At 51.6% G+C, this 63,804-nt stretch overlaps 9 protein-coding genes across 14 annotated transcripts in view; 4 read left to right on the forward strand and 5 right to left on the reverse strand.

The window, feature by feature from the left end:
* Nucleotides 1-2,776: 2,776 nt before the first annotated feature.
* On the reverse strand, nt 2,777-18,303 carry LOC138818770 (sororin-like). Of its 3 annotated transcripts, XM_070009861.1 has the most exons (10): nt 18,118-18,300; nt 17,808-17,899; nt 17,661-17,726; nt 17,546-17,581; nt 11,115-11,519; nt 6,817-6,915; nt 6,406-6,503; nt 6,088-6,186; nt 3,293-3,359; nt 2,777-3,162 (listed from the first exon to the last, which is right to left on the reverse strand). In XM_070009861.1, exons 1-10 carry the CDS (start codon nt 18,161-18,163, stop codon nt 2,986-2,988), a joined length of 1,185 nt encoding a protein of 394 aa, XP_069865962.1. In that variant the 5' UTR covers nt 18,164-18,300; the 3' UTR covers nt 2,777-2,985. The 3 variants fall into 3 exon arrangements, with proteins under 3 accessions (XP_069865962.1, XP_069865963.1, XP_069865964.1); XM_070009862.1 differs by lacking the exon at nt 3,293-3,359 and having other exon boundaries at nt 3,051-3,162; XM_070009863.1 differs by lacking the exons at nt 2,777-3,162; nt 3,293-3,359; nt 6,088-6,186; nt 6,406-6,503; nt 6,817-6,915 and adding an exon at nt 8,994-10,925 and having other exon boundaries at nt 18,118-18,303.
* A 92-nt stretch (nt 18,304-18,395) lies between these two features.
* LOC138818664 (zinc finger protein-like 1) lies at nt 18,396-23,975 on the forward strand. Its single transcript, XM_070009643.1, has 8 exons — nt 18,396-18,550; nt 18,888-18,997; nt 19,483-19,594; nt 22,237-22,430; nt 22,539-22,611; nt 22,685-22,831; nt 22,986-23,103; nt 23,481-23,975. Exons 2-8 carry the CDS (start codon nt 18,896-18,898, stop codon nt 23,665-23,667), a joined length of 933 nt encoding a protein of 310 aa, XP_069865744.1. The 5' UTR covers nt 18,396-18,550; nt 18,888-18,895; the 3' UTR covers nt 23,668-23,975.
* A 9-nt stretch (nt 23,976-23,984) lies between these two features.
* LOC138818665 (cation channel sperm-associated auxiliary subunit TMEM262-like) lies at nt 23,985-28,684 on the reverse strand. 3 transcript variants are annotated; one of them, XM_070009645.1, is made up of 6 exons: nt 28,480-28,684; nt 28,174-28,249; nt 27,967-28,022; nt 24,384-25,090; nt 24,186-24,285; nt 23,985-24,072 (listed from the first exon to the last, which is right to left on the reverse strand). In XM_070009645.1, the coding sequence occupies exons 4-6, from the start codon at nt 24,555-24,557 to the stop codon at nt 23,996-23,998; spliced, it is 351 nt and encodes a 116-aa protein (XP_069865746.1). In that variant the 5' UTR covers nt 24,558-25,090; nt 27,967-28,022; nt 28,174-28,249; nt 28,480-28,684; the 3' UTR covers nt 23,985-23,995. The 3 variants fall into 3 exon arrangements, with proteins under 3 accessions (XP_069865746.1, XP_069865745.1, XP_069865747.1); XM_070009644.1 differs by lacking the exon at nt 28,174-28,249; XM_070009646.1 differs by lacking the exons at nt 27,967-28,022; nt 28,174-28,249.
* Nucleotides 28,685-28,708: 24 nt separating this feature from the next.
* LOC138818661 (vacuolar protein sorting-associated protein 51 homolog) lies at nt 28,709-40,504 on the forward strand. The gene is made up of 10 exons (XM_070009638.1): nt 28,709-28,997; nt 29,456-29,585; nt 36,365-36,511; nt 36,591-36,810; nt 36,921-37,638; nt 37,953-38,168; nt 38,356-38,574; nt 39,423-39,544; nt 39,629-39,716; nt 40,125-40,504. The coding sequence occupies exons 1-10, from the start codon at nt 28,767-28,769 to the stop codon at nt 40,383-40,385; spliced, it is 2,352 nt and encodes a 783-aa protein (XP_069865739.1). The 5' UTR covers nt 28,709-28,766; the 3' UTR covers nt 40,386-40,504.
* Nucleotides 40,505-40,599: 95 nt separating this feature from the next.
* LOC138818662 (delta(14)-sterol reductase TM7SF2) lies at nt 40,600-45,430 on the forward strand. 2 transcript variants are annotated; one of them, XM_070009639.1, is made up of 10 exons: nt 40,600-40,863; nt 41,058-41,254; nt 41,347-41,401; nt 41,702-41,896; nt 41,973-42,076; nt 43,972-44,091; nt 44,180-44,348; nt 44,558-44,638; nt 44,725-44,847; nt 45,086-45,430. In XM_070009639.1, exons 1-10 carry the CDS (start codon nt 40,815-40,817, stop codon nt 45,244-45,246), a joined length of 1,254 nt encoding a protein of 417 aa, XP_069865740.1. In that variant the 5' UTR covers nt 40,600-40,814; the 3' UTR covers nt 45,247-45,430. The 2 variants fall into 2 exon arrangements, with proteins under 2 accessions (XP_069865740.1, XP_069865742.1); XM_070009641.1 differs by having other exon boundaries at nt 43,972-44,067.
* Nucleotides 45,431-45,558: 128 nt separating this feature from the next.
* LOC138818663 (zinc finger HIT domain-containing protein 2-like) lies at nt 45,559-46,796 on the reverse strand. The gene has a single exon (XM_070009642.1). The coding sequence runs from the start codon at nt 46,761-46,763 to the stop codon at nt 45,603-45,605; it is 1,161 nt and encodes a 386-aa protein (XP_069865743.1). The 5' UTR covers nt 46,764-46,796; the 3' UTR covers nt 45,559-45,602.
* Nucleotides 46,797-51,621: 4,825 nt separating this feature from the next.
* On the reverse strand, nt 51,622-52,950 carry LOC138818701 (ubiquitin-like FUBI-ribosomal protein eS30 fusion protein). The gene is made up of 5 exons (XM_070009739.1): nt 52,843-52,950; nt 52,511-52,593; nt 52,254-52,398; nt 51,962-52,017; nt 51,622-51,795 (listed from the first exon to the last, which is right to left on the reverse strand). Exons 2-5 carry the CDS (start codon nt 52,583-52,585, stop codon nt 51,670-51,672), a joined length of 402 nt encoding a protein of 133 aa, XP_069865840.1. The 5' UTR covers nt 52,586-52,593; nt 52,843-52,950; the 3' UTR covers nt 51,622-51,669.
* A 137-nt stretch (nt 52,951-53,087) lies between these two features.
* Nucleotides 53,088-59,266, forward strand: LOC138818700 (large ribosomal subunit protein mL49). Its single transcript, XM_070009738.1, has 4 exons — nt 53,088-53,194; nt 53,741-53,891; nt 57,665-57,789; nt 57,905-59,266. Exons 1-4 carry the CDS (start codon nt 53,114-53,116, stop codon nt 58,049-58,051), a joined length of 504 nt encoding a protein of 167 aa, XP_069865839.1. The 5' UTR covers nt 53,088-53,113; the 3' UTR covers nt 58,052-59,266.
* Nucleotides 59,172-63,804, reverse strand: part of LOC138818699 (E3 ubiquitin-protein ligase synoviolin) — a 7,249-nt gene continuing 2,616 nt past the window's right edge. The window contains exons 7-16 of the mRNA XM_070009737.1: nt 63,479-63,605; nt 63,286-63,385; nt 63,096-63,161; nt 62,877-62,993; nt 62,632-62,795; nt 62,238-62,366; nt 62,006-62,152; nt 61,732-61,918; nt 60,474-60,622; nt 59,172-60,401 (exon numbers count right to left, since the gene is read on the reverse strand). Of these exons, the coding sequence (XP_069865838.1) occupies nt 60,295-60,401; nt 60,474-60,622; nt 61,732-61,918; nt 62,006-62,152; nt 62,238-62,366; nt 62,632-62,795; nt 62,877-62,993; nt 63,096-63,161; nt 63,286-63,385; nt 63,479-63,605 (1,293 nt within the window). The 3' untranslated portion in view covers nt 59,172-60,294. The remainder of the gene's footprint in view (nt 60,402-60,473; nt 60,623-61,731; nt 61,919-62,005; nt 62,153-62,237; nt 62,367-62,631; nt 62,796-62,876; nt 62,994-63,095; nt 63,162-63,285; nt 63,386-63,478; nt 63,606-63,804) is intronic.

Consider the following 63,804-nt stretch of genomic DNA (forward strand, 5'->3'; position numbering starts at 1 on the left):
GTGTGGGTGTGTGTGGGTGTGGGTGTGTGTGGTGGGGGGTGCTAGTCTTAGGGCTTGAACTCAAGACCTTGGCACTATGTTCTTGAGCTTTTGTGCTCAAGGCTAGTGCTCTACCACTTGAGCCACAGCTCTACTTGTAATTTTTTGGTGATTAATTGGATAAAGAGTCTCAGGCTTTCCTGCTGGGGCTGGCTTAGAACCATGATCCTCAGATTTCAGACCCTTGAGTGGCTAGGATTACAGGTGAGAGCCACTAGTGCCTGGCTTTTTCTGAGACAGGGTTTCTCTGGCCTCCAGGTCAGCCTTCCCGGTGCTGGGATTACAGGTATGCTCCACCTCTCAAGCTCTGCTTTTGCTAGTGCTCCAGCACTTAAGCCAGCCCTCCAGATCTTTGCCTTTTTTTTTTTTTTTTTTTCCAGATAGGATTTCACCTTTTTTCCCTGGCTGGACTCAGACTTAAGTCCTCCAAATAAGAGTGAATATAGATGTGAGTCACTATACCGTACTTGTCTGTTGAGCTAGGTCTTTTCTTTTTGCCCAGGATTGGTCTCCAACTTTGATCCTCCAATTACTCCCTGCTTCCTGAGTAGCTGGGATTACAAGATTGAGCCATGACTCCCAGCTCTCCTCTTCCCCTTTGCCTCCCTATTTTATTTGCTCACCTCTCCAGCCTCTCAGGCCTCCAATGATTTCCTGAACCTTCCAGGTACCTCCTGACCCAGCACCTTTGTATCTGTTGCTTGTGCTTCTGGGGGCCCCGCCCCCTCCTCCAGGCCCCTCACGTGTTTATTCACTTCTCAAGGCGCTCTTCTGTCCTGGCCACCCCGCAGTTGCCTTTCTTCCTGTCCCTCCGACATCACCAGGCCTTGCTTCCCCCACTGTGGGGAACACAGTCCCAAGAATGCAGGGATGCTCATTTTTTTTTTTTTTTTTGTCGGCCATGGTGCTTGAACTCTGGGCCTGGGCGCTGTCCCTCAGCTCTTCAGCTCAAGGCGAGTGCTCTACCACTTGAGCCACAGTGCCACTTCTGGTTTTCTGGTGATTTATTGGAGATAAGAGTCTCACAGACTTTTCTGCCCAGGCTGGCTTTGAACTGCGATCCTCAGATCTCAGCCTTACAGGTGTGAGCCACTGGCACCCAGCTTTTTTTTTTTTTTTTGGTTGTGGGGCTTGAACTCAGGGCCTTGAACTTCTTTGTGCTCAAGACTACCATTCTACCACTTGAGCCACAGCACCACTTCCTCATGTACTTTTTAACTGGAGAGAAAGCCAGATGGCACCAACACGTGCGACACTCCTGTTCCAGCTGTGGTGTCCAGGGAGTTGTCAGGAACAATCACAGAAGACACAAAAGATGTCTTGGAGCCCCTGACAGATACCCATTCGGGATAGCCCACAGGGCTTCCGAGCCAGCTTTGACCGGGCTGGAAGGACAGGGCAGAGGTACAGGTGCTCTCTAGGAACTAAGATCGTGGATCTAGAGCCAGGTGTTTCTGAAGATTAGCGCAATGTAGATGGTGCTGCCAGGGGGTGGAACCTGGCCGCCTGCCCACTGGGGCAAAGAGTCATTGAAGGGCCCCAGGGGCTGCTGGGAAAGGAAGGATAGAAACTGCTTCTCCAGAGCAGCGGAAGCCACCAACCCAGGCTGCCAAAACCCAAGGGGTACACACTGGGCCCCACCACGTTACAGGTGACAAGCCAGTCCAGTCCCTGGGTCAAGATCACCCTGCTGTGAGCAGAATGCACGCAGTGGGGCTGCCACTGTGCACTAGGTCATGTCATCTGCCAGCCCAGTGCCTGAGGGGGACACAGGTGCAGCTCAGGATTGACACAGGTGTCCTTACACTAGAGCAGATCTGGGGGACTCTGTATTAAAAGATCTAGGCGAGGTGCTGGTGGCTCACACCTATAATCCCAGCTACTCAGGAGCTACTGAGAATCTCAGTTCAAAGCCAGCTTGGGCAGGAAAGTCTGTGAGACTCTTATCTCCAATAAACTGTTCAGAAAAAGCTGGAAATGGTGCTGTGGCTCAAGTGGTAGAGCATCAGTCTTGAGCAAAGGAGGCTCAAGAACAGTGCCAGGCTCTGAGTTCAAGCCCCAGAACCTGAACAAAAACTTCTCATCTTGTCTTGCTTGGTGTATATGTGTGCACCCTGTCCCTTAGGTGTTTCAGGCATGGTTGGTGTTGTGCCACTTGAGCCACAGCTCCACTTATAGCTTTTTTTTTTCTCTGCCAGTCCTAGGGCTTGAACTCAGGGCCTGGGCACTGTCCCTGAGCTTCTTTTGCTCAAAGCTAGCACTTTACCACTTGAGCACCACAGCACCACTTCTGACTTTTTCTGTGTATGTGGGACTGAAGAATCCAACCCAGGGCTAGGTAAGCACTCTACCACTGAGCCACATTTCTGTAATCCTAGCTACTCAGGAGGCTGAGATCTGAGGGTCACAGTTCAAAGCCAGTCCAGCAGGAAAGTCCATGAGACTCTTATCTCCAATTAACCACCAGAAAACCGGAAGTGGCACTGTGGCTTAAAGTGGTAGAGCACTAGCTTTGAGCAGAAAAAGTTCAGGGACAGCTCCGAGGCCCTGGGTTCAAGCCCCAAATCTACAACAGCAGCAAATAGTTCCAACCCTACTCAGAGCAGACACTGACTGCCGTGTCCACCCTTCCCTCCCTTTGCCTCTGCTTGCTCCTCTGCCTCTTGTGAATTCCTTCACACCCCATGCACTGGTCAAAGTCTCCTGAACCTCACAAGGCCACAGACGCGTGGTGAGCTGAATCTCAGGCAGACTTTATTGCCAAGACCTAATGAGGCATCTGCTTCTCCAGGAGGTATCCCTGGCTAGGGTCTGTCCAGGACTGGCTGTGGTTACTGTGGATACGAGGAAGGTCAGGTGGGCTGTGGCAGGGAAAGGTGAGGGAGGCTCTTATAAGCAAGACTATAGACAGGCACCTGGAACAGCACAGGTGCCCCCTCCTCTTTGTCATCTATCACTATAGTCATCATCGTCGTCGTCATCGTCATCATCGTTGTCATTGTCATCATCATCATCATCACCATCATCACCACTGTCATCATTATCAGTTTCCTCCAGAGCCATCTTAGCTTCCTCCTGAAAGGCCAGGACTTCTTCCTTCATGCTCTGGTACAAAGTAGTAGACTGGAACAAAGGGTGGAAGGGCGCAGCTGAGCCATAGGACTGCCTATGCTCCCGAAGCACTGGGGTGGGGTGGGGTGGGGTGGGAGGAAGCCGTGTCAAAGCAGATTCCTGGACAGAGGGTCAGTCTCACCAGGCTTTGCAGCTTCTCCTTCAAGGCCAGGTTTTCCATCTGGGTAATGCTCACGGCATCCAGAAGCCTAAAGTGCACAGAGACCCCCTGAACCCTCCAGGCTCTCCCCAAGCAACTTCCGCCCTCCCATCTCCTGCAGCAGCCACAGGGACCAGGGTTTCACTAGGAGCCCCATCTTTATGACACCCCATTAGAGAAGAAACTGTCCTGCCCATGTGACTCAGCCCCGGAAATAAAAATCAAAATTACATTAAGATTTAGGGTCAGTCCCCAGAGGAATTAATCCAGCTTTTCCTTCCTTTTCTTCCCTCTCTTTTAGAGAGAGAGAGAGAAAGAGCGAGAGAGAAAGAGAGAGAGAGTGTGTGTGTGTGTGTGTGTGTGTGTGTTGGTATGAGAGCTGGGACTCAGGGCCTGGGTACTACTCCTTAAGTGTTTTTTGCACAAGGCTGGTGTTCTACCACTTCAGTCATAGCTCTACTTCTGGCTTTTTGCTTGTTAAAAGGTATGAGTCAGGGGCTGGGAAGGTGGCTCAGTGGTAGAGCACTTGCCTTGCATGCATGAGGCCCTGGGTTCGATTCCTCAGCACCACATAAGCAAAAAGAAAAAAGCCAGAAGTGACGCTGTGGCTCAAGTGGTAGAGCACTAGCCTTGAGCTGAAGAGCTGAGGGACAGCGCCCAGGCCCAGAGTTCAGGCCCCATGACCGGACCCAAAAAAAAAAAGGTATGAGTAGGGGCTGGGAAGGTGGCTCAGTGGTAGAGTGCTTGCCTCCTATGCATGAGACCCTGGACTCGATTCCTCAGTACCACATAAGCAGAAAAAGCCGGAAGTGGTGCTGTGGCTCAAGTGGTAGAATGCTAGCTTTGAGCTGAAGAGCTGAGGGACAGCACCCAGGCCCAGAGTTCAGGCCCCACAGCCAACCAAAAAAGAAAAACAAAAACAAAAAATGAATAAAAATAAAAGATATGAGTCTCATAGATTTGTCTGCCAGGCTGGTTTGGAACTATGAACCTCAGATCTCAGGCTCCTGATTAGCTAGGATTACAACAATGAACCACCGGGGCCTTGCAAGAATCTTCTGAACAATTTTTGTGTCTATGTTCATCAGGGAAATTGTCCCACAGTTTCTCTGTTGTTGTTGTATCTTTGTTCACTTTCAGTATCAGGGTGATACTAGTTTTTTTTTTGGTTTTTTTTTTTGGGTCCGGTCGTGGGGCCTGAACTCTGGGCCTGGGCGCTGTCCCTCAGCTCTTCAGCTCAAGGCTAGCGCTCTACCACTTGAGCCACAGCGCCACTTCTGGCTTTTTTCTTTTTGCTTATGTGGTGCTGAGGAATCGAACCCAGGGCCTCAGGCATGCAAGGCAAGCGCTCTACCACTGAGCCACCTTCCCAGCCCGTGATCCTGGTTTTGTAAAATGAGTTTGGAAGAATCCTTCTTTTCTTGTTTTATGGAAGAGTTGGGGTGAATTGCTGTGCTTTAGAGGTCTGATAGAATTCAGTAGGGAATCTTAGTTCCGGGCACCTTTTGCTCAAGGTGCTCTACCACTTTGAGCCAAAGTGCCACTTCTGGTTTTCTGGTGTTTAATTGGAGATAAAATTTCACAGATTTTACTGGGCTAGCTTTGAACCATAATCCTCAAATCTCAGCCTCCTAAGTAACTACCATTACCAGTGCCCAGCTTTGGAAGATTCTTTATTATTGCTTCAATCTCATTACAAATTATAGACCTGTTTAGGTTGTTTTTCATCTTCTTTGTTTCATTTTGGTATGTCATAAGCATTTAGTAATGTATCCATTTCTTGCTGGGCAGTGGTGGCTCACACCTGTAATCCTAGCTACTCAGGAGCTGAGATCTGAGGATCTCAGTTCAAAGCCAGCCATGAGATTCTCATCTCCAATTAACCACTACAAAACCAGAAATGGTGCTGTAGCTCAAAGCAATAGAGTTCTAGGCTTGCACACAAGTGCTCAGGAACAGCGCCCAGACACTAAGTTTAAGCTCCATGACCAACACAACAAAAAGGAAAAAGATCCCTGATAATGCAGTTACTGGTCTCCTACCTGCCAGGCAACGTGGACACACACATGATGGAAAGAGAAGCCCAGGGTCCCCACACCCATGAGGTATGAGAGGACACTGCTGTTGGGAAGATGATGGCAAGGTCATGCTGCAGACTCAGTACAGGCAAGGGAAAAGCACAGCATGTGGATACCAACCTACAGCACCTGCCCAATGCCAGGTGCTGCTGGCTCACACCTTGTAATCCTAGCTACTCAGGACACTGAGATCCAAGGATCAGGGTTTAAAGTCAGCCCCCGCAGGAAAGTCTATGAGAGTCTTATCTCCAACTAACCACTAAAAAACTGAATGTGCAACTGTGGCTCAAGTGGTAGAGTGTCAGCCAGCCTTGAGCAAAAAAGCCAAGGGACGGGATACAGGTTCTGAGTTCATACCCCAGTACCAGCACAAAAACTAACCAACAAGGGCTGGGAAGGTGGCTCAGTGGTAGAGCACTTGCCTTGCATGCTTGAGGCCCTGGGTTTGATTCCTCAGCACCACATAAGCAGAAAAGAAAAAAAAAAAGCCGGAAGTGGCGCGGTGTCTCAAGTGGTAGAGTGCTAGCCTTGAGCCAAAGAGCTGAGGGACAGCGCCCAGGCCGAGTTCAGGCCCCATGACCGGACCCCGCCCCCCCACCCCCACCAAAAAAGAAAATCAACCAACAAAAAGAATCAGGCCAGCAGCAGTGGGGGACATTCTGTCATCCAACATGCCCCTTTTCTCCCATCCCCGCTCACCTCATGCACTCATGATGCAATTCCCTCATCTCCTTTGAGGTTTGTTTGGGACCCCAGTCGTCCTGATCGAGGAACTGATTATCCTGGGTATCTGAGTCTCTGGGAGAGTGAGCAAGTGATTCACGGTCAGCCTCAAGTGAGGGTAAGTTGGGTAGGGAGTGAATGGGGCTGCCCAGCCTGAGACCTGGGCTCCTTTAGTCCAGACAGGCGTCACCTTTGCACAGCTCAGGGCTGAGCAGTATTCCCACGGGAAAGGAAGTCCCCTCTGCTCTTCCCTGCCCCCCCCCCCCGCCTTCCCACCTGCTCCCCCAGCCTTACGACTCAGAGTCCTTGGTCTCGGGCGTGTTGAGGAGTGTAAACAGGAATCTGACAGTAGGTGCTGACTGCAGGTCTGGCATTTGATCCTCAAATGGTGGCTTTTCAGAGAAGATGCCATAGTGACTGAAGCAGCATGAGGCTGCTCACCCAGCAGCCTAGGCTCTCCCTCCCACTGTCTCCCTGCTTTTCAGGGCCACCCTGCACTCCCGCCCTCACCCATGGAGGAAGGGTGGTGGGAGAGGAGCGCAAGGTATGAATGGGAGGTGTTCAGGCTCCCCAGCAGCTAGAGGCTGCAGCGACAGGACAGGGTGCAACCAAGGGAGCTCAGGTCTCCACCCAGCCAGAAGAGCATCTCCAGCCCTCCTGCCACCCCTGCCCTCTGCCTCGGGAGGCCCCCGGGATTGTTGTCACCTCTTCGTCTGACTCCTTGGAGGCTTGAAATTCTTCAGACTTCTGTTCAACAGGCTGCACATCCTGTCCAGAGTGGACTCTTCTACTATCGCTGGAAGACTGAGGAAGACACAGGCCTGGTTGGGACCTACGTGTGCCACCCTACCTCCAAGGATACCAGCCTGACCTGGTATCCTTGGGATAGTACCAAAACGGCGCCATCCAGCAAGCTAGAGCCCTCAAGCTTGCCAGAGGGACCAATACAACACGCCATGCCCAGTTAAACTCAATTTCATGTTAAAAATGAATAGTTCTTGAGTATATTGTCTGAAACATTTGGGATATGGAGGCAATAAAAAAAATTATTTAGGATTAGGGCTGCAGCTCAGTGGTAAAGCTGTGTAGCATATATGAAGCCTTCATTTGTCACACACACACACACAATTATTCAGAATCTGAAATTCAATTTTTCTAGGCATCTAACATCTTACCAAAGCTACATGTAAACAGATTTTGCACACTGACTCCCTATAAATACAAGTTGGGTGTATATGGGGAGAATGGAATTGAGAGGACAATTTTTTAAGGATCTTACAAGGTTTTTTTTTGTTTTGTTTTGAAAGCAGAAAACCTCCATTCTTGGTTATAGAAATGATCTGTCAAAGCCAGGCACAGGTGGTTCACATCTATAATACTCAGGAGGCTGAGGTCTGAGGATCCCAGTTTGAAGCCCCTATTCAGTAAAGTCCATGGGACTTTTAATTAGCCAGCAAAGAACTGATAATGGAGACGTGGCACAAGTAGTAGAGCACCATCCTTGAACAAAAAAACTGAAAGCTAGAAGTCAGCGCCCAGGCCCTGAGCACAAATCCCAGCACCAGCACCATATAAGTCAGATGGACACAGAAGCAAATCAATGGAAAGAGTTGAGCATCCATGACTCACACCTGTAATCTTAGCTACTCAGAAGGCTGAGATCTAAGGATTGTGGTTCAATGCAAGCCCAAGCAGGAAAGTCCAGGGAGACTCTTAGCTCCAGTTAACTACCAGAAAACCAAAAATAGGCTCAGAAATGTGGCTCAGTGGTAGAGTGCTTGCCTAGCATGCATGAGTCCCTGGGTTCAATTCCCCAGTGCTACATAAACAGGAAAGGCTGAAAGTGGCACTGTGGCTCAAGGTAGTATTAGTCTTGAGCACACAGAGGCTCAGGGACAGAGGACAGGCCCTGAGTTCGAGCCCAAGGACCGCCAAAAAAAAAAAAATGGCTTGCCAGTCATGTAGTGTGATTACATGATAGGAACAAAGCTGTCTATGCCCAGTTGCTCTGAGAACCACCTGTCCTTGGGCCAGAGCCTCCTTAAGGCCAGTGGACCCCAAGGGACTTAAGACTAGATGCAGATGCAGGAGGCCGAGGGAGCTGCCCTAGATAGTGTTAACCATTAGGCCACATTGGTTACTAAACAGCAAATGGAGTAACAAGGACACTGGAATAAACTAGGGAGAAGGGAGCAATCTGACAAGTGGCTCATGCCTGTAATCCTAGCTACTCTGGAGGCTGAGATCTAAGTATCATGGTTTAAAGCCAGCCCAGGCAGGAAAGTCCGTGAGACTCTTATCTCCAATAAACCGTCAGAAAAATGGAAGTGGAACCATGGCTCAAAATGGCAGAACTGTGGCTTCAAGTAGTACAGTGCTAGCCTTAAGCAAAAGAGCTCAAGGAGAGTGCCTAGGCCCTGAGTTCAAGCCCCACATCCAAAGGACAAAGGGGTGGGGTCACCTCAGACCAAGTGGGGGAACTGGCATCTCTGAGCAGCTCCCAGAGACCCCCGCAACACGCACTCCTGTGCTGGAGCCAGGCTAAGGCACAGCATGGGCCACAGGCTCCTTCCAAGAAAGCTGAGGCAGCAGAGCTGGCTCTGGAGGGAATTTGGTGGCACACCTCTCTCCAGGGTAGGAGATGGCTTAGCAGCCACAATCAAACCCAGTCTCTTTCCTGTCTAGGCAGTCCTTCCTAGGACGGCCCAAATGATTAGAGAAGAAACAGACCTAAGAGTGGGGAAGGGATGGACCAGGGCAAAGTAATGTGGCTTAAAGAAAGCTGGGCATCCTGGGCTTTACACCGGCCATGCTGGCTTCCACCCAATGAAACAAGCACAGTCTATGAGCAGAGAAACTCTTTAATCAAAACAAAACCCGTGTTCTCCACCGCAAGGTCAGTTCCTCCGGGACGGGGTGAGATCCACTCCTGGACTCCCAAGTCCCACCCCGTCAGTCGAGGACCAGGGCTCCTCCACTATGGTCTAGGCAAGAACATCTTGCCTCCCTCTGGCCAGGAGACTTGCTTGCAGAGCCAGACAGAGGATGAGGTGTTGAATGGACAGTCCAGGCCTCAGAGATGGCTCCAGCAGTGCCCACCAGGCTGGTACCCCTCCGGCCCCTCCCCCGCTCTTCAGTTTCTACTTCTGTGAAGTTGCAAACCAAAAGTGCAGCTGCATGGATATGGTGGGAGTCAGGGGACACAGGGAACTTTCCAATAGAATTTAGGAAAACGAGTGGTGGCGACAATGCCCCAGAGACAATGGGATAGCCTGCCCCCCACCCCCACCCCATTTCTACTCCTAGCACTTGCCTAGGCAGGGGTCCCACCGAACACAAGGAAGCTCAGTGTGAAAGTCACTATCAGCCTGCAGCTTCCTGGCGTTTGGAGAGCGGCTTGGAAGTTTACTAATGTCACTGTAAAATGTTGGTGGCACTGTGACCTTTGGATCCTCATTCTGGAACCCAGGACTCTAGGTAGCTTATTTGTAAGAAACAGAGGTGGAGCCAGGTGCCAGTGGCTCACACCTGTAATCCTAGCTACTCAGGAGGCTGAGATTTGAGGATCTCGGTTTGAAGCCAGCCCAGGCAGGAATGTCCAAGACTCATCTTCAATTATCTACTCAGAAAAAGCTGGAAGTGGCTCTGTAGCTCAAGTGGTAGAGTGCTAGCCTTGAGCACAAAAGAGGCTCAGGGACAGTGCCCAGGCTGAGTTCAAGCCCTAGGACTAGCCAAAAAAGAAAAAGAAACAAGAGGTGGGTGACAAAATGGGTGACCCCTGCCCTTACGCAAGGGACCAGCCAAGAGCCAAGCCTCAGCTTCCAGTGCACAGGGAGTTCATGGCACCCAGTGGCACTCTTTGTTCCTAGCAGCAGTGTTCCACCAGTCTGGCATTTACAAAAGCTCAATACCAAAATACAGACGTATGATACACAGTTCCTACTGGGTGCCAGTGGCTCACACCTGTAATCCTAGCTACTCAGGAGGCTGAGATCTGAGGGTCATGGTTCAAAGCCACTCCAGGCAGCAAAGTCCATGAGATTCTTATCTCCAATGAACCACCAGGAAACCGGAAGTGGCAATGTGGCTCAGAGTGGCAGAGCGCTAGTCTTGAGCAAGGAGAGCTCAGGGACAGCCCTGTAACCAATAAAAACAAAACCCCAAAAACAAAACCAAAACCATAGTTCCTACTAGGAAGTATTTACAGTCTGAAACCCAGCCACGGTTCCCTTAGAACTTGGGCTCTGTGGGCTCAATGTCTATCTTCTTCTTCCTGATGAGCAAAACTGTCTCCCAGCATTCTCTCTTGGGATTATCCACAGAATTGAATCCCAAACCTCTTTATATAGAACAGCTCCTGGCTAGGACCCCTGCCACCAATAGAGAGCAACTCGAGACAGCCGGAAGCTGGCCATCCTCTTGGGGCCTGTTTCTGTCTGGGCTGGTTTGAGCAACCACGTCTACTTAAGAGCAGAGGTGGCCTCTCATATCCAGGCTGGAGCAGTAGGAAGGACAGCAGGACTGGTCAGGACACTGCTGAGTAGTCAGCTCCAAGCAGGGCCCAGTTCTGAAACCAAGACAGTTTCCCTGAGAGGCAAGACAGACAGGCTTCTCAGAGAGGCACCTAAACAGCTAGCAAAGCCAACAGAGGGGATGCCAGGTGTCTTTTCCACTGAAAGGGAAGTATATACAGAAGGCAAGGGAGAATCTGACCAGTTTACCCCCACTTCATTTCATTCAACCAGGAGATTAAACTGCTCAGCAGCTTCAAACTCAGCATTCATGGCTGCAGCCCATTCATCCAGCTCCGATTTCTGAGGGGGAGGGGAGGGGAAGAGAAATGGGGCAAGTGAATGAGGAGGGCGGCCATGTTGGCTGGAGCATGTCACCCACATCCTGAAGGTGTTGCCTTCTCCCAAGAGCCAGAGCTAAGCCCTGTCCCTGTGCATCCTCCCACAAGGACAGGACATGTCCAATGCAGAGCAGGCCCGGCCCTCACTCACCAAGATCTCAGGCACCTTTTTCTTCTTCCGTTTCTCCTTCACGACAGGGGGAGAAATTCCAGGGAGTGTTGGGTCTGGGATCAGCAGCTTGGCAGGGGCCTTGGAGATGTCAGTTATTTTTGAACACACCACGGGTGAGACTCCAGACAAGTCTTCAAGGCTATCAAAGCCAAAGCAGGACCCGCAGCCAGGTGTGGAGGTGGAGCCAGGGGTCTGCAGACGGCTGTAGGATCGCCTGACTTTCTTTGACATTTCCATATCTCTAGCATCTAGTTCTTGCTGGTGGACAGAGCTGATGGTCAGCACAGGTGTGGTGTTCGGGGTCATGGGGACAGGATTGAAGAGGTCCTCCTTAGTTGTCTCTTGGTAAGGAGGGTTATTCTCTTTCTCCAAGAAAAAGGCAATCTGTGCCAGGAAAGGAGAGAATGCTTCCCTGTTATACAGCCAGACCACTCCCTCCCAACAAGGCCTGAGGAGATTGAGGGGTAAAAGGATAAAGACTGCAGTCTGGTTACTCACGCTTGTAATCCTAGCTACTCAGGAGGCTAAGATCTGAGGATCACAGTTTGAAACCAACCTAGGCAGAAAAGTCCAAAAGACTCATACTTCTAATTAACCAGCAACCAAATAACCAGAAGTAGAGGTGTCGCTCAAGTCATGGAGCGCCAGCCTTAAGTAAAAAGCTGAGGAGAGAACTCTGGCCATGAGTTCAAGCCCAAGTACCAGCACACAGAAAAAGAAAGAAGAGGGTCTGGAAAGGTGGCTCAGGGGTAGAGTGCTTGCCTTGCATGCATGAGGCCTGGGTTCGATTCCTCCTGTACCACATAAGCAGAAAAAGCCAGAAGTGGTGCTATGGCTCAAGTGGTAGAGCACTAGCCTTAAGCTGAAGAGCTGAGGGACAGTGCCCAGGCCCCCAATTCAGGCCCCATGACTGACAAAAAAAAAAAAAAAAGAAAGAAAGAAAGAAAGAAAAAAGAGAAAGGAAAAGAAAGGAGATTGCTCTTGCAGAATCTACTTGTGACACATGTGCCCAGTACCCCCCTCTCACTAGCTCACATGAGCTCCCTAATTATCTTCTATACCAGCTCAACAACAGCTCTGTTCCTAGACTCGCCCTCAATGGTCCCTTTGTCATGCAGCTGCTAAAGACTCTTCCACATGTTCACTCAGTCACCACTAAGTACCTACTGCATCATCTGTCCTGCACTGGGCACTGGGAGTACAGCAGGGAATGCAACAGAAAAGACATGGCACCACAGCCCTTCTTGTTTTAGTAGGGGAAAACCAGATAAGGAAAATGAGAAAAGAAAGCAGAACAGGAGAGAGAAATGAGGTTAGGATTGTAGGCCTCACAGAGAAGGGGACATGAGCTACAACTTGAAGCTGGGGAAGAGGTTGTGTGGATATCTGAAGTATTAGCAACAGCAGGAATAGGAGGTACAGAACCTTGAGGCCAGCTGGACACCAGGGGCTCCCACCTATAATCCCAGCTACTCAGGAGCCTGAGATGGGAAGATTGCCAAAGGTTTGAAGTTAGTCTGGGCAGGAAAGTCTTCCCAGCAATTAACCAGCAAAAAGCTGGAAGTGGAGCTGTAGCTCAAGTGGCAAGAGTGCTAGCCTTGAACAAAGAAGAAGCTAAGGGTCCAGGTCCTGAATGCAAGTCCTAGCTAGTACTGACAAAAATAACAAAAACAGCCAGGTACTGGTGGCTCACGCCTGTAATCCTAGCTACTCAGGAGGCTGAGATCTGAGGATCATGGTTCAAAGCCAGCCGGGGCAGAAAAGTCCCTGAGACTTTTATTTTTGGTCGGTCGGGGCTTGAACTCTGGGCTTGGGCCCTGTCCATGTGCTTGTCAGCTCAAGGCGAGCGCTCTACCATTAAGCTACAGCGCCACTTCCGGTTTGCTAGTGGTTTATGGGAGATGAGAGTCTCACGGACTTTCCTGCCCCAGCTGGGGCTGGCTTTGAACTGAGATCCTCAGATCTCAGCCTCCTGTGTAGCTAGGATTACAGGCGTGAACCACTGCCTGAGACTCTATCTCCAATAAACCACTCGGAAAACTGGAAGTGGCACTGTGGCTCTAGTGGTAGAGCGCTCACCTTGAGCTGAAGAGCTGAGGGACAGCGCCCAGGCCCAGAGTTCATAGTTATCCTTTTTTTTTTTTTTTTTTTTAAGATCTGGATGACTGCTTGGCTGTAGAGGATGAGCAAAAAGTAATCAAGAGGCCCTGTTCTGTTCAGCATCCCATTTCCTAAGAACTATAGGTCTGATTTCTCCAAAAACTTGAGGCTAGGAAATCTCCCTCTTTTTTGTTTGTGGACCTTGACTTGACCTCCGCACTGTTCCAGAGTTTTTTTCTCTCAAGGCTAGCTAGCACTCTATCACTTTGAGCCATACCTCCACTTCCAGTTTTCTGGTGGTTCATTGGAGATAAGAATTTCATGGACTTTCCTGTCCAGGCTAGCTTTTTAAACCATGATCCTCAGGTGTCAGCCTTCTGAGTAGCTAGGATTACAGGTGTGAGACACCGCACCTGGCTGCCTTTTTTGTGGGGAGGCAGTACTGGAGTTTGGTTTCAACCTCTTGTTAGGCAAGCACTCTACCGCTTTAACCGCTTTTCCAGCCCCCCTCCTTTTTTTTGTCAGTCATGGGGCTTGAACTCTGGGCTTGAGTGCTATCCCTCAGGTCTTCAGCTCAAGGCTAGCGCTCTACCACTTGAGCTACAGCGCCACTTCCAGTTTTCTGGTTGTTTATTGTAGATAAGAATTACACGGACTTTCCTGTCCAGGCTGGCTTTGAACTGGGATCCTCAGATCTCAGCCTCCTGAGTAACTAGGATTACAGGTGTGAGCCACCGGCACCTGGCTCCAGCCCCTTTTTGTGTTGGTTTTTTAGATAGGATGTTGCTTTATGCTGGCCTGAACTGTGATCCTCCTGGTGCTTCCCTGTGTGGCTAGGATGTCAGATACACACCATCACATCTGTACCTAGCAATTGGTCAAGGTGGGGTCTCAAAAAAAAATTTTTTTTTGCCTATGCTGGCTTCAAACCACATTTTTCCAATTTCTGCCTCCCAAGTGGCTAGAATTATAGGCGTGAGCAATTACCTGGCTAGAAGTGTCTCTCTTTGGTGACCAGTTTACCTCCTTGTATTAAACTACAGGAGTCATTGGATTTGTCCTGCTTCCACGGTGCCTTGGCCTCCAGAGAGTGCCATGTCAGATTTCTTGTATGTTAATTCAGTAAGTACTTACTGAGCACCTCCAACATGTGGGACTCTGCTGTGGGTGTTGGACTAAAGCAGGGTCAGCCAGACAGGTGAAGACTCTTGCCCTCAAGACTCCCCACTTCTGCCTAGGACATGAATAAGTCAGCCAGCAGCCGGGCCAGAGTAGCTGTACTGGAACTAAAAGACAGCATGGTAATGATACCAGCAGAGAAAAGCAGGGCTGATCTGGACTCCATAGCAGGGGACAGCCTTCCGCCTTGGAGCTGAGCGTGAGGTTCTGAGGAGCCAGCATGTAAAGCTCTAAACCCCATGTGCAGATAAACCTTAACTATTCACAGCCTTGGCCTGGCTTCCTCGGTCTCAGCAAATTCCTTCCAGTGGCCTACCAAGCACCCTGTAATACCAGCCTCCAGCCCATAACTTCATCTTTAAGCTTACTTTAGCCACACTGGTATTTTGTTGTTTTTGCAGTATAGGGGCCTCATCCTGTTAGGCAGGTGCTTTACCACTAGAGCCAGGCCCCTAGCCCTTTTGCTTTTTTTAGTTCCTTTTTGACATAGGGTCCTGTGGGTTTTTGTTGTTGTTGGCGGAGGTCTTGAACTACACCTCCAACTTCTGCCTCTTGAATAGGTAGGATGACAGGTGTGAGCCCCTCCTTGTTTGTTCTTTGATGTCTGGTATATTTTGGCCTCAAGGGTTTTGTTTTTGTTAATTTTTTTTTTGGGGGGGGTCGGTCGTGGGGCCTGAACTCTGGGAGATAAGAGGTCCTAGTTCTCAAGATATTTAGGTTCATAGAGAGGAGAGAAAAGTCAGAAACATGAAAACTAGTACACTATCAGATGTTAAGGTCTATGGAAAATTCCACAGAGAAATCTAACAATGATAGGGTAAGGGTGCTCAGGGAAGGTGTGTTGAAGCGCAGCCCAGCGGATCAGATGGCAGTATGGAGAGCAGGGGGAGTGGGGCACCATCCTGCCTATTACCTTAGGCTCTCATCATCTCACTTCAGGATTCCTGGACATCACATCCTTCTACCTGATCTGTAGTCTCAGCTTTCCAGCCACTCACACAGTACCTAGGAGGCTCTTTCCATAACATTCAAGCTTGACTTGGTCACTACCTTGCTTCTTTTTTTTTTTTTGGGTCCAGTCGTGGAGCCTGAACTCTGGGCCTGGGCGCTGTCCCTCAGCTCTTCAGCTCAAGGCTAGCACTCTACCACTTGAGCCACAGCGCCACTTCCGGCTTTTTTCTTATGTGGTGCTGAGGAATCGAACCCAGGGCCTTGAGCATGCAAGGCAAGCGCTCTACCACTGAGCCACCTTCCCAGCCCCACTACCTTGCTTCTTAAAGCATTCCAAAGGCTGGTCAGGAACATCTCAGTGATAGAGCACCTGATGAGCATACACGGAGGTTCCTGGGTTCTCGACGGAGGTCAAGAACAAAATAGTTCTCAAAACTGCTCATAGGCCCAAGGATGAAACTCAAGCTCCTCAACATGGCTTTTGTGACTCATTCATATCTTCTCTGTTAGCATGCTCTCCTAACCAGGTCGGCTTCAGATATCTAACAAATTGCTACTCACCAAACCTCAGTTTTTCTTTGGACTCCAGATCCCTGACAACATGGCTTCCTTTGCCCAGAATACCCTTACTTATCTCAAAGATTTCATCAGATGCCACAGAGCCACTTCCGGTTTTCTAGTGGTTTATTGGAGCTAAGAGTCTCTTGGACTTTCCTGCCCTGGCTGGCTTTGAACTGGGATCCTCAGATCTCAGCCTCCTGAGTAGCTAGGATTACAGGTGTGAGCTACTGGCACCCAGCTGATGTTTCTTCTTTAGTGAAACATCCAATGAAGTAGCTGGTCTAGATTAGGTACCATCAGAGCTTCCAGAATTTCCTTACAACAACCCTTAGCACACAATGTTGCAATCCCTTGGTTATGTCGTTCTCATTTGTAAGCCTCGGGAATTTTTCTGCATCACTTAACATTTCTAATTCATTATAATCTTCAGATTTTCTACTACTGAAACATCCTTAATACCAAATTCCAAAACTATAAAGCCACCATGCACAAAACTCTTAACAGCCATAAATAAAAACAAGCTGGGTGCTCATGCCTGTAATCCTAGCTACTCAGGAGGCTGAGATCTAAGGATCACGGTTCAAAGCCAGCCTGGGCAGGAAAGACCATGAGACTCTTATCTCCAATAAACCACTAGAAAACTGGAAGTGGTGCTGTGGCTCAAGTGGTAGTGCTCAGTTTGAGTTGAAGAGCTGAGGGACAGAGCCCAGGCCCAGAGTTCAAGTCCCATGACCACCACTACCAACAACAACAAATTGGGATAGAGCCAGGTGCCAGTGGTTCACAGTACAGTTCATAACCAGCCTGGGCAGGAAAATCTTGTGAGCCATTTATCTCTAATTATCCACCAAAAAAAAAAAAAAAAAAAAAAGGCAGAAGTAGAGCTCTGATTCAAGTGGTAGAGTGCTAGTCTTGAGCAAAAAAAAAAGCTCAAGGATAGCACCCAAACCTTGAGTCCTTGAGTCTAAGCCCCAGGAGACACAGACACAGACACAGACACAGACACAGACACAGACACACACACACACACACACACACACACACACACACACACACACACACTGGGTTTAAAAACTGGGTTAGAGGCTGGGAGTGTAGCTTAGTGGTAGAGTGCTTGCCTAGCATGCATGAAGCCCCAGGTTCGAGTCCTCGGTACAACATAAACAGTAAAAGGCAGAAGTGGCCCTGTGGCTCAAGTGACAGAGTATTAGCCTTGAACAAAAAGCTCAGGGACTGCACTCAGGCCCAAAGTTCAAGCCTCAGGACTGGCCAAAAGAAAAAAAAAAAAGAAAAGGAAAAAGAAACCTGGGTTAGACAGTGTACAGAATGGTTAGGAGATAGCTCACTCAGCTTTTTAAGGAAAATAGTAGAAATACACAGGGCAAAAAGAACTAAAAACCTGCCTAGGTAGGTCCTGATGTCAAACTTCAGTACCTCCAAACAAATAAACAAAATTGAACAAACAAATCAGGTCTGCAAGAAATAATCTAGATTAGAAATGCCCGACGGTGTTCAAAGGCAGATTGTTTCAGAATATTGCAAAAGAGTTTCCTAGGTAAATGTAATCACCCAGAATACCCTTGGATCTTCCCCAACCAAGCAGATGGCAATGAACTTACCCTAGGGCTCCTGCGAGTCAAGGGGGCCCCTGGGATCTGTGGGGACAACAGCAATTGATTAATTTGCTGGTACTCACTCTTGACCTCCCAGACAGTCCACTCCCTTAGCCCTCACCTCTACAGCATGCGCCACAATCTTCTTCAAGACAATGGGCTTTCTGACTGGAGCTGTTTGAGGAGCCTGGGAAAGAGGAGCGATCATGAGATTTACATTAGTCCAGGTGGCTCTAGGGCAGTAGTCAAGAAACCTTGAACAACTCACCTTCTGCCAGATTTCAGGAAGGACCTTCGGGAAATCGGAACCTGATTTCCGCTGGGACTTGCGCACGGGCTTAGGAGATGCGGTCTTAGACTCTAAAAAAGGGAGGGGGGAAGAAATGCTCGTGTGTGTGTGTGTGTCGGAGAGGAGAATATTCTAGATCCTAGAGTCTAGAGACAAATTTTGGAAAAGGCAAGAGGTTTCCAACCAAGTTCTGGGGGAGGGGCGGAGCGCCATCTCCGGAGAGACTAGTTTCCTTCGGCGGCAGGGGAAGGCGCGTGTGTTCCCCAAACGGCTGGGCCCCTCCGCTTACCGGAACTCTGAGAGGCCCCTCCGGACCGCGTTCGCCTCGAAGACATATCTACCGCCGGTCTAGATCACCGCCGCGGCCAACACCCGCTCGCGCAGGGGAAGGAGGACGAGCTTCTGCGACTGCTGCTGCCGAAAACGTTCAAATTACCCGCCCAGATGGGAAGGAAGCGGAAGTGACGCCAGACAGGAAGACCGCGACGCTGGGACGCTCATTTTATTTACCCACCCCACGTCTGGCGTCAGCGGGGGGCGTGGCCCGGGGTTCGGTGGCGTCATCTTCGCGCGCCGCACCCGGAAGAGACGTGGCAGCGGAGATAATCCGAGCGGCCAGAGCTGTAGGAGGCAGAGTTAGAGCTACGGCTGAACGCAGTCCCTGTCCGTCCGCCCCTCGAACCACCGCTCGCGCCCATCGGGACGGGTGGTGCGGCAGATCAGTAAGACGAAGAATGGGGGTGGGGGTGTCTGTCGGGCGGAGGGGCGGGGCTCGAGGGGGTGGGGCCCAGGAGGGACCCTAGGGGCGGGGCCGGTGGTTTCGGGGAATGCTGCTGGAGAGGCCAGGCCCGGGGCTGGGTGCTGGAAGAATGTGGAGACACCGGAGGCTGGATTTGTGCAGGGGGCGGGGCTCTACGTGGGTTGGGGCGGGGGGTTAGAATTTGGCATAGGAATGAGACGTCGTCTTGGGAAGTTAGAAGTGGAAACGAACTGAGTGGGTGAGAACGAAGTGGCAGCCAGTAGAACCTGGCTTCCTACCAACTCAAGCCCATTCCCCAGGGTCGGTCATGGGACTTTGCAAGTGCCCCAAGAGAAAAGTGACCAACCTGTTCTGCTTCGAACATCGAGTCAACGTCTGCGAGCACTGCCTGGTAGCCAACCACGCCAAGGTGAGACATTGAGGACAACGACTGAGCAGAGCATTGGGTGGGCTGGCAATACTGGCTTCCTCCAAGTCCATGAGAAGTGCCGTGCACTCGAATGTAAGCTACACAGGGGCTAGAGCTTAGTTGATTTTGCTGACTGCTTACATCCCCAGCCCCTAAGACAGTCTTAGAACACAGTAGGTGCTGGGGCTGGGAAGGTGGATCAGTGGTAGAGCACTTGCCTTGCATGCTCAAGGTCCTGGGTTCAATTCCTCAGCACCACATAAGTAAAAAGCCGGAAGTGGTGCTGTGACTCAAGTGGTAGAGCGCTAGCCTTGAGCTGAAGAGCTGAGGGACAGCGCCCAGGCCCAGAGTTCAGGCCCCACGACTGGACCCAAAAAAAAAAAAAAAAAAGAACACAGTAGGTGCTCAGTAAACCAAAGGATGTGTCTTTTGTAGTGGTAGGGAGGAGCTGGAGCTCCAATTGTGACATTTCTCTCCCACTCCAGTGCATCATCCAGTCCTACTTGCAGTGGCTCCAAGATAGTGACTACAACCCTAATTGCCACCTATGCAACACACCGCTGGCCAGCCGGGAGACAACACGCCTCATCTGCTATGGTGAGACCTAGCTACCCCGCAGGGATCAGCATGGTCCCAGGAAACAGTGTGGTGACTACTTTTCAGGTCCCCTCTAGCGGTGGGACAATCCTTCAAGCCTGAAGACCAGACACACCCCCTACCCCCAGATTCTTTTTTTTTTTTTTTTTTTTTTTGCCAGTCCTAGGGCTTGAACTCAGGGCCTGGCACTATCCCTGAGCTTCTTTTGCTCAAGGCTAGCACTCTACCACTTGAGCCACAGCACCACTTCTGGCCTTTTTTGTTTACATGGTACTGAGGAATCGAACCCAGGGCTTCATGCATGCTAGGCAAGTACTCTACTGCTGAGCCACATTCCCAGACAAACGCCCCATTCTGTTCCCTTAAGGTCACTTTCCTGCTGTACAAACTTAGGTAACTCATTTTACATTTCTAAGCCTCAGTGGCTTTCTTAAGAATAAAGCTATTACATCTTTCCCTGCCAGTTCCAGAGTTGAACAAGAGCCAGTCAGGCTTGTGGAGATGGTTTTAGCTGTGAACTGACTGTGTGAAATAGCTAGCCATGCCCCTGGAGCTTTCAGGTCCTGTTGCTGAGTCTAAGACTAAATAGGAATTTCCCATGTAAAAGTTAGCTAAAGAGCTGGGCACCAGTGGCTCACACCTGGAATCCTAGCTACTCAGGTTGAGATCTGAGAATCACAGTTTGAAGCCAGTCTGCTCAGGAAAGTTCATAAGATTCTCATTTCCAATTAAAAGCCAAGGGCTGGGAAGATGGCTCAGCGGTAGAGCGCTTGCCTTGCATGCCTGAGGCCCTGGGTTCGATTCCTCAGCACCACATAAGCAAAAAGAGAAAAGCCGGAAGTGGTGCTGTGGCTCAAGTGGTAGAGCGCTAGCCTTGAGCTGAAGAGCTGAGGGACAGTGCCCAGGCCCAGAGTTCAGGCCCCATGACCGGACCCAAAAACAAAAACAAAAACAAAAACCAATTAAAAGCCAAAAAAGCTAGAAGTTGAGCTGTTCCTCAAGTGGTAGGATGCTAGCCTTGAGCAAAAAAGCTCAGGGACAGTGTCCAGGCCCTGAGTTCCAGCCCCAGGACCAACACAGACACCAAAAAAAGTTAGCTGAAGGGAGTCAACAGTCACATATGGCATGAACTTGACCTGAAGCTAGTATAAGAGCCTTAGCTTCATTTCAGCTGTGGGGTTTGAACTCAGGACTTATACTTGCTGGGCTGTTATTTTACTACTTGAGCCAGGCCTTCACTCCTGATTTTTAGCTGGTTATTTTGGAAATAGAGGATCAAACCAAGATCTTCCAAATCTCAACCTCCTGAGCAGCTAGGATTACAGACATGAGCCACTAGTGCCTGGCTTCAACATCTTTTTTTTTTTTTTGCCAGTCTTGAGGCTTGAACTCTGGGCCTGGGCTCCTTTTGCTCAAGACCAGCACGCTACCACTGGAGCTACAGTGCCATTTCTGGCTTTTTCTGTGAGTAATTGGAGATAAGAGTCTCACGGACCTTCCTGCCCAGGCTGGCTTTGAACTGCAATCCTCAGGTCTGAGCCTCCTGAGCAGCTAGGATTACAGGTGTGAGCCACCATTGTCTGGCTTTTTTTTTTTTTTAATTGTAGCTGATGCAACAGAGGCAGCTGCATGAATGCTTTCTCAATTTTTTTTTTCCTTGGATCCAGTCGTGGGGCCTGAACTCTGGGCCTGGGAGCTGTCCCTCAGCTCTTCACCTCAAGGCTAGCACTCTACCACTTGAGCCACAGCACCACTTCCAGCTTTTTCTATGTATGTGGTAGTAAGGATTCGAACCCAGGGCCTCATGCATGCAAGGCAAGTGCTCTACCACTGAGCCACCTTCCCAGTCCTGCTTTCTCAATTTGAGAATACATATATACTATCATGGATTTAATTTAATGTGCATTGTGTCCTATGTGTTCATTAGTATGTGTGGGTTAGTGAATGGGCAAATGTGTATATGAACATGAATGCAAGTGTGTTGTGCACATGCAAGGATAACACATAGGTAACAGGGCTTACTGGTAACAAACGTAGAAATACTGCTATGCATACAAAAGTATATGGGTGTTGTGGAGATCTAGGGAATGAAGCATGTGTTTATGTATTTATAAGCACAAAAACATTTGGGCCTATGGGTATGTGTATGGACATGTGTGTTTGTGTGTGTGTTTAGGAACCTTTAATGAAAGAATTATTAGTTAGTCATTAGTCCAAAGGTTGCGATGAGTGCAGGCCTAGAGAGGGACTCTGAAAGGCATTTTCCTCCTATTTACCGCTTGCGGAATGGCCAGTTTCATTGTACCTATCTTGATTACTTAGTAAAGAGGTAGGAAGATTGTGGCAAGGCTGGCCCAGGCAAAAGCTCGAGACTCTATCTGAAAGACAAATAGCATAAGGGAGTGTGGCTCAAGTGGTAGGGCACCTGACAGACAATGCAAGACCCTGAGTACTGCAAAAAAATAAATAAATTAAGCCTCAGGGAACACTGATAAAATGGACCTGGATTAAGGAGGGGAAAGAGAGGCCCTGGGCATGTGTATGTATCCATTCATTCCTGAAATTGGTTGGGGCCACTGCTGGCCAGGGGCCTGAAGAGACTCTTCTTCATGTCTCTCCTCCCTTACTCTACGGATCCTAAGATCTCTTCCACTGGGCCTGCCTCAATGAACGTGCTGCTCAGCTTCCCCGAAACACAGCGCCTGCTGGCTACCAGTGTCCCACCTGCAATGGCCCCATCTTCCCCCCAGCCAACGTGGCTGGCCCTGTGGCCTCTGCACTGAGAGAGAAGCTGGCCACAGTCAACTGGGCCCGAGCAGGACTGGGCCTCCCTCTGGTGAGAGTCCTATCTGTCTGATCATCTGTTGACCTTGGGCCTCACCTGAGCCTGATGGATGGGTAGGGGAGCACTGGGTAGGCTAGTGACCCAAACTCTTTCCTCCAGATTGATGAGGTGGCAAGCCCAGAACACGAACCCCTCAATTCTTCCGACTTCTCTGACTGGTCCAGCTTTAATGGTAAGTAGGGCCTCTACCTGCTTCCTGGGCTCTTGCCTCCCTGTTCCTCTGACAGCTCTCTCCCTGCCCCCAGCCTCCAGTCCCCCCAGACAAGAGGAGCGAGACAGTACTCCTGCCGCCCCAGCCTTCTACAACCAGGCTCCTCGGCCCCCTCCTTCTCCCAGCCGTCTGGAGCAGCACACAGTCATACACATGGACAGTCCAGAGCCCTTGTCTCATGGTGAGCCGACCCCACTTAAAGTGACTCTTCCTCACTCTGAGCATAGCCATTTCCTTCCCACAATTCCAAGAGGTTCGCTCAAGCTGGGAAGGCTGGGAGATCCCCCCTATCCAGGGCCCTGAGCCTGCTAATGCTGGTGTCTCCACCCCTGCAGCCCCTCGGAAGGTGTATGACACACGGGATGACAACCGAGCATCAGGCCTCCATGGGGATTGTGATGATGACAAATACCGCCGCCGGCCTGCCCTGGGCTGGCTGGCACAGCTGCTCAGGTACAGAGGCGTCAGGCGAGGTGGGATACCAGGAAGTGGAGGAGAGGCCTGAGGCTAGTGGATGCCAGTGGCACTTGTTCTGAGCCCTCATGGTATCCTAGGCCTCAGCTGAGCTGTATCTTTGCCTCCTATGGGAGAGTTGGTCTCAAGGCTCCTCCTTGCCTTCTGATCACCTTCTGATCTTTATAACTATCCCCGGTGCCTGATGCATTGCAGTTTTCAGAACAGTTGTGTGCCTGGTTTGAGCTGCACAGTCCCCTGAATGGTGGGTCATGCCTATGACACCAAGCCCAAGGATGGTCACCAGGGCTTCTCTGAGTGCCATAGGGCTGCTGGGGGCGTGGGCCTGACCTCACTTTCTCCTCATTCCCTCCTAGGAGCCGGGCTGGATCCCGGAAGCGACCACTGACCCTTCTTCAGCGGGCCGGGCTGCTTCTACTGCTGGGACTTCTGGGCTTCCTGGCCCTCCTGGCCCTCATGTCCCGCCTGGGTCGGGCTGCAGCTGACAGCGATCCCAATCTGGACCCACTCATGAACCCTCACATCCGTGTGGGGCCCTCCTGAGCTCTTGCTGTGGCTGGGCCAACCTAGGACCTGGGGTCCTGAGGAGGGAAGGCCGGAAGGCCTGGGGCTCTTCTTTGCTCGACTCCCTCAAGCCTGAGACACTAAGATCCCAGGCCCAGACCAAGCCTACCGGAGTGTGTTCAGGCTGGGCCTGGAGTCCCATAGGTCAAGCTTTTGTCTTAACCTGCCTCCCCCTGAGTCTCCAGCCTCCCACCCACCCCTTGAAGGACCAACAGGTGCAAATAAAAACAGACTTTATTTAAAAAAAAAAAAAAAAGCCACCCAAGCAGCCTTTTCTTCTCCCTTCTTTCAGCCCTGTCCCCAGGCCTCAGTGGTTCTCCTCCCGGTATTGGATGGACAGAAACTCCAGAGACAGACGGTTGAAGAACATGATTCCATTGAGCACTAAGTAGAGGAGAGGACCCATAAAATCCCAACACTTCAAGACTAGCCCTCATACTAGTGATACTAGTGTCCCCCTCCCCTCTCCCCCCCCCCCCCCCCCCCCGCCAACTCACTCAGGCTGATCATGGCAAACCATTGGAAATTCTTGTTCTCTGCCATCTCTGCAAAGAGTGACCCCATAGCAGCCCAGCAGATGCTGATCACATGGGAGAACTGTAGGCCAACCCAATAGGAGAGCGGGCCCCTGACACAACGGGCAAGTTTCCATCCACCCCCACCCCTGCCAGCCCCTCTGCTGCTGCCCGGCCTACGATCAGGACGATTGTGTACTGGAAGCTCATGCGGTCGTAGTGGTGGGTGAAGTAAAAGTTGTTCAAGTCACTGGCAAAGACACTCAGGTGGATGAAGAAGAGCCCCAGGGAAACCGCACTGAGCGACATTCCTTGGGGGAAGTAGAGCACAGCGAAGCGGTCCCGCCACCGCATAGCGTCCTCAGTGCACCACCCTCAGTGGGGACACAAGTCTGGCGGAAAACTGAAGGAAGCAGGCACTCTCCAGGAAAAACGCAGCAAAACCCTGCCCTTCTGTACTGGAGTAGCAATGGGATTCCAGAGCCAGGAGAACATTGGATGGAGGAGCCAAGATTCTAGAACACAATCTGATTCTAGCAAACAACCAGAGTGCATCATGGGTAGCTGGGAGTGCTCTGGATTGTGGAGTGCCTCGTGCGTGGCTGGGAGGACTCCGGTAGAACAGACCCGTGGGGACTCTGGTGTTGGCAAGGAGGTGGCAGCCGTGTCATCCTACCCTCTGCATGTTGTGGAGTCTCAGCAACCCTGCAAAGGAAGCATGGGCTCCTTGTATGGATGCAGGATGAGCTTAGAAACATTGAGGGTGACCAGATCCAGGGCTGCAGCAAGTGGTGGGCAGGTGAGAGATGAGGACCCAGGTGGAGAACACAAGGCATGCTCCGGTGAGAGATTTATACCAAATCCCAGATTATCCCTATGGGGTAGAACTAAGGGGAAAGAAGAAACAATATATTATCCACTGTCCTCATACCGTTATGCCTCTCCCTCCGCAGTTCACTCCCTAGGTATGGCTTTTCCATCCTCTCCCCAAGTGTTCCTTTGGACCAGTGCTGGCCAGCTTTTCCCTCCCTCTATCTCCAGATTCTCAGCCTTTTCTGTGTGCATACTTCCATCACACCAGGGGTTCCATGAGAACGTGAGGGATGCTGGCTTTAAGCCTATTTTTTGTTTGTTTGTTTTTGCTTTTGCTTTTTGTCAGTCATGGGGTTTGAACTCTGGGCCTGGGCGCTGTCCCTGAGCTCTTCAGCTCAAGCCAAACTCTGTACCACTTGAGCCACAGGGCTACTTCCAGTTTTCTGGTAGTTAATTGGACATGAGTCTCACAGACTTTCCTGCCCAGACTGGCTTTGAACCATGATCCTCAGATCTCAGCCTCCTGAGTAGCTAGGGTTACGGGCATGAGCCACCAGCACCCAGCTGCCTATTTTATTCTTGATGCAGGTAGATTGTTTTACTTGGGCTTTCAGAGCCAGTGAGCCACAGTGAGTTCACTCTGAAGATTCATCCTACCCAAAGCTGGGACAGCAGGAACAGATACAAACCAGGAAGGAGGAAATTTCCTTTATAGACCTGTGAACTCCAAGGCAGTCAACAGAAGGCAGAAAATGGCATGATGTATAGGGACACATAAGTTCCTGGGAATGAAGTAGGAGGAGAGGGACCACCATGATACCCCACTGCATCCCAGAAGTCTCCTCCTGAACAGCAGAATTAGAATCTGCAATCACTGCCCCACTCTGCCATCAGTCAGAACACTTCCTCAGCCCCCTCACACTAACCTTATCATTAGGGTCCAGTTCACTCATTTGGGGACTAGGAATAGAACTCAAGGCCTTGAGCATGTCAGTCAAACACTACTACAAAGCTAAGCTATGGTTGAATATCTGGTTTGTTCCCTGACCTGTACAGCAGTATAATCCCCAAAGTCTCACATTATTTGGGCTATGGTGTTTAGAAGAGAAGTCTTAAGGAAGTGACTGGATTAGAACATTTGGGTAACAGCCCTATGGTTGAATCTTGGTGGCTTTAGGAGACCACATAGATTCAGAGGTGCACAGGTAGTATGATGTCATGGAGGGGGTCCTTGACAAAGCCTGTGCCATGCTATTTGGACTTCCAGCATCCACAATAAACTATAAAGTATAAAGTAGCCCTCTTTAGGTATTTTGTTAAAGTAATGAAACATTAGTCCACTCTAAAGGGATGATGCCCCAGTGTCTAGCCATGGTCCCAGCAAGTGTTTGCCTCTGAACTCTCATTTAAATACAGATGAACTTTCTCAACTCAGTGTTATTTCACATACGATTCAAGTAACATATGAATTGTAAGGAAAAAGACCACCAGCAGACTGGGGACGACCTAAATCTTCCTGTAACTTTTCCTCTACAGAGGTGACCCTTTCACCAATGTATTAAGTCATAAGCCCAGATGTACATATCCATGCCTAATTTTTTATGTCTAAATGTTAAAACATTAAAAACTGGCCAGGTGTCAATAGCTCATGCTTGCAATACTAGCTACTCAGGAGGCTGAGATCTGAAGAACATGGTTCAAAGCCAGCCCAGGCAGGAAAGTCTACGAGACTCTTATCTTCAATAAACCACCAGAAAACTGGAAGTGGTGCTGTGGTTCAAAGTGGCAGAGGAGGGGCTGGGAAGGTGGCTCAGTGGTAGAGCGCTTGCCTTGCATGCCTGAGGTCCTGGGTTCGATCCCTCAGTACCACAAAGTGGCAGAGGACTAGCTTTAGCTGAAGAGCTGAGGAACAGCACTCCGGCCCAGAGTTCAAGACCCAGTACCAACAACAAAAAACTCATATCATGGGCTGGGAAGGTAGCTCAGCAGTAGAGTGCATGCCTTGCAAGCATGAGGCCCTGGGTTCGATTCCTCAGCACCACATAAACAGAAAAAGCCAGAAGTGGCGCTGTGGCTCCAGTGGTAGAGCGCTAGCCTTGAGCTGAAGAGCTGAGGGACAGCGCCCAGACCTAGAGTTCAGGTACCATGACCAGCAAAAAAAAAAAAACAACTCATATCATCTGTACTACCAATAATTTTTGACAAGTTCAAAACCTGATATATAATCTGATATATAAACACAATGAATGTATAACTAAAATTAATTTACCAATGAAGAGTGCCCTCTCAGTAAGATTACAATACAAGATCTTGAGGGCCCACACATGAATGAACATTTGAGGAAGCATGTTAAGAGCACAGCAATGTTGCTCGTGTCTGTAATTCTAACTACTTGGAGAGTTAGGAAGACTGAGAGTGGGAGGACCATTGCTTGAGCCCAACTTGTGCAGAAGTTTGAAAGACCCCTTTCTCAACCCAAAGCTGGGGGCAGTGATAAGTTGCTATCAACCTAAATTACATGGGAGGCTGAAATTGAGAGGATTGTAGAGCAAGGTCAAGACCTGAGGTAGGAATAAATCATAGAGAAAATTAGGCCTGGTGAAGGCAACTCAAGGAATTTAGAAACAGAAGCACTATCTTTGCTTCTAAGAGAGACAACAGGATGCATTCCTTTCCTTAGCATTTGTTTGGTGGCAGAATGCATACCTTTCTGAGAGAAATGCCCAAAAAAGAACCAGAGTAGTAGACAAGCAGGAACTTAGTGTAACACCACCAAGAATGATTGAGAGCAAAGATAACTATCTGCATAATTTTAAGTCAGACCCTCTGCCACTATCATATAAATACCCCCGATGCCAGGGAGATCTGTCTCCCCTTTGAGAGTACCCCACACTCTGTTAGAGTGTGCCTCTGCCTTCCTGACTATCTGCTTGCCTACTTGCTTACTTACTCAATGAAGCTCTGCCAAGTTTTCTTCTCATTATGACTTGCCCAGAAATTCTTGTTCTGCAATGGAAGTCAAGGACTCTTAAGTGAAGAGACCCTACTTTTGGAGGGAAACTTCACAAACTTGCACTTGAATCGGGTGACAAACCCAGGCAGAAAAGTCAGTGAGACTACATCTCAACAGAGGGAAACTAGATGCAATGATGCACACCTGTTATCCCGGCAACGACGGGAACGCTAAAATAAATGGGCAGATCACAGTTCGAGCACACGTCCAGGCGGGCACTCTGTCTCCAAAACCAAACAAAAAAATGGTATGAGGAGCCCAGAGCCTTCCCCCCCCCCCCACCGATGTGTCACAGATAGTTGTGCAGGCAATCCTGGTGCAAGTGAGAGAGCTGGGTTTTGAAGAAACCCGCGCCAGCGGCGGCCTGCACACCTGCATTCAACCCTGCGGGGAAAGCTTGCTGTTTCGTTTTAGGAAAATTAATTTCAGTGTCGGTCTGAGCACACGTACCGAGGGCCTCTTCCCTGCGGGTCTGCAGGGTTGGAGAGGCCCTAGCTCTGGGAGGACAGGAATCCAATGCAGCTCCACAACGACTTCCCACTCAGGACCGGAGCTCCAGGAACGGCTTTGCTCGGAGGATAGGTGTCCGGAACTGTGGTCTCGTCGGACCCGGAGTTGCAGGGGGGAACGTTTCACCTGAAGGACCGGCTCGTTCCCACGACTTTATGGCTCCCGGAAGTGCGTCCTTCCCTCCCTCCTCCTCCCCAGCCTCACGTCCGTGGGCTGCGGATGGGGCGATGGCGGCGGCGGTGCCGGCCACTGGGCCTGGCCTGGGATCCGGGCCTGGAGAACCCCCGGAAGGGCTCGAAGCGGAGGCTCCGGAGCGTCGGAGGAAGGCGCACGGAATGCTGAAGCTTTACTACGGCCTTTCCGAGGGGGAGGCGGCGGGACGCCCCGCGGGGTCGGACCCCCTGGACCCGACTGATCTCAATGGGGCGCACTTCGACCCGGAAGTGTATTTGGACAAGGTGTGTTCAGCGATGGGGTGGGGGGTTTCCCGACCCCCGATATATCTCAACTTCCTTTTCTCCCTGGGGTGAGAGAAGCAGAGCCCCAAAAAAGGAGACTACCCTTGGCCAGGAAGTAGGGGTAGAACTGGAGTGTAAGGGGGCGTGGGCAGGTTTGGACTGGCCTGAGGATAAACAGGAGCTCTCGAAGCTGATGCTCTGATAGGCCCGCGTGGGGGGGGCGTGGCTCCGGCCCCAACGGGCCCCGGCCGAAGCTTAAACCTCAAAAGCTGATATTTGAAAACAGGTTCAAACCTAGTAACCCCCTGAGGATACCGCTGGTAGCCTTCCCACGTTTGGGATTGGTGACAGGAGAGGAGTGGATCAGCGTTAATTACACTGAAGACCTCTCCCGTTGGGGACAAGGCTGGGGGGACTTTAGGGAGCACTAACACTGAACATTAACCGCTGTACTGTAGCTGAGGAGAGAATGCCCCCTGGCCCAGCTGATGGACAGTGAGACGGACATGGTGCGGCAGATCCGGGCTCTAGACAGCGACATGCAGACCCTGGTCTACGAAAACTACAACAAGTTCATCTCAGCCACAGGTGATCCCTACTAAGATGCGTCCCTCACAATTTTACATGCCCCATTCCTCCCCGTCTTGTGAAAACAGCAGAAATGTAGAGGGAGAAGACACACGTGCCAGACCTGCCTTGACATTCAACTACTTATCACCTCTGTCTCTCTAACGGGACCCAGACACTACTCAGTGTCAGACAACTATGGGGAAGTAAATAACTGCTCCTAAAGGGTTGTTTTAAAGACCAAAGGAGATCAAGGATAAAATTAAATTTGTACCTAAAAGAATCTGTAGCCGGAGCCGGGCGCCAGTGGCTCAAGCCTGTAATCCTAGCTACTCAGGAGACTGAGATTTGAGGATCTTGGTTCAAAGCCAGCCAGGGCAGGAAAGTCTGTGAGACTCTTATCTCCAATAAACCACTAGAAAACCGGAAGTGGCACTGTGGCTCAAGTAGTAGAGCGCTTGCCTTGAGCTGAAGAGCACAGGGACAGTGCCCAAGCCCAGAGTTCAAGCCCCACGACTGACCAAAAAAAAAAAAAAAAAGAATCTGTAACCAGGCTCCAGTGGCTCATGACTATAATCCTAGCTACTCAGGAGGCTGAGATATGAGGATCATGGTTTAAAGCCAGCCTGCACAGAACATCCGTCAAACTATTATCTCAAATAAAGCACCAGAAAACCGGAAGTGGCTCTATGGCTCAAGTAGTAGAGCGCTTGCCTTGAGCTGAACTGCTGAGGGACAGTGACCAGGCCGAGTTCAAGCCCTATGACTGACAAAAAAATAAAAATCTCTGACACCAAAGAAACCACAATGAGACCTTTAAAAAAAAAACAAAACTTTATTTTATTCATTTGTATGTGTGTGTGCATGTGTGCCTGAACTCAGGCTCTACCACTTGAGCTGCCTTTATTACTGGTTTTTTTTTTTTCCTCGTCAATACTGAGGTTTGAACTCAAGACCTTGAGCCTTTCTTGCTTGGCTTTTTTGCTCAAAGCTGGCACTTTACCACTTGAGCTACACCTCTACTTCTGGCCTTTTGCCAGAAAATTGGAAATAAGAGTCTCTCTGACTTTTCTGCCCTCGATGCCTTTGAACTGAGATCTTCAGATCTCAGCCTTCTGAGTAGTGAGCCACCAGCGCTTGGCTCACAATAAAATTAACTTTCTTTTGTGTGTGCTAACTTTCATCTCTGGTCCAAATCTAACTTGAGAGTGGCCTTGTCACTCCCTTCTTTCCTTCTTCCTCATTCTTTCCTCCTCCTGTCCCTAATTAAGCAAAGAGAGAAATATTATAACATTAAGAGTTACAAAGCCGGGGCTGGGAAGGTGGCTCAGTGGTAGAACGCTTGCCTTGCATGCATGAGTTGGATTACTTAGCACCACATAAGCAAAAAAGAAAAAAGCCAGAAGTAGCATTGTGGCTCAAGTGGTAGAGTGCTAGCCTTGAGCTGAAGAGCTGAGGGACAGGGCCCAGGCCCAGAGTTCAGGCCCCATGACCGGACCACAAAAAAAGAGTTACAAAGGCAGGGCATCAGTGGTGAGTCCTGTAATTCTAGCTACTAAACAGGACTCAGATCTGAGGATCATGGTTTGGAGCCAACATAGTCCATGAGACTCTTATCTCTAATAAACTACTCAGAAAAAGCTGGAAGTAGCACTGTGACTCAGGTGGTAGCATGCTAGCCTTGAGCACTAAAAGGCTTAGGGACAGCACCTAGGCCCTGAGTTCAATCCCCAGCACCAGCAATAAATAGTTACAAAGTCCCATGCAAACACAACTATTATGTTGTACTAGAAAGTGTTTGGCATTGGCGGCTCACACCTGTATTCCTAGTTACTCAAGAGGCTGAGATTTGAGGATCATGATTCAAAGCCAGCCCAGGCAGGAAAGTCCCTGAGACTGATATCCAGTTAGCCACCAGAAAATCACTTGTGGAGCTGTGGCTCAGTATGGTAGAGCACCAGCCTTGAGCAAAGGAGCTCAGAGATAATGCCCAGGCCCTAAGTTCAAGACCCACAACCAACAAAAAAGAAAACATTTGGCTGTTATTCAGACCACTTTCTGTCCTATTTTAAGGAAATGCACTTAAGACTTGAGCAATAATTTTGGACCCACACATACATAGTTCTGGAGGCAAACCCAAGTTTGACTGCATTCCATGGGAAGCACTGTGGGGTTATGTCTTCACCTGTGTCACTGCTGCAGGTATGGTGACATGTACTCAGGATTGTTCTTCTATCTGGTGTGAAGCAGTTTCAGTGATCAGGCACTTTGTTTGCTAATGCTAGCATCAGAAAACAATTTTCTGGGAGCCAGTGTCTCATACCTGTAATACTAGTTACTCAAGAGGCTGAGATCTGAGGATTGCAGTTCAAAACCAGCCTGGGTAGAAAAGTCCCCTAAGACTCTTATCTCCAATTAACCACTCCAAAACAAAGTGGCTTTGTGGCTTAAGTGGTAGAGCATTAGCCTTGAGCACAAAGAGGTTCAGAGACAGTGCCCAGGCCCAAAGTTCAAGCCCTACGATCAAAAAAAGAGAATTATATACTGAGAATTTTCTCATAGGAATTTTGTAATCATTACATGTTTCTATTTGTTGGAATATACAGATTTGTGTGTATATGTGCATGCATGTGTGTGCATGCACGTACACACATGCTGTATATGTGCGGATTACTCCTGGGACTTGAACTTGGGACCTGTGTACTGTCCTTCAGCTTTTTTTGTTGTTGGTGGTGGTGGTTATGGGGCTTGAGTTCAGGACCTCGGTAATGTCCCTGAGCTCTTTTGCTCAAGGCTAGTGTTCTACCACTTGGAGCCACAGTGCTGCTTCCAGTTTTCTGGTGGATAATTGGACATAAGAGTCTCATGCCCCAGCTGGCTTTGAACTGTAATCCTCAGATCTCAGCCACTTAAGGAGCTAGGATTACAGACATAAGCCCCCAGCACCCAGTTCCTTCAGCTTTTTTGCTCAAGGCTAGCTCTTTGCAGTTTGAGCCACCGCTCCATATCTGACTCTTTAGGAGTTGATTGGAAATAGGATCTCAGCCTCCTAAATATATGGGATCACAGGTGTGAGCCACTGGTGCTAAGCTGGCAGAATGCTTTGATACTTAGCTCTTGCTTCACTGGGAAGGTGTGGCTTTTAACATTTTTTTCTTTTTTTTTTTTTTTTACTTCCAATCATGGAGCCTGATCTCTGGGCCTGGGCGCTGTCCCTCAGCTCTTCAGCTCAAGGCTAGCACTCTACCACTTGAGCCACAGCGCCACTTCTGGCTTTTTCTGCTTATTTGGTTCTGAGGAATGGAAACCAGGCCTCATGTATGCAAGGCAAGTACTCTACCACTGAGCCACCTTCCTAGTTCCTTAACATTTTTTTTTTTTTTTTTTTTGTCGGTTGTGGGGTTTGAACTCTGGGCCTGAGCACTGTCCTTCAGCTCTTCAGCTCAAGGGGAGCGCTCTACCACTTAAGCTACAGCGCCACTTCCGGTTTTCTGGTGGTTTATTGGAGATAGGAGTCTCACGGTCTTTCCTGCCCGGGCTGGCTTTGAACCGTGATCCTCAGATCTCAGCCTCCTGAGTAGCTAGGATTACAGGCGTGAGCCACCAGCGCCCGGCTATTAACATTTTTTTCTAAGAACAGAAAAATGGTAAAGTAGAGTCTGAAGTCTTATATTTATTTAATATATATTCAGTAGCAAGAGCTGTTTTGCACATTGAGATATAGCAATGAGCTATCCAGACAACACTCCTGCCTTCTGAAACCCACATTTTAGTTGGAGAACCAAATAATTAATGAGTCCACAAGTAAAAGTAGCAGCCAGCCAGATGCTGGTGGTTCATACCTGTAATCCTAGCTACTCAAGAGGCTGAGGTTTGAGGATCGCGGTTCGAAGCCAGCTTGTGCAGAAAAGTCCCTATGAGACTCTTATCTGCAATTAACCACTCATGAAAACAGAAGTGGCACTGTGCCTCAAGTGGTAGAGTTCTAGCCTTGAGCACAAAGAGCTTCAGGGACAGCACCAGGACCTGAGTTCAAGCCACACAATTGACAAAACATAAAAATGGTAGCAGCCAGTGCTACAAGAAAAACAATAAGGATAAAAAAGTAATGGTGGGCTGGGTGCAGTGGCTCACGCCTATAATCCTAGCAACTCAGGAGGCTGAGATCTGAGGATCCAGGTTCAAAGCCAGCCTGGGCAGGAAAGACCGTAAGACTCTTATCTCCAATATACCACCAGAAAAAACCGGAAATGGCGCTGTAACTCAAGTGGTAGAGTGCTAGTCTTGAGCTGAAGAGCTGAGGGACAGTTCCCAGGCCCAGTTTAAGACCCACGACCAACAACAACAAAAAAAGTAATGGTGTTGGGAGGGTATCTTTAGCAAAGATGAGTACAGGATGGCTACTCTGGTGGAGAAGGAAGAAGTGGAGCGGGAGAGGGAAAGAATGAGACAAGAGAACACATCTGGTATTTCAAATGCAACAGGAAACCAGGAAGTTAAAGGGCAGGATTTGGTACACATAGGTAGGGTAAGGGTAGTGGGGACTAAGTTAAGGAAGCACTTGTAGGTGGGTGTGCTCATTGGAGGTTCACAGCTGAAATCCTAGCTGCAAAGGAGGCTGAGATTTGAGGATTGTGGTTAGAAGCCAGCCTGGCAGGAAAGTCTGTGACACTCATTTCCAATTAAGTACCACAAAAGCTGGAAGTAGAGCTGTGGCAATCCTAACCTAGAGCAGAAAAGCTCAAGGACAGTACCCATGGGCTGGGATGTAGTGGCAAAGCGCTTGCCTAGCAAGTACAACGTCCTGGGTTCGATCCCCAGTACCAAAAAAAAAGAGAAAAGACAAAAAAAATATTAAAAAAAAAGAAAAGAACAGCACCCAGGCTCTGAGTTCAAATCCCAAGAACAGTACACACACACACACACACACACACACACGTCCCTTGGTCCCCTGTCTACTCCGTTGAGACTGGACTACAGGATAGGGAAGATGGCAGAATACCTGTTAGTAGGCTACTGCAGCGCTCCAAACACTGTGTTGATGGCCTGGTCCAGGGCAGCTATAGTGGAACTGTCAAGATTTGTTTGAATATTAACCACAGGACATACATCGATGGAATTCTGTGATATGTAAGAGAGAGGAGAATTAAGAATGTCCCTGTCAAGTGGAGCTGCCAATTAGAAGAATCTAGAGTTCAAGGCATATGGAATAAGATGGGTGATCCCTAGGGAGGGGGTATGGAGAAGATTGGATTTACTACATAGATTTAGATCTATTATTAAATATTTTCAAAGAATATTTAGAAGAAATCAAGTCTAAAGGAAGAAATTGGGCACCAGGGGCCCATACTTATAGCCCAGCCAGCTTAGGAGGCTGAGACCTAGAGGATTGTGGTTCAAAACCAGCCCAGGAAGAAGGGTCCTCAAGACTCACATCTCCAAAATAACCAGCAAAAATTCTGGCTGGATGGCTGGGAAGGTGGCTCAGTGGTAGAGCTCTTGCCTTGCATGCATGAGGCCCTGGGTTCGATTCCTCAGCACCACATGAGCAAAAAAGAAAAAAGCCTTGATCAGAAGGCAGCGAGATGACATTACCTAGTAATCAGAGGAAAATACATTATCAACCAAGAACTGCACACTGAACAACCACCATTTTTTAAAAATAGAACAGATTAGAACATTCCTAGAAGAACCCAAACTTGCCTTTGCCAAGCAGTAATAACTATTAGGTAAATATAAAGCTTATATATATGGAATATGAGCTCAGCTGTCTGAGTGGTAGAGCATTTGCCTAGCCATAAGCTCCTCCCCCCAAAAAACTAAAATTTTTGTGTTTGTGTATATATAATTTACTTTTTGGGCTTTTAGTTTTAGTTCTCCAGCTATCTTACTAAGGATCTTGGAACCTCTGCCCCTTGGGTAAAGGGAATATATTACTGTACTTGGGTATATATTTAATAAAAGAGGCAAAACACTTGTATACTAAAGTATAAAACATTGATAGGAATTTAAAGATACATAAAGATCTCATGTTTTGTTTTTTTTTTGGTTGGTTGTGGGCCTTGAACTCTGGGCCTGAGCGCTGTCCCTGAGCTTCTTTTGCTCAAGGCTAGTGCTCTACCACTTCAGCCAGAGCTCTACTGCCAACCTATTTTTGAGTGGTTTATTGGAGATGAGAGTCTCATAGATTTTCCTGCCCAGGCTGGCTTCAAACTGTGATTCTCAGATCTCAGCCTCCTGAGCAGCCATGATTATAGACATGTGCCACCAGAACCTGGTAAGAAGTTCTTATTTTAAGATATATTTGCCATGTGCCGGTGGCTCACACCTATAATCCTAGCTACTCAGGAGGCTGAGATCTGAGCATCTCGGGTCAAAACTAGCTCAGGCAGGAAAATCCAGGAGACTCTTATGTCCAACAGAGCCCTAGAAAACCAGAGGTGGCCCTGTGGCTCAAGGGTAGAGCATTTGCCTTGAGCTGAAGAGCTGGGGGACAGCGCCCAAGCCCAGAGTTCAGCTCCCACAACCCCCCAAATAAAAGATACAATATTTTAGCTGGGCGCCTGTGGCTAAGGGAGCCGCTGTTGCAAGGCAGTGGATTTCTCTGGCCATCTGCCCTGGGCACAGGTGTGTAAACGCCTGCTGAGCACGTTGACTCTTTCTCCAGCCATGCTATAATCATACCCTCACACACCGAATTGTGGGTGTCGGTGAGAGTGCTTCCATCCTGGGCCCGGGCTAATCGCTGCATATCCACCGTCAACTCTCCATCTCCTTTTTCTCCACCTTGTCCTCCCAAGACACCATCCGGAAGATGAAGAACGATTTCCGGAAGATGGAGGACGAGATGGACCGGCTGGCCACCAACATGGCGGTGATCACCAGCTTCAGCGCCCGCATCAGCGCGACGCTGCAGGACCGCCACGAGCGCATCACCAAGCTGGCAGGTGGGCGCCCTCCGAGGGGCGGGCCTGCTGGGGTCCTCCCTGGGCCCTGCGGCTCACCCCCCGCCCTCCCGTCCCCCAGGGGTGCACGCGCTGCTGCGGAAGCTGCAGTTCCTCTTCGAGCTGCCCTCGCGCCTGACCACGTGCGTGGAGCGGGGCGCCTACGGGCAGGCCGTGCGCTACCAGGGCCGCGCACGCGCGGTGCTGCAGCAGTACCAGCACCTGCCCTCCTTCCGCGCCATCCAGGACGACTGCCAGCTCATCACGGCCCGCCTGGCCCAGCAGCTGCGCCAGCGCTTCAGGTGTGGGGCCCTGGGCCCCGGGCGCCGTCCCCCTGCTCTGTAGATCCTGCGTGGTCGGAAGGGGGTGTGTGGGGGGGGTGCTGCCCCTCACTGCCTCTCCCTCCCCGCAGAGAGGGCGGCTCCGGGGCGCCCGAGCAGGCCGAGTGCGTGGAGCTGCTGCTGGCGCTGGGCGAGCCGGCCGAGGAGCTGTGTGAGGAGTTCCTGGCGCACGCCCGCGGGCGGCTGGAGGAGGAGCTGAGCAGCCTGGAGTCGGAGCTGGGGCCCTCTCCGCCTGCGCCCGACGTCCTGGAGTTCACGGACCGCGGGGGCAGCGGCTTCGTGGGCGGCCTCTGCCAGGTGGCCGCGGCCTACCAGGAGCTGTTCGCCGCCCGGGGCCCCGCGGGGGCGGAGAAGCTGGCCGTCTTCACGCGGGAGCTGGGCGGCCGCTATTTCGCGCTGGTGGAGCGGCGGCTGGCGCAGGAGCAGGGTGGCAGTGACAACTCACTGCTGGTTCGGGCCCTGGATCGCTTTCACCGGCGCCTGCAGGCCCCCGGGGCCCTGCTGGCCGCGGCTGGGCTCGCAGAGGCGGCCACAGAGATCGTGGAGCGAGTGGCTCGGGAGCGCCTGGGCCACCACCTGCAGGGCCTGCGTGCGGCCTTCCTGGGCTGCCTGACCGATGTGCGCCAGGCACTGGCTGCACCTCGCCTGGCTGGGAAGGAGGGCCCTAGCCTGGCCGAGTTGTTGGCCAACGTGGCCAGTTCCATCCTGAGCCACATCAAATCCTCTCTGGCTGCTGTGCACCTCTTCACCGCCAAGGAGGTGTCCTTCTCCAACAAGCCCTACTTCCGGGTATGCACCATTGGGTTTGGGTCAGTCATGCCACTGGTTGGCTCTCCAATGCCTATGGCTAGTCTTTTACTAATGCTTTGGGAACTCGGGACAGGCCTCAAGGTTCTAGGCAACCAGGTGGGGCTTTAGGGTCTCAGGAGGCACAATCTGGGGGGGTGGGGGGTGGGGTCAGGGAAACTCAGAACATTGGTTCCCTGCAGGTGGGCTAACAGGAGAGGGACGAGGTTCCCCAAAGCACACACCCCCCCCCACCCCAATGCATGGGCCACTACCTAGAGGAGAGGCTGGCTGTTTATCTGGACTGCTTCTCACAGGGTGAGTTCTGCAGCCAGGGAGTCCGTGAGGGCCTCATTGTGGGCTTCATCCGATCCATGTGCCAGACAGCCCAGAGCTTCTGCGACAGCCCGGGGGAGAAGGGGGGCGCTACCCCACCTGCCCTGCTCCTGCTGCTCTCCCGCCTCTGCCTGGACTATGAGACGGCCACCATCTCCTACATCCTTACACTCACCGATGAGCAATTTCTGGTGCAGGTGAACTGGTTCATGGGGGACACAAGGGGCTGCTGCCAGGAGCACAGGAAGCTGGGTGATCACATGGCCAGACTCATGTCCCATTCCACCTTCCATGTGACACAAGTTAGGGGCAGCTCCTGGTGAACAGTAACCCTTGAACTGGCTCTGGTACCCATAGTTGCTGTCCTCTGCCTCCCCGGTTCAGGACCAATCCCCAGTGACGCCTGTGAGCTCACTGTGTGCGGATGCCAGGGAGACAGCACGGCGGCTGCTCACCCACTATGTGAAGGTGCAGGGCCTGGTCATATCACAGATGCTGCGCAAGAGTGTGGAGACTCGGGACTGGCTCAGCACCCTGGAGCCCCGCAATGTGCGTGCTGTCATGAAGCGGGTGGTGGAGGACACAACCGCTATCGACGTGCAGGTACTGTCCCAGGCTGGCCAGTGGAGCCCTGCTGCAGGTGGGGGGGTGTGGGGAGCAGCCCTCCAGGGATCAGTGCAGCAGGGGCCTAGCAGTGCCTGTATCCCTGACCTTAATCCTCCTCATCTCGGACTGGCGTCATTGCCCCATCTCACCAGTGATGAACTGGAAGCCCCAGGATCACCCAGAAGGCTGGGCAGAGCTGACGATTGGGTCTTGAGTCTTTGCACCCCTTTCATGCATGAAGAGCAGAAAATGTACACACACACTTTTCTTCAACTCTCTCATTACTGCACTGAAATCCTTGCTAAAACTTCCAAACAGAAAAAAAAAAAAAGCGGGGTGCCAGTGGCTCACACTTGTAATCCTAGCTACTCAGGAGGCTGAGATCTAAGAATCATGGTTCAAAGCCAGCCCGGGCAGGAAAGTCTGTGAGACTCTTTATCTCCAATAAACCACTAGAAGACCAGAAGTTCAAGCCCCACAACCGACCAAAAAAAAAAGAAATAGGATTGTTTCTCAGAGACACACTCTTATGTCTTGCCTTTGCTTCTCCCACTACCCTGGTTTTGCAAATGGTTTCTGCAAATAGAGATTAATCTATGATCCCAGTCTTCTGGGTAGCTGGGGTTACTGGTGTGAGCCATCATGGTGCTTGAACTCAGGTCTCATGCTTTCTCAGTATTTTTCTGTTCAAGTCTTGTGCTCTAGCACTTAAGCCACAGCTTCATTTCCTACCCTGTGATTCTTCTACCAAGTAGATAACTAGCATCCTCTGCTGAGACTCCAGGACACCTGATTGGACCGGGCTTTAGTGCTCTGGCCTTGCAATGCCTCTTTGATACCACCAGGTGGGGCTCCTATATGAGGAGGGAGTCCGCAAGGCTCAGAGCAGTGACTCCAGCAAGAGGACCTTCTCAGTGTACAGCAGCTCCAGGCAGCAGGGCCGCTATGCACCCAGCTACACACCCAGGTATGGCTAGTAGGGAGGCCCCAGTGGATGAGCAGAAGAGGATGTTGTGAAGTTGGACTCTGATTCTTTGTCTCCCTCATCCAGTGCCCCGATGGACACCAACCTCTTGAGCAATATCCAGAAGCTGTTTTCTGAGCGAATTGATGTGTTCAGCCCTGTGGAATTTAACAAGGTCTGACCTTATAACCCAGGAAGCTTGGCTGGAGCAGCCGCATACCAGTCCATGAAGCCCCCGAACCCTGTCTGTACCCAACAAGGGGGTAGAGAGATCCTAACTCCCTAGTCTGTGTCTAGGGTTGGTTCTAGATGGACTAGAGTGTTACTACCAGCCAGGGTGATGACCTAAGTGTGTCTCTGCCCTGGCCCTCTTGTCCATTAGGAGATGTGCCTACCCCAGCCCAAGCTCAGGGATCTGGTTTCTCCCTTTCACTCAGTAATGCTTCTATCCCATGTCAGTGCTGCCCTCTGATGCCTGGGCCCTGGGAATTTCTGCTGTATCCACCTTTGTCTCAGGTGTTAGATACTTCCCCCACCCCATGCAGCTACTGAGCTGCATGCATCCCTTTGTCCCCTCCTGCAGGTGTCGGTGCTGACTGGCATAATTAAGATCAGCCTGAAGACCCTGCTGGAGTGTGTGCGGCTGCGCACCTTTGGGCGCTTCGGGCTGCAGCAGGTGCAGGTGGACTGCCACTTCCTGCAGCTCTACTTGTGGCGCTTTGTGGCAGACGAGGAGCTCGTGCACCTGCTGCTAGATGAAGTGGTAGCTTCTGCTGCGTTGCGTTGTCCAGACCCAGTGCCCATGGAGCCCAGTGTCGTCGAAGTCATTTGCGAACGCGGATAGGCCCAGCTGACACTGTGCACCAGGCTATTCCGGCCACATCTCCTTGGTTCCAGGTCTCGTCCTGGCAGCCCTTCCCGGCTGCGGGTGCCAGGACGTGCCTAATAAATGTGTGTGGCTTCCTCCTCCCTCTCACTTGCCGGGGCGGGGCCTTCTGGGGAAGGGACGTCGCGATAGGCTTCTGAGGCGCCCTGCAGGGCCCGCCCCGGGCGCCGATTGGCTGCTACACTGGGCCCAGGATGGGTAGGGGGCGTGTCCATCGAAGCTCTCGGGTGGAGCGACGCTGTTGCTGTCCAGCTGTTCTGAGACAGGTGCAGGCCGGCGCGCGATTCCTCCGATTCCTCCGCGTTGTCTCTCCCATGAGCGGATGGAACGGGCCGCCTCCCCTTGATCGACTTCTGTGAGCCCCTGCTTCCCAGCGCAGCGGAAACCATGACTCCTCAGGGCCCCCAAGCCCCACTGGAATTCGGGGGCCCCCTGGGTAATGGAGCAATGGGCAGGATCTGAGGGTGGAAGGCTTCGGGAGAGGCGGGTTTGCAGGGAAGTTGTCTGCACGGGGGGGGGGGGGGGCGAGGAGGAAGGGAGAGGGGCTGGCAAGGGGATACCCAGGCAGGCGACTGAGGACCTTGTGAGGTCGGCCCAGGCCGAGCCGTGATTCCGCGAACCCCTCCGCAGGCGCGGCGGCGCTGATGGTGCTGCTGCCCGCCACCATGTTCCACCTGCTCCTGGCGGCCCGCTCGGGCCCAGCGCGCCTGCTGGGCCCGCCCCCGAGCCTGCCTGCACTGGCGGAGCTGTGGAGCCCGCGGGCGCTGCTGCTGCTGCTCGCCTGGCTCGGCCTGCAGGCGGCGCTCTACCTGCTGCCGGCGCGCAAGGTGTGCGCCGGTCTAACGGCTCGGGCGGGGGCGGGGCCTCGCCCGGGAGAAGGATCCCCAGCCCTCACCGCACCCCTCCTTTGTGCCCGCAGATGGCCAAGGGGCTGGAACTGAAGGACAAGAGTCGTCTGCTCTACCCCATTAACGGTGCCTGAGGGGTCCCTCCCTTGGCATTGGGAGTTGCCCTGGTGGGGTGAGGTTTCCAGTTCTTGCAGGGAAGTCCAGGGAGCCTTGCCCCCAACCCCAAGCTCCCTTAGAGGGTCTCTTTTACGTCCTGGAAAGACGAGTATCTCCATGCCCCTTCCCTGTTAGCTGGTACTTCGCAAGGAGCTGGATGCCCTCTGAAGGCTGAGTGTGACCCACTTGAGCTTTGGGCTATGTGTGTTGGGATTCAGGGGGAGGGGCAAGGTTCAAGAGCCCCAGGGCTCACTCTGTGCTGGGGTTCAGGCTTCCAGGCGCTGGTGGTGACTGCCCTGTTGGTCAGTGTGGGGGTGTCAGCGGGGCTGCCCCTGGGGGCGCTCACAGACATGCTCCTGCCCTTGGCGTTTGCGGCCACCCTCACTGCCTTCATCTTCAGCCTCCTCCTCTATATGAAGGCCCTGGTTGCCCCTGCCTCAGTCCTGGCACCTGGGGGAAACACAGGTGAGAGGGGTTCGGGTGGGGTGGGAGTGAGACAGAAGGGTGCACCTGCCTGCACCTTCACCCTCTTCTCCTCCAGGTAACCTGATTTATGACATTTTCCTGGGACGGGAGCTCAACCCTCGAATCTGTTCCTTTGACTTCAAGTACTTCTGCGAGCTTCGGCCTGGCCTCATGGCCTGGGTATGCTGGGCTTGAGTGGCTGCCAGGAGAGGGATAGGGTGCGGGCACAGGGCAGGGTGACAGTTGTGCAGAGGACAACCATTAGTCATTCCCCACACAATGCATGGTTTTGACATTGTTCTAGCCAAGTGAGAGAGAAATGCCTTATCAACCCTTCATTTTAGTGGGAAAAGACCAAAACCAGCAAAATATACATGGGGGGGGGGTGCAGTTCAGTGGTAGAACACTTGCCTAGCATGTACTAGGTCCCCAGATTCCATACCCCACACCACCAGAGCAGAAATACAGGGAAGACAGAAGACGGGTCGTGTGGGGAAACTAAGCAGGAAAATGTAGGGAGTGCAAGCTGGTTTCAACATGCAAAGTCCATTTCAAAGATAGTGAAAGTGTGCTACTTCAAGGTCAGGTCATTGAAGAACCTAGACCTCATAGTCAGGTTTAGCAGCCTGTTGTCACTGGAGCCATGATAAACACTCCATCTGTATTCTTTGATGGGCTGCTGGCCAAGACTGCTGAGAGAACGCTTTTTTTTTTGGGGGGGGGGTCTGAACTCTGGGCCTGGGCTGAGCACTGTTCCTCAGCTCTTCAGCTCAAGGCTAGCGCTCTACCACTTGAGCCACAGCGCCACTTCCGGCTTTTTTTCTTTTTGCTAATGTGGTGCTGAGGAATTGAACCCAGGGCCTCATGCATGCAAGGCAAGCACTCTACCACTGAGCCACCTTCCCAGCCCCTGCTGAGAGAACTCTTGAGCAAAGTCCCAACTTTCACCTTGGATGACTTCATCTTGAGGCAAGACTGCCAAGGATTCACCATGGATTTGGGAATTGTCTTTTTTTTTAATTAAAATGATTTAATTAACAAGGTACTGGTTATAATCCTAGCTGCTGGGGAAGCTGAGATCTGAGGATAGAGGTCCTAAGCCAGCTTGGGCAGATAAATTAGAGACTCTTACCTCCAACTAATCTTAAGTATGCCCCCATATTAGGCTCTACCAAGATGTGGGTCCTGACCCCACAGTCATTATATTTCTACACTCACTGGTGAAATGGGATAGAACAAAAACTTTCTCCCAAGACTATTAAGAGAACAAGAAGAGGTAATCCTCGCCCTCCCCCCCCTCTGCCCCCTTGTGCTGGTACCAGAGCTTGAACACAGGGCTTTGTATTCATTCACTTACAATGGGTGCTCTACCATTTGAAATATGTGTCTAGCCTGACATGGTGGTGGTGAATTGGAAATAAGTCTCCCATTTCTTGCCTGAGCTGGCTTTGAGCCATGATCCTCTAAGTCCCAGCCTCTTGAATAACTAAGATTTCAGGCATGAGCCACCAGCACCTAGCTAAAAGGAGCCATTTAAATAACATCACCAAGCTTAGTTATTGGCTAGTTCCCATCTAACCATTAGTCCTTTGTACACCTTATCTCAGAGTCCTTGTCCCAAACAGTCTCCATTTTCCACATGGCAGTGTCTCTGGAGGGGATAAGCAACTAGCTCAAGTGAAAAGCTCAGGTTCAAAACTAGGAGTTTTAGCTGGGCACTAGTGGCTCGTGCCTGCAATCCTACTTAGGAGGCTGAGATCTGAGGATCACAGTTCAAAGCCAGCCTGGGCAGGAAAGTCTGTGAGACTCTTATCTCCAGTTAACCACCAGAAAATCAGAAGTGGAGCTGTAGCTCAAAGTGGGAGCACTCACCTTGAGCAGAAAAACTCAGGAACCATGCCCAGCCCAGTGCCTGAGTTCAAACCCCACAAACAACAACACAACCTTAAGAGTTTTAACTTACAGTCCTAGCCCACTTCCCTGGGTACAGGGCCTGGGCCGGGAGAGTGATTAACAGGGACAGCTGAGAGGCTGGCACCTGTGTGGAGACGACAGTCTTTCTCCCAATCCCTCAGGTCCTCATCAACCTAGCCCTGCTGCTGAGGGAAGCGGAGCTGCGGGGGAGCCCGTCACTGGCCATGTGGCTGGTCAATGGCTTCCAGTTGCTGTATGTGGGTGATGCCCTCTGGTATGAGGTGAGGTTAGGCTGAGCCAGGGAGGCCAGGAAGGGCATTTGAGGACCTCCCCAGAGTAAACCAGTGTATCTGGGTCCTGTCCCTGCAGGAGGCTGTCCTCACCACCATGGACATCACACACGACGGCTTTGGCTTCATGTTAGCCTTTGGGGACCTAGCCTGGGTACCTTTCACCTACAGTCTGCAGGCCCAGTTCTTGCTGTACCACCCACAGAGCCTGGAGTTGCCCATGGCCTTGCTCATCTGCCTCATCAATGGTCAGTCAGGAAGGGCAGCAGGTTGGGCCCATCCCTCCTCCCCTCCGCTTCTCACTTCATTCAGGTGCTGAGGTCAGGTGCTTCTCCAAAGCTGGGAGTTGGGTCCTGGGTGTCACTCGGAACCTGGACTGTGGACAGCCTGGATGATCAGGGTCAGGTAAAGGCTCTCATCTCTAACCAAGTGCTCATCCTCTCCTCCCCTCCCTCAGCTGTCGGTTACTACATCTTCCGAAGGGCTAATTCTCAGAAAAACACTTTCCGGAAGAATCCTTCTGATCCTAGTGTGGCTGGTGAGCTGGGTTTCTTGGGAGCTATGGAAGGTGTGGGGTGGCAGGGCTTTCTGGAGCTCCCTACTCCCCTACCTATCTTTCCCCAGGCCTTGAGACCATTCCTACAGCCACAGGGCGGAAACTGCTGGTGTCTGGGTGGTGGGGTATGGTGCGCCACCCCAATTACCTTGGAGACCTCATCATGTCTCTGGCCTGGTCCTTGCCCTGTGGTGAGTCGCCTGGATAGGTATGCTCAGGGTGGCATGGTAACCACAGGAGGCCTGGCCTGGGAAAGTCACAGTGGAGTAATCAACTAGGGGAAGTGAGGAAGGGGGAGGGAGGGGAGGAGGGGGCAGCAGACTCCAATGCCAACCTAGTCCTGTGCACCTCATCATAGACCTTGATGCTCTGTGAAACCATGGTGACACGGGGTGCTGGCTAGAGGGTCACAGAACTCCTTCCTTACAGGGGTGTCCCACTTGCTGCCCTACTTCTATATCCTCTACTTCACTGCACTGCTGGTGCACAGAGAGGCCCGGGATGAGCAGCAGTGCCTGAGGAAGTATGGTCGGGCTTGGCACGAGTACTGCCAGCGTGTTCCTTACCGCATTGTGCCCTACATCTACTGAGGAGGGAGTTCAGCTGTCCACCAGCGCACCTTCTCCCAAGACACGTGGCTTAAGGGCCTGTACCCAACCTGGTCTGAACCATACCAGCAGCCTCAGGGGAGCTCAGCCTGAGAAGAGATGGTTCTGGAGCAAGGAGATGAAGGCAGTGTCCACAGAGACACTTTTCCCCCTTCAGATAAATGTCTGGAACACTTGTGTGCTTCTTTCCCATTCTAGGGCTAGGGTATTCATGGCTGCCGGATCAGCCTAGAGGCACTGGTAGGTGGTTTTGGGGCCCTCGAGTCTGCTACTCAGAAATGGGCACTGCTAAAGTGGGCAGTCCAGTCACAGCTTTATTAATGACCAGAGTCTTTAATTCAGCCAGGGAGCTCCTCGATCAGAGTCCTTGGGGCAGGTGGCATGGGGCCTCCCCAAAGCCGCTCCAGCTCCCCAGTAAGGGCTGCCACTTCTTCAGCTGCCATGGCATGGGCACGGTAGGCTCCGGTGCAATCTAGAGCCAGCGGTGTGAGGGCGGCCTCATTTTCGTTGGTCCAGGCCAACAGGAACTGGCACTTCTTCCGAGCCCGATAGAGGCGCTCTCGATCTTCGCTGGCCACAGCTAATTTCCGGGCCCGGCCCAGGGCCTGCACCAGGTGTCCGAGGGCTGCCAATGTGTAGCCTTTCTGGTTGGCCGGACTCTCGCCCAACAGGATGCGAGCAGCCTCTTGCATAGCACCCCGAGTACCGAGGGGACCGGGTGGGTGCTCGCCCGCTTCTAGGACATGGGCTGCGGCTTGTAGGGCTTCCTCCGTAGAGGCGAAGACTTGTTGGGCGCCCAGGGCTCCAGAAACATCCAGAAGCGTGGCACAGAGGTCCAAGAGCAGCAGCGCGTCGTCTCCGCCATGATACAGGGCGAGCGCGTGCGCATACGCGAACAGCACGTTGGGCAGCTGGAAGCGCACGAGTGGCGACACCGGGCCGCGGCTCAGGCTAGCCAGCGCGGGGATGCGGGCGGGCACTGCGGGCGGGCGGGCCCCCGGGCCGTCTCCAGGAACCGGCTCCTCGGCGGTGGCATCCTTCCCGGACTCCGGCGCCGCAGGCGCGCCATCCAGCTCTTCCAGAAGCCGCGGCGCGGCCCCGCGGCTCCACCACCACGGCCGCCAGGGAGGAAGCAGCCGTCCGGCCTCGCCGCGGCTCAGCAGCCGCTCGAAGGCCGCCTTCTCGGCGGGCGCCAGCTGTTCCCAGAGTCCCGAGAGGCCTCCGGGAGCCGAGCCTGAGCGCGGGCCTGCTGCCTCGAGCTCGTCCTCCGTCTCGCGTTGCTCACGCAGCCGGCGTAGGGCGCCCGCCAGGCGGCTGGGAGAGGCGTTGCGGCCGCGGAGCTCTCCCAGCACCTGATCGCGGTAGAAGCCCTCGGCACAGGCGCCATGCGCCCGGTAGCAGCGCAGCGAGCAGTAGGGCACGTTGCAGCGAGGGCAGGTGTAGCGCGCTGGCTGGGCCGCCCCGGCCGGACAAAATCCGCAGGGCCCGCCCGGCTCCATGGCAACAGGAGCAGCGTGGTGGGAGCGGGCGCACACACGCCGCGGCTAGCCACTTCCGGCGCCGCGAAGGTTACTTCCGCTCCTTCAGTGGCCCAATAATGGGGCATGAACTCGACAAACATCGCGAGGCTTCCCCGCAATTCCCGCCCATACCCGGAAGTCAAGCAGTGCATCGGGCAGGTGCAGAAGCCGGTAGTGACATAAGAACGCAAGCCAGGCCGGGTGGGGTGGCTGGAAGCTGTGGAGGCCAGCGATTCGTGGGTGCCCGCTCACGCTTTAGTACCTGCGGGAAACCGGGGCCCCAGACGGACTGAAAACAACCAGCCAGCGGTCTGGCACTAGAAAGCTGCGTCAGAAATCAGTGTGCATGCTAATACTCTGGGCACACGGCGCCGCAGGTGTTTGGAGGATGAGTTCCCCGCGCTGTAGAGCAGCCATTCATTGTCTAGTAGAGAATATAGACAAAATTGAGGGGCAGTTCGAGGGCTGGGAATGTGGTTTAGTGGTAGAGTGCTTGCCTTACATGCATGAAGCCCTGGGTTCGATTCCTCAGTACCGCATAAACAGGAAAAAGCCGGAAGTGGTGCTGAGGTTCAAATGCTAGAGCACTAGCCTCGAGTTCAAGCTCCAGAAAAAAAAAAAAAAAAAAAGGAATGCCGGGTGCCCGTGGCTCACGCCTGTAATCCTACCTACTCAGGAGGCTGAGATCTGAGGATCACGGTTCAAAGCCACCCTGAGCAGGAAAGCCCATGAGACTATCTCCAATAAACCACCAGAAAACCAGAAGTGGTGCTGTGACTCAAGTGTTAGAGCACTCACCTTGAGCTGAAGAGCTGAGGGACAGCGCCCAGGTCCAGAGTTCAAGCCTGACAAAAAAAAAAAGAGGGGGGATCCCGCAAAGGGGGCAATTAGAGTGAAAAAAAGACCTAGATGAGGACATCTGGCCTAGTATTACCTCCTTCAGAACAAAGCAGTGTTTCATATCTGAGCTGTTTGATATTCTCCAAATTTATCTTCATTACCATTGTCTGTCTAACTCTGTTCAATGTAGACTCCATATTAAGGATCAAGAACTCTTCAAAGAGGAGATAGCCTAAGGAGGTGCAGAAGTCTTGAGGTGCAGTGAAGACAATGAACCAAGCCAGGCACGGGTGGCTCACGCCTGTAATCTTACTCAGGAGCCTGAGATCTGAGGATAGTGGTTCAAAGCCACCCTGAGATTCTTATCAACAATCCCCAGAGAACCAGAAATGGTACTGAGGCTCAGTACCATGGTAGAGTTGCTAGCGTTGAGCAAAAAAACTTAGGGACAATGCCTAGGCCCTGAGTTCAAGCCCCACAGACCCCTCTCCCCCCTCCCCCATGATAATGAGCCACAAACAACTCTGCTAAGTACCATTAAGTGTGTTTATTCATTGCATCTAATTATGTAAGTCCTGGTACTTGGACTCCTTGAGTACTCAAGTACCTGGTACTTGGACTCTGAACACATCCAACCCCACATTTGTATTTATCTTGATACAGATCATCTCTTTCCCTACTGGAATTAAATGGCTTTGAAGACCATCTTTATATCCCCCACAAAGGGCCCCCTTTATCTAGATTTTATGCCCTTGCCTCTTTTCCCTTCTAACCTTCCAGAAACATTAGATCACAAGGTTGGATGTTATTTGGTGGTATATGGATTGCCTAGTCTGTTTATAGGTCAGTTTGATTCCCAGCACCAAAAAGAAAAAAAACAAAACAAAAAACAAAAATTAGATTACAAGTCAGATCACATTAGTCTCTCACAAATCCTTTTCATGACTCTTGTGCAATTGGAAATTGGACTTTGCCCCTGCTGTTGTGTAAATGTGTTCAGGACACTAATATTGAGACAAGCATAGCTGTAATGGCACCCACCTGTAACTCCAGCATTTAGATAACCAAGGCAAAAGGATCTCAAGTTGGAAGACAGGCCAGCCTAGGCTACACATAAATAGGAAGGAGCCAGCGCCGGTAGCTCACGCCTGTAATCCTAGCTACTCAGGAGGCTGAGATCTGAGGATCGCTGTTCAAAGCCAGCCAGGGCAGTAAAGTCCATGAGACTTATCTCCAATAAACCACTAGAAAACCGGAAGTGGCACTGTAGCTCAAGCGGTGGAGCAATCGCCTTGAGCTGAAGAGCACAGGGACAGCGCCCAAGCCCAGAGTTCAAGCCCCACAACCGACAAAAAAAAAAAGGAAGGAAGGAAAGAGAAGGAGGGAGGAATGGAGGGAGGGACTAAAGGAGGGAAGGCGGGAAGAAGGGGAAGAGGAGGGTGTAATAGAACATACAGGAAACAAGAAACCCCCACAAATCCTCATATAGAAACAATCCCTATTGAGAGGTGGTTCTGCCTTAAGGTACAAATCCATTAATGGATTAATGGTTTGTCTGGAGGGTCTGTTAAGTAACTAAGACAAAATAAAACTTTTCTTTAAAATATTCAGAGCAACAGAAAATGGACTAAGACAAATCACTGACAAGATCATCCAGGTTTTGTACCCACTCCAAACATCACTTTTGCTCCCTTTGCAATTCCTTTTTTTTTTTGTCGGTCATGGGGCCTGAACTCTGGGCCTGGGCGCTGTCCTTCAGCTCTTCAGCTCAAGGCTAGCGCTCTACCACTTGAGTCACAGCGCCACTTCTGGCTTTTTCTGCTTATGTGGTGCTAAGGAATGAACCCAGGGCTTCATGTATGCAAGGCAAGCACTCTTACTACTAAGCCACCTTCTCAGCCCTGCAATTCCTTCTCTAGGTAATGTATGATTGGGTGTTTTTTTTTGTTTTTTTGGGTCCGGTCGTGGGGCCTGAACTCTGGGCCTGGGCGCTGTCCCTTAGCTCTTCAGCTCAAGGCTAACGCTCTACCATTTGAGCACAGCGCCACTTCCGGCTTTTTTTAGTTTTGCTTATGTGGTGCTAAGGAATCGAACCCAGGGCCTCAGGCATGCAAGGCAAACGCTCTACCACTGAGCCACCTTCCTAGCCCCTGGGGTGGTTTTTTTTTAAATCAAGTTTTATCCTTAGTGGCTTCTCCTTGAAAAGAAAGCCAGCCGGGCGCTGGTGGCTCACGCCTGTAATCCTAGCTACTCAGGAGGCTGAGATCTGAGGATCGAGGTTCAAAGCCAGCCGGGGCAGGAGAGACCATGAGACTCCTATCTCCCATAAACCACCAGAAAACCAGAAGTGGCGCTGTAGCTCAAGTGGTAGAGCGCTGGCCTTGAGCTGAAGAGCTGAGGGACAGCACCCAAGCCCAGAGTTCAAGCCCCACGACCAACAAAAAAAAAAAAAAAAAAAAAGAAAAGAAAGCCAATCCAAAACTGCTTTATGTACTTGAGGCCCAAAAACTTTCATCTAGTTTTTTCTTTCCCTTACCAAAAAAAAAAAAAAAAAGGTAAACAGCCAGGCACCAGAGGCTCACACCTGTAATCCTAGCTACTCAGGAGGATGCCAGCCTGGGGCAGAAAAGAACCCATGAGATTAATCTCCAATTAACCACACAGAAAAAGAAGTGCAGCTGTGACTCAAAGTGGTGATGTCCTTGCCTTGAGCAGAAGAGCTCAGAGACAGTGCCCAGCCCGAGTTCAATGCCTCACGACCAACCCCCCCCCCAAAAAAAAAAAAAACAAGAAAGCAGGACTTGAGTGGGGTTAAGTGTTAGCCCAGCGAGGTTGAGATAGAGTTCAAACTCAACCTTCCTCACAAAAAGCTAGGAGCCATCCTTCTCTTTTTTCTTTTAACACTATGAAAGCCAGGGCTGGGAATGTGGCTTAGTGGTAGAGTGCTCACCTAGCATGCATGAAGCCCTGGGTTCGATTCCTCACTACCACATAATTAGAAAAAAGCCAGAAGTAGCACTGTAGCTCAAGTGGAAGAGTGCTAGCTTTCAACAGAAGCTCAGGGACAGTGCTTAGTGCCTGAGTTCATGGCCCCCAGGACTGGCAAAAAATAAGTAAGTTAGCCAATACTTGCACACATCTGCACTGTGCTAAGTGCTTACCTAAGCATTTTACATACTTTAATCCTCAAATGGCAGACAGGTATTAGTGGTTCAAGGTGAGAGCCAGACAAAAGCAAAACATGGAGGCTCTAAACTCAGCAATTCAAGTCCAGAGCCTAAAGGCTTTTGTTAACTTTAATATACTGCATCCCAAGAACCAGCAGATTCATTAACATTACATGACAATATATGAAGTTCAAATATGCTGCTAGAGAGGAACCATAAACCAATCAATGACTGTCGGGGCTGTGATTAGGTTACCAAGGCCAGATATTTATTTTTAATTTTTATTTTTTGTCAGTTGTGGGCCTGAACTCTGGGCCTGGGTGCTGTCCCTCAGCTCTTCAGCTCAAGGCTGAAGAGCTTCATCTCTACCACTTGAGCCACAGTGCCACTTCCGGCTTTTTCTGTGTATGTGGTGCTGAGGAATTGAACCTAGGGCCTCATGCATAAAAAGCAAGCACTCTACCACTGAGCCATCTTCCCAGCCCAGGGCCAGATATTTAAAAGTACAAACAATGGTATCCCTCACCTCTGTGCCAGTGTAATGAAGTGACAAGAGAGGCATACCATACTCCTGTGTAACAGACATCCACCCAAATCCACTTTGCTCCCAAACCAGCCTTTACTCCAAGACTATTTTCTTTGGCAAGAAGATAAAAAGGACTTGGGGACAAAGTTGCTTAGGATGGGGATAACCCCACCTCTACTGATGTCCATTTCCCTCAAATCTAAGGGTTTTTGCTTGTCTCATTGTTCTAGGGAACACACCGCCAGCCTAGAAACATACATAGCTCCCTTTACCCCATGGCTCTGCAAATAAAGATAAAACAAGCTGCGTGGGCGAAGTAGCTTTATTACAGAAAGCCAAGATTACATAGGACTTAAGAGTTTGCATTGGGGCCCTTCTTCTTGCCAAAGGTGGGCACAACATTGACAAAGCGTCGGTTGTACTGCATCCGCCTCTTGGCCCTGCCAGTCTTCTTCTTCTTCTTCTCCTGTTTGGCCACCTGGCAAAAGGAAGGATGGATTAGGCCTCGGGTGACTTCTGCTATGCTAGGATCCTTTCCCTCAGACTCCCTTTTCCAAGAAGGGAAAAAGTATACACATACAGGAGACCAGTCTTACTATTTTGAAAGAAAAACACAAAACACAAAGTTCAAATAATGCACTCACCTTGGGAGTCTGACCTCTCACTTTTCCAGCACGGGCCAAGGATCCATGGACTTTACCTATGGTGGGGAAAGTGGAAAGCCACAAAAGTCAAGCCACCACCCACCATAATCACTTTCCTCATCTCAGACTTCTAAAGACAAAGGTCTGGTAAGGGATTGAGGCGCAGTTACACTCTGGTTTAGTCTGGCCTGGAAAATACTCTGCTCTACCACCGGACATTGAGCAACGAAATGTTTTCACCCACCAGGAATTTCCAAGAAAAGAAAACCAAAACACTCCTTTCCCCACTCACCTCCAAGCAGGCGGCCGACTATCTGTAGGGTAGCGAGGGCCTCCACCCCACACTGGCCGAGGGTAGCGTCATCCTCCAGTGGCGTGCCTGCCAGGAGCAGGACCTGATCTTCCGGGACGATACCCTCCAGGGAGGCCACACGAGCCTATAAGCCAAGACATAGAGATAAATAGGTAAATAAAGAAATATACCGAGTCTCTTCGCGGGGCAGCAGGGCGGGCACGGGCGGCGGAGTACCGCGAGCAGGGCGCACGAACCTTGATCTGAGCGATCGTCTCCTGGCCGGTCACCTCAAGGGTGTGGAGCTCCTGGGCGCGGACAAACAGCTGCATATTGGCGACTACGAAAATAAAAAAAGAAAGCTGTGAAAGAAGGGAAGAGGTGCCCGGGGAGGAAGCGGAGGTCGACCCGTCGGAGGCGAGGGAGACGCGGGGGCCTCACGTGTGGAACGCCGGGCCCACGGGGAGGTCCAGAAAGGCCAGAGCCACAAAGGACCCCTTCTTCCTTGATCTCCCCAACGCCCTCGGACCCACCCCGCGGCCAGCCAGCTACCAAAGCCCTCCAGATCCACCCGCCGTGCAAGCCTTACCAGAACCCCGGGACCAGCGGCCGCTACCGTGAAGATGGAGTCGAGAAAGAGGAAGGAGCGCGGTGCGCAGGCGTGCTGAGAGCCGGTTGCGTAGCTCGTCACTGCGGAGCGACTGTACGGCCTCCTCTATTTGTACCGCCCACTGCCGTTCTGGCCCCGCCCCTTTACGCTTCGCGCTGGCGTTCTCTCGCCTCGGGCGCGGCCCTCGGGAAGGGTGGGGCCAAGCGGGTTGCGCGCGCAGAAAGGTAGCCAAAGGCTGGGGCAGTCCAAGATGGCGGCGGCCATGGTCAGGTCTGTGCTGTGGGTCTGGAGAAGAACCGACATCCAACGAGGCTGCGGACTAAGGCAGCTGGTGAGAACGCGGGGCTCGGAGCTGATGATGGCAGAGGGCTCTCAGTTACTCACTGCAGTTTCTAAATCCACGTCCTTTCATGGTGGTGGTGGTGGGGGCTTCTTATTTGGCTCCCTTATCTCCAGAGTAGCGCCCAGAGTGGGAGGCCACAAGGGGACAGCCTTGGGACAGACACTTGGGGAGTGCGGTGTGGAAATGTAGCTGCAGCAGGACAGCCTGGGTGGGTCAGAACTGAAGAGAGTTACTGACGTTCTCTGGCTGGGGGGATGAGAGAATTAGGAGTGGTTTAAGTGCCGAATGCAGAACTAGAAAGTTTCCATAGAATGCTCAGAGGAAAACCTTTAAATGAAAAATGACCACAGTGTGTGTGTGTGTGTGTGTGTGTGTGTGTGTGTGTGTGTGTGTGTGTGTGTGTGTGTGTGTGTGTGTGTGTGTGTGTGTGTGTGTGTGTGTGTGTGTGTGTGTGTGTGTGTGTGTGTGTGTGTGTGTGTGTGTGTCCCTTGTCTACATAGGGAAAATTAACGAAGAGATGGTTTGTTGTCTCAGAGCCAGACCCAGAAGCCTCCTGATTACCCCAGCTTTGTGGAGTCTGCAGATGAGTACCGGTTTGTGGAGCGCCTCTTACCCCCTACCAGCATCCCAAAGCCGCCCAAACATGAACATTATCCCACGCCCAGTGGCTGGCAGCCTCCCAGAGGTAAGCTGGGTAATGGGGATAGTTTGAAGAAGCATTCTCTTCCTGTTTTCAGCTTGTCCTTACTGAGTCTTTAGAAACTACCGTGAATCCTGTACCCATATTGAGATCTCTCTTTAAAAAAAAAGTATTGTTTAAGAGGTGGTATACAGCGGGGTTACCTTTACATACCTCAGGTAATAAGTATATTTTCTTTCTTTTACATAGTATCATCTGTTCCCTCATTCTCTCCCCTTCCCTGCCCTCTATCTCTGCCCACGAGTTGCATGGTTCACTCTCATCAATGTCCAGTGGGCTCTGCTGCTGCACTTTTTCACCTGTCTTATACTGTCCCCTCCCCCCACCTTCCCTCAGTTGTGCACATGTATACACTGTATATACAAGGTAAAGAATATAGTCAGCCTGGTGCTGGTGGCTCAGGCCTGTACTTAGGAGGTTGAGATCTGAGGATCTTGGTTCAGAGCCAGCCTGGGCAGGAAACTCCGTGAGACGTTTATCTTCCAATAAACCACCAGAAAACTGGAAGTGACGCTCTGGCTCAAGTGGTAGAGCACTTGCCTTGAGCTGAAGAGCTGAGGGACAGTGCTGAGGCCCAGAGTTCAAGCCCCACAACCAACAACAACAAAAAAAAAAAAATTAAAAAATACAGAGTAAAGCTGGGAATGTGGCTAAGTGGTAGAGTGCTTGCCTAGCATGGCATGAAGCCCTGAGTTCGATTCCTCAGTACCACATAAACAGAAAAAGCCAGAAGTGGTGCTGTGGCTCTAGTGGTAGAGTGCTAGCCCTGAGCAGAAAGAAGCTCAGGTCAGTGCCCAAGCTTTTGAGTTCAAGCCCCAGAACTGGCAAAAAAAAAAGGGGGGGGGGGCGCCTGGGAAGGTGGCTCAGTGGTAGAGTACTTGCCTTGCATACATGAGGCCCTGGGTTTGATTCCTCAGCACCACATAAGCAGAAAAAGCCAGAAGTGGCACTCTGGCTCAAGTGGTAGAGCACTAGTCTTAAGCTGAAGAGCTCAGGGACGGAGCCCAGGCCCAGTGTTCAGGCCCCATGACCGACAAAAAAAAAAACAGAGTCATTAGAAAACAGACAAATTAAGAAAACATCCTTTGTTTCCTTACCTTTGGAGTTCTGTTTCAGTATGTGTATATTATTTTATATATAAACAGGCACTTTGGTATTACAACTTGATGATTTTCTCCTAAGACTACCCTCTTTTGGTCTCACTGTGAGTGTCTAGAATCCTGTATAATTTGTCATATCCCATTGTGTTTTAAATCTAACTTCAGCATATCAGGGAGAACATGCGTTGGTTGTCTCTTTGATCTTAGCTTACATCACTCAACATGATTTGTTCTAGTTCTATCCATTTCCCTGTGAATGACATTATGTAGTGACCGTCTACTCGACCAGCGAGGAAAAACGACCACCACACCAGGAGTCTTCTCAGATCACGCTTTATTGGAGAGCCTTTTAGTTGTAGGAGAGCTTGGGCGCGAGAGAGCGTGCACCCGAAACACAGCTGCTTATATATGAGAATCGGAACGCGGGTCTTTCTATTGTTGGTCGCCTGCCTTTCACCGTCACCAGGTGTCATGGGATTGGCTGGGAACTCTACCTGGCTCGTGCACGCGCACAGCCCAGGCGTCCCGCCAAGCACCAAGTGGGCAGAGTCTCGCCTCGGCTCCCTACAACATTATTTTATCCTTTCTAATGCCTGTGTAAAATTCCATTGTAGGTACCATGTTTTTTGGATGAATATCTATTGTGGGGCATCTGGATTGTTTTCCTATCTTGGCTATTGTGAATAGTGTGGCATATTGAGATCTTTTTTTTTTTTTAAATTTTTTTTGTCAGTTGTGGGGCTTGAACTCTGGTCCTGGGTGTGCTGTCTCTGAGTGAGCTCTTTAGCTCAAGGCAAGTATTCTACCACTTCAGCCACAGCGCCACATCTGGTTTTCTGGTAGTTAATTGGAGATGAGACTCACAGACAGCCAGGCAGGACTGGGGTTTGGACTCAGGGTGTGAATGCTGTTCCTCAGTTCTTTTGATCAAGGCTGGTACTCTACTATTTGAATTATACACAAAAAGTGGAGCTCCATGTGGGGCGCAGGTGGCTCATGCCTGTAATTCTAGCTACTCAGGAGGCTGAGATCTGAGGACCGCGGTTCAAAGCCAGCCTGGGCAGGAAAGTCGTGAGACTCTTGTCTCCAATAAACCACTCAGAAAACCAAAGTGGCACTGTAGCTCAAGTGATAGAGCACACCCCTTAAACTGAATTGCTGAGAGACAGCACCCAAGCCCAGGGTTCAAGCCCCATGACCGAAAAAAAATATATAGTCTCACAGACTTACCTCAGATCCTCAGATCTCAGCCTCCTTAGTAGCTAGGCATGAGCCACCAGCACCCACCATATTTGAGATGTTTTAAGGGTAGCATTGCCTTATGTCCAAGGAATGACTCAAGAGTAGACCCCTCTACTAATGGCCGTGTATCTCAAGCTAGTAGCATGGGAATGTTTCCATATGGGAGAAAGTAAATCATAGAAACAAGACTTCCGGGCTGGGAAGGTGGCTCAGTGGTAGAGCGCTTGCCTTGCATGCCTGAGGCCCTGGGTTCGATTCCTCAGCACCACATAAGCAAAAAGAAAAAAGCCGGAAGTGGTGCTGTGGCTCAAGTGGTAGAGCGCTCACCTTGAGCTGAAAAGCTGAGGGACAGTGCCCAGGCCCAGAGTTCAGGCCCCACGACCGGACCCAAAAAAAAAAAAAAAAAGAGATAAGACTTCCCTTTACACTCAGCACAACATGTTACCTTTATTGAGAACACAACTTGCAAGTCAGGCAGTTGTATGCTTGAATTTGGCTCTGGCTCTACTCTACACTGTTGGTGAGCTCTTTTTTTTTTTTTTTTGGGTCCGGTCGTGGGGCCTGAACTCTGGGCCTGGGTGCTGTCCCTCAGCTCTTCAGCTCAAGGCTAGCACTCTACCACTTGAGCCACAGTGCCACTTCCGGCTTTTTTCTTTTTGCTTATGTGGTGCTGAGGAATCGAACCCAGGGCCTCAGGCATGCAAGGCAAGCGCTCTACCACTGAGCCATCTTCCCAGCCCTGTTGGTGAGCTCTTAAGTCACTAAGCTTCCAAGTTCAATTTAAGCAAATTGAAGATAATCCATTCAGCGCATGAACCACTTAGGGTAGAGCCCAGCAAATAGGTGCCTACTGCTTTTACACGTGTATCCCTTTGTTCCAGAAATTGTTTTTAATTGAAAAGGACAAAGATTGGCCCCAGAGGGAACCCAAAGACACAAGGAGTTATGCTCTGATTGTGTGTGTGCGCGTGCATGCCAGTCCTGGTGCTTGAACTCAGGGCCTGGGCACTGTCCCTTAGCTCTTTTGCTCAAGGCTAGCACTCTACTGCTCAAGCAACAGCTCCACTTCTGGATTTTGGGTGGTTAGTTGGAGATGAGGGTTACCTGGCTTCAAACCATCATCCTTAGATCTCAGCCTTCTGTGTAGCTAGGATTACAGCTGTGAGCCCACCAGCGCCTGGCATGACTCCATTTTTTTCTTGAGTACCTACTTGGTCACAGGTCCTTTGTAGGACCTTGAAGGTACCATGATGCACAGTTTCGTTTGACAAGGAAAGAAGAGTTAGTTACCTTGACTTGAAGTCAGGGTGGCTGGTCTAATTGGATGCAGAGGGGAATTTTGTGAGGGAAAAGTCCTTGGCTAAGTGAGGTGGAGTCTAGAACAAATTGGCTTATCACTGTTATTCCCTATCACAGACCCCCCACCCAACCTGCCTTATTTTGTGCGGCGCTCCCGGATGTACAACATTCCTGTCTACAGGGACATCACACATGGTAATCGCCAGATGACTGTGATCCGGAAGGTGGAAGGGGACATCTGGGTAAGTGGGTAGGGTAGGTAGGTTAGAGTCTCGTTCTCACTGTCTGGGAGCTAAAGGGATAGGAGGCTGCTGGAAAGGAAGGATTATTAACTAAGCCTGACACCTCTTTCCCTAGGCTCTGCAGAAGGATGTAGAAGATTTTTTGAGCCCACTGCTGGGGAAGAAACCAGTCACCCAGGTTAATGAGGTGACAGGTACTCTGCGGGTCAAGGGCTACTTTGATGAGCAACTTAAAACCTGGCTTCTTGAGAAGGGCTTCTGAGCCCCACTGAGCAACCTGTGTGGCTGGAGGCCAGGGGACCTCAGGAGGAGGGAATGGGACATTGGAGCCTTTGGGAACAGGACATAAAGACCAGGGCTACGGGCTCGGGCTGATCCCAGTGTGAGGCTGAAAGGCTTTAGGTAAGTCAGGCCTTGATTGAATAAGGGAGAAATCAGACTCCTCCATACAAGGGTCCACTGGGAGAGAGTTGACTAGCATGGGAGACCCACCAGGAAAAACCATTCTCAAGCTAGTTGGGAAGGCATTAGCTGCTGTCCTTCCACTCATAGTGGCTTGTTTCTTCGGATTCCTTGGATTTAGCTGTTCAGATTCTAGGGATTATCATCTGGTGGAAGCAGTTGCCCCACCCTGTTTAGGGAGGGTTTACAGATTAAACCACACATAGGGCACATCTTTTAGCCTTCCTGGGGTTCACTGAGATCTTTCCCAGCGCTTGCTGTAGGCCAGACTCGGTCTGGTGGAGGTTGTGGTCACAGGGTCCTGAGTAGCATCTCAAAGTTCCAAAAGCAGTGTTGGAGAAGAGGAAGCACAGAATGTCAGCCCCTGGAGAGGTCCCTGCTCCATTCCAGACCAGAGTTGTTTGCCTGACCAGGTTTACATTGCCACAAGTTAAATGATTTGCTTTGGGCTGGCCTGGCCACAAGGGGGCATCTTGGTGCTTCTGAGAGCCCAGCCCAAGGCCATCCTGTCAAGGCTGCTGACCTAGAATCCAGGCTGGACAGAGGTTTGCAGGTGGGAGGGTGAAGGTGCAGGTCCTTTACACCCTTGCCGTCCATCCTTCCCACTCGGCACCAACTAGACTTCACACTTGTTCCACCCTCAGAGCCACAGCCGCCTAAGCCCGGAGTTCCCACTCCCACTCCTCCATCCAAGCAGCTAAGGCAGGGTTTGGCTCCTGGCTACCCTACTTATCTCTAACCTAAGGCAGAGGGCCTTGAAGTTCTCTGGGGCTCAGTTTCTCCATATGTAAAGCAGTCAAGTCTTCCTAGTTGTGGACCCACAACAGCATCCTCCCTCCTGAAGATTGGGGCCATTCTCAAGTCTACAGCCTGGGCAAGGAAGAGGAGCCTGGCCTGGATCCTAGACACAAGTCCCACCGGTCGTTAATGCAAGTTTTTATTTGGCTGTATATACAATTTAAGCTATTAAAATTTGTACAATATTTACAAATTAAATAAATCATCTGAAACTGTCTCCAGCAACTCTTGTAACACAAAACCAAGGGGAAGAAAGACTGGGCTGGGCAGAGGCCTTGGCTCCTGTGGTCCCTGCCTGGCCCAGAGCCTGTTGTGAACTGACTGTAGAGCAGGAACCCCGCTCCGGCACCTCCTTCCTGGGGTCAAGCATTCAGATTCTAAAGACAAAATTTAAGCCAAAAGCCACTAGGTCAGGAAGCAGTTTCAGTCCTGAACTGGAGAGCAGGTCTGCAGGTCAGGAGTGATCTTCCTTGAGTTCCAGGGTCGCAGTGGTTAAGGAGCAGCGCACTGGCCCTCAGCCCATGTGGCTGGGCAGTGGCTGCTGGGTGAGACTGTCAGTCCCAGCTGAGAAGCTGCAGGGGAAAGGGGCCTGGGTGAGGGGCGGAGCGGGGTCCCTCAGTGCTGCCCGCCTGCCCCCCTACCCCCAGGCACTCCTTTCCCTGAGTTGTGTGGTTGCCAGTAAGACGTGGAAATGCCACAGGGCATAGGGGGCACAGCCACCATCACAAAGGGGCTTCTGGGGGAGACTGGGGTGAGAAGAGGATCGGTACCACTCTTGGCAGGGGGGCAGGGGCTAGCTCCTGACCTGCCTCCAGCCCCTCTGGGGTCCACACTTGGAAATGGGAGCTAATACTGTTCAGCACGCAGCGTGACCCCACACACACAAGTAGGGCCCGGAGGGGCTGCCCCTCCTCCCAGGAGGGGGGGGATGGTGGAGAAGAGGGCTTCTCAGAGGCCAAGCCTTTTGCCTTCCCAGCCCTAGCAGACTTCAGGGCTGGACAGTGGAGAGGAAGCCTGGGACTGCCCACGGTCCCCATGGCCTCCTGGGGCTCCGAGGGCGCCAGCTCTCAGCCAGGCCAACCTCTTTCCACTGGGCCTTGGGATGCCCCCCACTTCTTCCTCAGAGCTGGGGTTACTACTCCCTGGTGCACACAGAGAGGGAGCTGGCACTTGGTGGCAGGACGTGTTCCAGCGAGGGTTGCTCAAGAGAGCGGGGGCAGGGCCGGGGCCGGGGCCGGGGCAGTGTCAGTGGGCAACGGGGGCCTCCAGCTTCTGCAGGCGGCGCCGGCGGAGCTCGGCAGCATCAGGCTCTCCATCCTCAGGCAGCTCCTCGGCACCCACTGTCTCAGGAGCTGGGGGCAGAGGTTAGGAATGGAACCCTGAGAAGGCCACAGCCCATCCCCTCAGAAGTTGATCACACCTACCCGGAGGCTTTTCCATTTCAGAGGCTGGTGGGGAGGCTTCTGGGGGTGGAGGGGGAGCCTCAGAGCTGGGGTTGCTGGCAGAGGACGTAGCAGTAACCGCTGTTGAGGCTGTCTCTTCGGTGGGGCTGACAGTGGCAGGCCTGGGGGGCCTGGTAAGAGAGGACAAGGGCCCAGATAGAGGATTCTGCCCTTGTGTTTAGCACAGTACCCCTGGGGCTCCAGTGAGCACAGATGCACTTGAGTGTGGAATGGAGTCGCAGATGGGGCCAATCCAAGAGCCGAGTGACTGCCAGCACTTGGATTATAAATCTCTTGCAGCCTCAGACTGTGGACAGGTCCCCTGCTATCCTGCAGCCTCCCCCTGGGAACATCAGCACTCCCATCAGTCTCCAGTGTCCTTCTAGGCCTGTGCAGCCCCTGCTGGGTGCCAGTGCTTTGTATGTGTCACCTAGGTCTAGGAAGTAGGACTCCTGTACCAGTAAGGTAAAGGAGGCCATAGAGCAAGTGAGCAGTGGGACTGGCACTGGAACCTGGGCCAGCCTATCTCCAAGTTCAGGGACAATCCCAGCATCAGGAGGATGTTAAGGGAGGAGTCAGAGCCACAAAAGCAAGGACTAAGCGGGGCACTGGTGGCTCACATCTGTAATCCTAACTACTTAGGAGGCTGAGATCTGAGGATAGCAGTTCAAAGCCAGCCTGGGAAAGAAAGTCCATGAGATTCTTATCTCCACTTAACCACCAGAAAATCAGCAGTGGCGCTGTGGCTTAAGTGGTATAGTGCTAGTCTTGAGCTGAAGAGCACAGGGACAGTGCCCAGGCCCAGAGTTCAAGCCCCACGACTGACAAATTAAAAAAAAAAAAAGGCAGGGCTGGGAAGGTGGCTCAGTGGTAGAGCGTTTGCCTTGCATGCTCAGGGCCCTGGGTTCGATTCCTCAGCACCACATAAGCAAAAAGAAAAAAGCCGGAAGTGGTACTGTGGCTCAAGTGGTAGAGTGCTAGCCTTGAGCTGAAGAGCTGAGGGACAGCGCCCAGGCCCAGAGTTCAGGCCCCACGACCGGACCCAAAAAAAAAAAAAAAAGGCAAGGAATAATTCGAGTTTAGAAAACATAAGAGAGCTCCAGTCAGCTCTAATCAAGAGCACTCAGCTGTGCTGTAGGTAGGGGACCTGAGTCAGCAGGTGTTAAGGACAAACTCAGTAAGTATGGTTGCTGGAGACGGTTCTTGGCAGCGCCACCCCCATTCTTCCATGCAGACGTACCCCAGGGAGGCCAGCACGGTGAGGTACTGATTGATCTGCAGCATGGCCGCGTCCAGCAGCGTGTGGATGTTGCGCAGGCTCTGCAGCCGGGCCTCCAGGTGCTGGCGCTCGTGGCCCTCCAGAGCCCGCAGCTCCTCGGGGGTCAGCCCCGCAAAGCCCGCGGGGGGTACAGGCATGGGCGGGAAGGCTGGAGAAAGGTGGAAACTTAAGTCTGGGCTGCCTGGGCTCAGCTGATGCTTTACCCCCAAATACATCCCAGAGTGGCCCAGCTTACCGAAGGGTGGAGGCAGGGGCATACCCATCCAGGGAGGAGGGAATGGGAAGCCAGGGGCGGGGCCAGCTTCGGGGGCGGGGGCGGAGCCAGGTGCAGGGGCCGAACCAGCAGCTGTGCTTGTGGTTGCTCCACTGGGCCGAGAAAGGGCTGCCAAAGAGCAGAAGTTAACGTGCTGTGGGGCCCCTCTTCATCCCTGCCACACCCCCGCTGCCGAAGTGTGGCAAAGGCTCACCTGCACTGGTGGAGGGCGGGGCCACAGCCTCGCCTGAGCTCGGGGGAGGCGGGACTGGCGGAAAGGGGCCCATGGGTGGCCACAGTGGGAACATGCCTGGAGGAAAAGGAGGCAGGAGGCCCTGGGGGACTGCAGAGAGAGGAGAGGGTGGTGAGACGGGGCTGAGCTGCGGAGACCCCACTCCCAGGCAGGATTGGCTACAGGAGCTTTGGCCTCTACTCCTGTGGGGCCTGGAGCTCATGGACCACAGCAACTGTGCGTATCTATTCCTCATGCGTTCACCCCTCCCTGTGCCGACTGAGCTTCTGGAGGACAGAGATTCCATTACCCAGCATCTTCCACACCCAACCCAGGGCCACCAGTTAGTTCCCCAGTGGCATGAGGAGACACTCACAGTTAGGGGGCTGGGGCAGGAGTGGTGGGGGGTGGGGGGCTGGGGGTGGCCCCTGGTCCGCAGGCTCAGGGGGCGGTGGTGACTGGGCTGGCAGTGATGCCCGTAGGACATCCATACGGCAGGTAGGGCAGGTCTGCTGCCTCTGGAACCAGGAGCGCAGGCAGCTGGGAGTCAAGACCAGGCAGCGGTCAGCAGGTCCCGAGGGGCCTGTGCAGGCGGGCAGGCTCCCCGGGGCGCGCCCCCACCTGGTGTGGAAGATGTGGTTGCAGGGCAGTCTCTTGGCACCAGTCACCATCTCTTCTCGGCAGATGATGCAGACGTTGTCCACTGCCTGGAGTTCCTCAGGGGTGGCATCCGGATACCTGGTTAGGATACGGGGGAGGGGGGCTGTGTCAGGACCAGAGCTGGGAGCCTAAGAGGGTGTGGGACAGAGTTGGGAGAGCAGCTGGGACAAGCCCACTTACAGTGTGTTCATGTTGCGGATTGCTCGGCGAGACATGATGGCATCTGTCACAGCTTTCTTGAACTGCCTGAAAGCACAGCCAGCGAATGTGGAGAAAGCACAGCCAATGAATGAAGGAAAACATGGGGGCAGGAGTGGGGTGGGGGACGACACACAGGATCAGGGGAGTGGAATATCAGAGCTAAACTCACCTCATGGCCAGGTACATGGGCCGGATGGCAAAGAGTGGGAAGGTGTGTACCTTGATCATGATGGTCATGAAGGCCATGTACAACAGAACCTTGATGAAGCCTGTAGAGCGCAGCTGGTCAGAGCTGTGCAGGCAGACTGGGGGGGGGGAGGGCTGGTCAGGGGAGGGGAAGAGGGCCTGCCCCCCCTCCTCACCTGTGAAGAGCTCTGTGTAGAGCATGTACACAGCCTTATTATCCCAAGGGTTCTCACTCTGGAGGTCCACAGAGTGCAACACGTACTTGACGAAGATGGTCAGCACCATGGTCATCAGGATGGCATACTGGAGAGGACACAGGGAGACGTGAACTCCAACCCCCCCACCCTTTGCGTTAGCCAGGCTGCTGCACCAGGCCTGGGCACGGAAGGCATGGCAGGAGGCCTCGGCTCCTCCACTCACTACTTGGAGGTTTACTTTAAACAACTCACTCAACTACACTTTGCTCATCAGCGGACTACAGAACTACTGTTCATTAAAGCCA

Source organism: Dipodomys merriami, unplaced genomic scaffold, assembly GCF_024711535.1.
Source record: "Dipodomys merriami isolate MVZ:Mamm:240054 unplaced genomic scaffold, mDipMer1.0.p SCAF_78, whole genome shotgun sequence".
NCBI classification, from domain to species: domain Eukaryota; kingdom Metazoa; phylum Chordata; class Mammalia; order Rodentia; family Heteromyidae; genus Dipodomys; species Dipodomys merriami.

Excerpts from the sequence above, each read along its gene's own strand:
- LOC138818663 (XM_070009642.1), bottom strand. The coding sequence starts at position 46,763 with ATGGAGCCGGGCGGGCCCTGCGGATTTTGTCCGGCCGGGGCGGCCCAG.
- LOC138818701 (XM_070009739.1), bottom strand. The coding sequence starts at position 52,585 with ATGCAGCTGTTTGTCCGCGCCCAGGAGCTCCACACCCTTGAGGTGACC. Across the intron at positions 52,399-52,510 it reads AGACGATCGCTCAGATCAAG|GCTCGTGTGGCCTCCCTGGA; the intron begins GTTCGTGCGCCC and ends CTTGGCTTATAG. Across the intron at positions 51,796-51,961 it reads TGAGAGGTCAGACTCCCAAG|GTGGCCAAACAGGAGAAGAA; the intron begins GTGAGTGCATTA and ends TCCTTTTGCCAG.
- LOC138818770 (XM_070009861.1), bottom strand. The coding sequence starts at position 18,163 with ATGTCTTCGAGGCGAACGCGGTCCGGAGGGGCCTCTCAGAGTTCCG. Across the intron at positions 17,727-17,807 it reads TTCCTGAAATCTGGCAGAAG|GCTCCTCAAACAGCTCCAGT; the intron begins GTGAGTTGTTCA and ends CCTCTTTCCCAG. Across the intron at positions 3,360-6,087 it reads TTGCATCATGAGTGCATGAG|GCTTCTGGATGCCGTGAGCA; the intron begins GTGAGCGGGGAT and ends TGTGCACTTTAG.
- LOC138818662 (XM_070009639.1), top strand. The coding sequence starts at position 40,815 with ATGACTCCTCAGGGCCCCCAAGCCCCACTGGAATTCGGGGGCCCCCTG. Across the intron at positions 44,092-44,179 it reads GTGATGCCCTCTGGTATGAG|GAGGCTGTCCTCACCACCAT; the intron begins GTGAGGTTAGGC and ends CTGTCCCTGCAG. Across the intron at positions 44,349-44,557 it reads GCTCATCTGCCTCATCAATG|CTGTCGGTTACTACATCTTC; the intron begins GTCAGTCAGGAA and ends CCCCTCCCTCAG.
- LOC138818661 (XM_070009638.1), top strand. The coding sequence starts at position 28,767 with ATGGCGGCGGCGGTGCCGGCCACTGGGCCTGGCCTGGGATCCGGGCCT. Across the intron at positions 36,811-36,920 it reads CAGCTGCGCCAGCGCTTCAG|AGAGGGCGGCTCCGGGGCGC; the intron begins GTGTGGGGCCCT and ends CCCTCCCCGCAG. Across the intron at positions 38,169-38,355 it reads ATGAGCAATTTCTGGTGCAG|GACCAATCCCCAGTGACGCC; the intron begins GTGAACTGGTTC and ends TCCCCGGTTCAG.
- LOC138818700 (XM_070009738.1), top strand. The coding sequence starts at position 53,114 with ATGGCGGCGGCCATGGTCAGGTCTGTGCTGTGGGTCTGGAGAAGAACC. Across the intron at positions 53,195-53,740 it reads GCTGCGGACTAAGGCAGCTG|AGCCAGACCCAGAAGCCTCC; the intron begins GTGAGAACGCGG and ends TTGTTGTCTCAG. Across the intron at positions 53,892-57,664 it reads TGGCTGGCAGCCTCCCAGAG|ACCCCCCACCCAACCTGCCT; the intron begins GTAAGCTGGGTA and ends TCCCTATCACAG.
- LOC138818665 (XM_070009646.1), bottom strand. The coding sequence starts at position 24,557 with ATGCGGTGGCGGGACCGCTTCGCTGTGCTCTACTTCCCCCAAGGAATG. Across the intron at positions 24,286-24,383 it reads AGTACACAATCGTCCTGATC|TTCTCCCATGTGATCAGCAT; the intron begins GTAGGCCGGGCA and ends GTTGGCCTACAG. Across the intron at positions 24,073-24,185 it reads GTTTGCCATGATCAGCCTGA|TGCTCAATGGAATCATGTTC; the intron begins GTGAGTTGGCGG and ends TCCTCTACTTAG.
- LOC138818664 (XM_070009643.1), top strand. The coding sequence starts at position 18,896 with ATGGGACTTTGCAAGTGCCCCAAGAGAAAAGTGACCAACCTGTTCTGC. Across the intron at positions 22,832-22,985 it reads TCCAGAGCCCTTGTCTCATG|CCCCTCGGAAGGTGTATGAC; the intron begins GTGAGCCGACCC and ends CCACCCCTGCAG. Across the intron at positions 23,104-23,480 it reads TGGCTGGCACAGCTGCTCAG|GAGCCGGGCTGGATCCCGGA; the intron begins GTACAGAGGCGT and ends ATTCCCTCCTAG.